This window comes from Salvia splendens, chromosome 19 (assembly GCF_004379255.2).
Source record: "Salvia splendens isolate huo1 chromosome 19, SspV2, whole genome shotgun sequence".
Classification (NCBI taxonomy): Eukaryota; Viridiplantae; Streptophyta; class Magnoliopsida; order Lamiales; family Lamiaceae; genus Salvia; species Salvia splendens.
The window spans coordinates 13329684-13401772 of record NC_056050.1 but is presented as its reverse complement, the minus strand read 5'-3'; the positions used below and the strand labels follow the sequence as shown (position 1 = coordinate 13401772).

At 37.8% G+C, this 72089-nt stretch overlaps 1 protein-coding gene and 2 long non-coding RNA genes across 31 annotated transcripts; 1 reads left to right on the top strand and 2 right to left on the bottom strand.

Annotated features, from left to right (window-relative positions):
• The first annotated feature begins 9869 nt into the window (after positions 1-9869).
• Positions 9870-12603, top strand: LOC121778594. 2 transcript variants are annotated; one of them, XR_006045700.1, is made up of 4 exons: positions 9870-10503; positions 10583-10709; positions 10847-12147; positions 12228-12603. It is a non-coding gene; the product is annotated as an uncharacterized LOC121778594 (long non-coding RNA). The 2 variants fall into 2 exon arrangements; XR_006045699.1 differs by having other exon boundaries at positions 9870-10709.
• Positions 12604-18249: 5646 nt separating this feature from the next.
• Positions 18250-33360, bottom strand: LOC121779300. 27 transcript variants are annotated; one of them, XR_006045753.1, is made up of 27 exons: positions 33015-33358; positions 30792-32100; positions 30495-30689; positions 30075-30333; positions 29868-29989; positions 29083-29190; positions 28026-28090; positions 27537-27672; positions 27362-27449; positions 27228-27294; positions 26642-26773; positions 25602-26210; positions 25377-25464; positions 23925-25231; positions 23674-23703; positions 23477-23599; positions 22933-23011; positions 22191-22593; positions 21965-22067; positions 21488-21840; positions 21294-21390; positions 20965-21163; positions 20706-20820; positions 20406-20632; positions 19915-20275; positions 19221-19317; positions 18250-18505 (listed from the first exon to the last, which is right to left on the bottom strand). It is a non-coding gene; the product is annotated as an uncharacterized LOC121779300 (long non-coding RNA). The 27 variants fall into 27 exon arrangements; XR_006045755.1 differs by having other exon boundaries at positions 23925-24119; positions 24975-25060; positions 25129-25231; positions 27228-27672; positions 33015-33356; XR_006045746.1 differs by adding an exon at positions 26393-26568 and having other exon boundaries at positions 27228-27672; positions 33015-33360.
• Positions 33361-52104: 18744 nt separating this feature from the next.
• LOC121778749 (gamma-glutamyl hydrolase 1-like) lies at positions 52105-54657 on the bottom strand. 2 transcript variants are annotated; one of them, XM_042176152.1, is made up of 4 exons: positions 54409-54657; positions 54230-54322; positions 53530-53624; positions 52105-52290 (listed from the first exon to the last, which is right to left on the bottom strand). In XM_042176152.1, the coding sequence occupies exons 1-4, from the start codon at positions 54619-54621 to the stop codon at positions 52236-52238; spliced, it is 456 nt and encodes a 151-aa protein (XP_042032086.1). In that variant the 5' UTR covers positions 54622-54657; the 3' UTR covers positions 52105-52235. The 2 variants fall into 2 exon arrangements, with proteins under 2 accessions (XP_042032086.1, XP_042032087.1); XM_042176153.1 differs by having other exon boundaries at positions 52105-52285.
• Between the last annotated feature and the right edge of the window lie 17432 nt (positions 54658-72089).

Below are 72089 nucleotides of genomic sequence, written 5' to 3'. Positions count from 1 at the left end.
ACTCGTCTTTGGTCTGATGAAATAAACATCTTTGACCGGACTCGTCTTTGGTCTGATGAAATAAACATCTTTGACCGGACTCGTCTTTGGTCTGATGAAATAAACATCTTTGACCGGACTCGTCTTTGGTCTGATGAAATAAACATCTTTGACCGGACTAAGCTTGTGTCCTAATTTGGCGAGTTTTATCGCTCGGATCGGACTTTCCGTTGTCCTAATTTGGGGATCGGACTTTCCCTTGTCCTAATTCGGCGAGTTTTATCGCGTGGATCGGACTTTCCCTTGTCCTAATTCAGGCAAGTTTTATCGCGTGAATCGGACTTTTGTTGCAGTTCGTTTCAGACGAAGTGCTTGATTTTTAAGCCGAATTGTGGTCTTGTATCCTCTTTAGAAGCTTGGACTTCACAATCGTTGGCTTATTGCAGTTCGTTTCAGACGAACTGCTTGTTTAAGCTGAATTGTGGTCTTGTATCCTCTTTAGAAGCTTTGACTCACAATCGTTGGCTTGTTGCAGCTCGTTTCAGACGAACTGCTTGTTTAAAACAGATCAAGCAATACAACTCTGCCCTCTTTTCTTCCCGTGGACGTAGATTTACCTCAGTAAATCGAACCACGTAAATTCATTGTGTCGTGATCTTTATTCTCTACTAGCATTCATCACCGTCGGAAATTCGCCGATTCATCATAGATCAAAAACCAGAATACGAAAGGAGGACAGATGATTATCCTTGGTGCCCAGATGATGACTCCAATGATGATGGCTGGAAAATGAACACGAATGCATTTATAACAAGCCAAAAAAAAAAACTGATGCAAATTATAATATTGAAATGGTGATTCAACTTACAGGTAAAACGAGGTCCGTAAGGTCATATACCATATAAGTGTCCCCTAGAATTACACCATATATATGGAAAAAGAAAAAATAGAATTAAAGCGTACAATGGGCGATAATAGATTAAGCCCTATTGAAAGAGAAATGAATTTATAGCTTCTTACAGTTGAGATGGCAATAAAGAAGAGTGGCAATACAACTCCGACTCCGATGATTATTATGAGAAGGGGGTTTAGTGGTGTGGTAAAACAAACTACAGGAGAAAATATTAACAATCTTATGTTATCCATTGTTAGACATTTATAAATTAAGAGCTCACCTATAATTGCAAAACAACCCGCGAAAAATGCTGCATACATACATAGAAAAACAGAATATATAAATACAAAAACCAAATGACACTAAGTGCCGCTCTTTTGGCCATTTGGAAAACGGATGCATAGGACCAAAGGACACTATCCGCCAGCCACCAAAGCAAGGAACGACTGGGACGAAGAAAAAACCAAATGATCGAAGGAACAATGGGCCTCTACCACAACATGATCTAAACTGACAACCAGCAAAGCGGCCCATATGGAAAGCTCAATGGAAGCCAATAGGAAACCCTTTAGTGGTTGAACAAGTGCAACACCCTGAACCAGAGCAAGTTGATACAATCTTTGCCTTTTCTTCGCCTAACATATTTGATCTGATTGGTGACGAAGTGGAAGCTAACCAAGAACTGGACGAACCGAACAGGCAACGTGTGAAGCCTAAGGAGCAGAAGAACAACAATTGCCCCTCTAGCTCAATGGATATCAATGTTGAGAAAATAGCGGCACATGCAGTGGCGGATGGCACGCGCTATGTTAATGCGGCTAAGAGAGGTTCCGAACGTGGAAGGAGCCCAGGACCAAAACAAGGGGCAACCAACTCTTTCATTGTCAGTTTACCGGTTCCAAATGGTTCGAATATACAAAATGCTATCGTGGTTCTGGCGACCGATCAAACGGAACAGGCCAAGTGTGGGACAAGTGAGTGCCACAAACCGAGGAAGAAGAGCTCTTCTAGAACTCGGTCTAAATCAACATCATGACCCCCTCCAGACAGTTGGGAGTATGGGTTAGAAAAGAACGCTAATGGGGCGTTATGATTATCACCACTTGGAATATAAGGGGATTGCAACAACCCTCTAAACAAGCTGTAATCGTCGACTTCGTTAAAGCAAATGGAGTTGACGTTTTGGGGATCCTTGAAACAAAGATGGATCACGACAATCTTAAATATTTTTTGAGGAATTACTTCCCTGATTGGAAATTTGTGAACAACTTCTAACTAATCAGTAATGGCCGAATGTTGCTTATGTCGGACCCGGCCAAGGAAGATGTGGAGCCCATTATGGTGGAAGCACAGAACATCAACGTCAAAATTAGATGCATGCTTTCCAATAATTATTTCCTTTTTTCTCTTGTCTACGGGCTATATTCCCCTACTAAAAGATTGCCTATGTGGGATTCATTGATAGACTTCATTTCTGATGACCAACCAGCTCTTGTTAGTGGGGATTTCAATTGTGTATTGTCTCCAGATGAAAGAATGGGGGACAGGGTGGCTACAGAATATGAGATGAAAGACCCAATTGACACATGCGCTTTATTAGGCCTAGATGACATGCATTATTCGGGCTGCAAGTTCACTTGGACTAACAGAACAAGGTTCAGCAAGATTGACCGTATACTTGCAAATGAGGCATGGCATGACAACAGATTCATGGCTTCCACAATATTCAGGCCCTCCGGTGCTCTCTCAGACCATTCGCTTGCCGTCACAACACTCTTTGGAGACACGGTATCTTTTCCAAAACCCTTCAAGTTCTTCAACTTTTGGACTAACCATGCAGCGTATGATCCTTTGGTCAATGATAAGTGGCCTATAAATGTTAGCGGCACTGCTCAGTTTGTGCTTGCTAAGAGAGGAAAGACACTCAAATTCCACCTTAAGGAATTCAACTTTAAGGAAACAAGCCTAATCTTCAAACAAGCAAAGGAAGCAGCTTTTGAGCTTGAGAAGATGCAGCTCCAACTAGATGCAGACACAACCAACCTTCGGCTTCGAGAGGAGATCAAAATTTTGAGGCAAGAGGCAGAAGATTGGGGTAGGTAGGAGAGGCAATTCTTCAACCAGAAAGCCAAGCTCAAGTACCTTTTGTTGAGTGACCGGAACACCTCCTTCTATGACTCACTTGTCAACATGAATAATGCTTGCAATTACGTTGCATTCCTTTGCGAAGAAAATGGCCAAGTACTAAGGGAACCGAGGGTGATCATTGATAAGTTTGTTGACTACTTCTTTGGCTTGTTCGGAGTAAGGAAAGAACTGAGCAGATCTGCATGGAGACACTGCAAAATGGATACACTTTAAACACCGACGAAGCATGGGAGTGAATCAAAATCATCACGGATGACGAAATTAAAGAGGCAGTCTTTTCCATTGGGAGCGACAAGGCTCCTGGACCGTACGGTTATACCGCAGCTTTCTATAAGAAATCTTAGGACACAAGTCGGAAAAGATGTCATCGACGCCATCAAGGAATTCTTCAGAACACGCAAGCTATTAAGGAGGATAAACATTACTGTGGTTTCACTCATTCCCAAGACTTCATCGAACCCAAAAGTGGGTGATTACAGACCCATTGCTTGCGCAACGTTATCTATAAAGTGATAACCAAGATCATCTCCAAGAGGATGTCTTCCCTACTTCCAAAGATTGTTAATCAAGCACAGTCAGCTTTCATCCCAGGCCGGAGCATCATGGACAACATTTATTTGGCACAAGAGCTGGTCAGAGGCTACATGATCAAGAGGTCTACCCCACAGTGTGCAGTCAAAATTGATCTTAGAAAGGCATATGATATGATCAGTTGGGAATTTTTAAGATCGGTCATGCTAGGACTTAAGTTCCACCCTATCTTCATCGAATGGGTAATGGAGTGTGTCACAACTTCATCGTTCTCTATTGCAATCAATGGCAGCCCACATGGGTTCTTCCCGGGCAAATGAGGGTTACGACAGGGGCATCCAATGTCACCGTACCTCTTCATCTTATGTATTGAATATCTCTCAAGACTCTTGTAGGTAAGAACAACCGAGGACTTCAATTATCATGCCAAGTGTGCAGCACTAGGCATCACACACCTTGCCTTTGTGGACGACTTGATGTTATTTTGTAGAGGGGACGTGGGATCCATGACTATCCTTTCCAAGACACTGGAGGAATTTACAAGGTGCTCAAGACTTGAGATTAATAGGGAAAAGTCTCATCTATTCACAGCTGGTGTACATGGAGTCGAGCTCCAACAAATCAAGGAAACCTTTCATTTTGCTGATGGGCAGTTACCCATTAGGTATCTGGGCGTATCGCTAACCTCAATGCAACTCAAAGCATCCCATTACTCACCCATTGTCAACAAAATTGCTTCGCTGACAAAGAAATGGACGGACAAGAACCTTTCTTATGCTGGGCGAGCCGAGCTTATTAGATCAGTTCTGCAAGGTGTGGAGTGTTATTGGCTTCAAGTGTTCCCGTTGCCCTGGACTGTTATTGATAGGATCACTAGAGTGGCACGTATTTTCCTATGGGGCACAAAACAAGCATCGGTCACCTGGCAAGACCTTTGCCTACCGAATGAGGAGGGAGGCCTTGGATTCCGAAGCCTTAAATTATGGAATACAACGCTTCTCTCGCGTGTCCTTTGGAATATCTTCTCCAAAAAGGATCTCTTTGTATTAAATGGGTGCACAATGTGTACATTGGACGCAGGGATTTTTGGGATTGGACCGCAAGGAAGAGAGACCCACCCCTCATCAAAGCTTTACTTGCCAACTGGGATTTTCTACTCCAAAACATGCCGCGAGACGAAGTGCCATTCTTGTTGGGGACTTGGTACCAGTCTACAGGGTCAGCAGAAGCATATGAATGGTTTCGACCGAAGGGCGAGCATAGATTTTGGCCTAAACATGTGTGGAAAGGGTACATCCCTCCAAAGTACTCCTTTATCACCTAGCAGGGGAAGACTCCCAACCCGAGGCAGACTCACATACCTCGACATTGATCGGGTATGTCCACTATGTAACGTGGAACCAGAAACGGCCAGCCATTTTTTCTTCTCATGCAACACAACTAGAAGAACTTGGCAAGATATTAAGATATGGCTTTGGAATCAGAAGACCCCTCACAGCAATACCAAGTGCCATTAAATGGATGGCGCGAGAGAATGTTGGATCAGTTGTCAAGAAGAAAGCAAAATGGATAGCCCTTGCTGCATTGGTAAGTCTCACGTGGAAAGCTAGAAATGTGCTTATCTTTGATAGCAAACCATTTGATACAGCACGATTACTCTTTGATGTAAAAAGGGTAACTTATGCTACTCTTTACTCAATGTTTCCCGAAGACTCTGTTGTATCAGCTCTTGGGTATTAATTTTGCTTGCAATAAGATGGGTCCCAAGGTCTTTGCCTTGGTTGTGTGTGTATGCCACTGCCAAAGGAGTATAACCTCCGGTAGGATGGCCTTTGATATTGGGACACTAATGTCTTTGAACGGCCTAATCGTTAATCATGTGGCATACTTTATACATTTCCTTGTAGCTTTAGGACTCGGACCATGCTTGATAAGGCTCGTTTCATGCATTGGTTTTGGGTGATATTACATGCTTTTTGGGGAGATAATGCGCAAATTTGAGATTAAGTGTGCAGATATTGGCTGGGTCAAGTAGATGTTGCAAATTGACCGAGCAGATGCAAAATGAGCAGAAAAGGAGTAAAAAGTGTCAAAATTCCGCTAGGTCAAGGAGAATTATGAGGAGAGCAGGTGCGTGAGAAATCTGCCGGACCTAGGAATGCACACAAATTACCCGGGGCAGGGAAAATGGAGCAGAAAAAGTGAAGAAATGAGCAGATTTAAAAGATCCTATTTTAAGGGTACAAACGTCAAATCATGAAGAGCATACCCTAGGGATTCGAGCTTGAAGCCTCCCTATATAAAGGGACCAACATGAATGAAGAAGGGAGCGCTTAACGATATGGTAGTTAGGTAGGAAGTTCTCGGTAGCGCTTAACGCTACCATTCTCGTAGTTTAGGTAGGAAACTCTCGTAGGCGCTTAACGCCACCGCTTTCTTAGCTAAGTTTAGTTTAGTTGCTGATTTCTTAGCTTAGTTCAATGGTTTCGACGGTGGAATTGACGACTCCGACGTTGGATCCTTGCTTTCTTTACCACTTTTGAGACGATGTAGTTAGATCTCGAGTTTCATCGGAGGAATTGACGACTCCGACGTTGGATCTCGACCTATTTCTGGTTTTATGAAGCTTTGGTGTTTATTTTCATGTTGATGATGCTATTTACTCATGTTCTTGGATGATTTTCGCAATTGGTGGCTTAGATGTTTATATCCATGATGTTTACATGATTTCCAGTAGTTTAGAGGTTGAGATCTAGTTATTCACGTGCTCGATTTCTGAGATCTGTTAGTGTAGGTGATGCATGCAAGGTTAATCTGTGTTTATTCCGCTTTCTGCTTGATCCAGGAGAGTAGATCTGGCAGTTCTAGCTTGAATTTCGTGTTTACGTTTCGTTTTCGATGATCGATTGTGGTGGATCTGAATCTGTGTTGGTGGATCTGAAGTTCTCTGTTTCTATTCTGCATGATTATGGTTGTTTACTGTTTGATCTCGCATCTGCTAGACCCAGTAGCTTAGATCTGTTAGTTTAGGCTTTAATTTCATGTTTAAATTTAGATCTGAGAATGTTCTATTTTAATGGTGTTTAATGCTCTGTTTTGTTCTGTATTTCCCGTTGGATTCATGAAGAAGATAAAGTTTGCTGGTAGTTAGAATCAGATCTGCTTTAGTTTGTTAGTGGCAGCTTTCTTGTCAGTAGCTATTTAGGGAAATCTGTTATGTCTCTTTTCTTACGCTCTGCTGTCTGGCTGTTTTAGGAAACCTATTTGCTTGACCCAGGAAATTTGGTGAATGATCTAAAGTTAATTTTCAGTTTCAATTCATGATTTTAATTACATTTGAAGCACCTTCAGTAGTTCTCTGGATCTAGTAGATAGAATAGATCATGTTTAAATTCCCAGGTCTAGTAGTTAAAACTCAACCCTTAATGAATGTGTGGCAACAGCCAATCACTTTTCTATTTGTGTCGTAGAAACAATCTCGAGTAGGTCCATAGTCTCTGTGGTTCGACCCCGCTCTTGTCGCTTATACTTCATAATATTTGTTGCATTAGTGGGAAAATTATAAATCTTGTTGAAAGGAGGAACACGTGCAAAAATCCTCCCTTCAATGCTCTATTGTGGCTCTGACTTTCCGACATTTCCGAGCCCTCTCGACCAAGGGAGCCTTCTTTTGTGGATAGCTAGAAATGTGCTTATCTTTGATAGCAAACCATTTGATATAGCACGATTACTCTTTGATGTAAAAAGGGTAACTTATGCTACTCTTTACACAATGTTTCCCGAAGACTCTGTTGTATCAGCTCTTGGGTATTAATTTTGCTTGCAATAAGATGGGTCCCAAGGTCTTTGCCTTGGTTGTGTGTGTATGCCACTGCCAAAGGAGTATAACCTCCGGTACGATGGCCTTTGATATTGGGACACTAATGTCTTTGAACGGCCTAATCGTTAATCATGTGGCATACTTTATACATTTCCTTGTAGCTTCAAGACTCGGACCATGCTCTATTGTGGCTCCGACTTTCTGACATTTCCGAGCCCTCTCGACCAAGGGAGCCTTCTTTTGTGGATAGCACTTATAGAAACCCTAAGTATCTCTTGGAAGGGGCATTTTTTGTTTTGGCCTCGTTGGGACGATCATCCGTGGGACTGGGCGACAATATTTTAAGATATGATTTAATATCAGTTTAGTAGGAATATTTTAACTTTAGTATTATTTGTCCACTCATCAAACATTTCGTGATTTGTTTATTTTTTTTATCAGTCAATTTTATATGAAAATAACTTTTGTTAGTGATATAAAATTTATCTTACTATTATGTTAATATATAAAATATAAATTTGTAATGTAGGTGATATTTCTGAAACTTTTAGTTTTCCTATTATTGTAGATGAAGTTGAGTTAAACGATAATATTTCTGGTATTTCTATCGAGGCAAGTTCGTCTGTTTTGTCTTCTATTGATAATCTAAGTATATACTCCCTTCGTCCGCCATTAATCTCCCATTTTTTCTTTTACTTCCGTCCGCCAATAAATGTCTCATTTCACTTTTAATATATTTGGTAAATGGATGATACGCTTAGATTTTGCACTATTTTAAGGTCATTATTTGGTCCGTTTTGAGTGTCAAAATTCCATTACATGTCCATAAATATTACAGAAAAAGGGCATAAAAAGGTCAAAATTCAGAAACTGGAACTGAAGCGCAACCTAGCGGCCCGTTGCACGCAATGCAGCGGTCACTGAACTGAGTCCAGACAGTTCTGGAGCTGTCCAGTGGCCCGTTGGGCACGGTCGCACGTGATAGCATGTGTTCAAACTCATATTTCCGGCGATTCTGAAGTCCGATCAGGGAGTGCTACATATCTTCTCTTTGTCTTTGAAAGAGCTTCGCGTTGGTACCAAGATAATCTCCGATCAGGGAGTGCTACATATTTTCTCTTCGTCTTTGAAAGAGCTTCGTGTTGGTACCAAGATAATCTCAATCGGAGTTCTGTGGAGAAAGTTATGGTCATTCTACCAAAGTTGCACAATGCTGTCAAGTGCTGGCGGGAATTTAAGGAAGAAAAGAAACTATTACCTTGTTATGACAATTTTTTCCTTAACCTATGGGGCACGAAAATTCCATCTTTTCTATTACTTGGAGGACACCTTTTACCATATTTAAACATTTTTCAAGCCTATATATACCCCATAACCTAATTCATAATATTCGCCAATTCATAGCCTCCAAAATGGATGCCCCAAGGCTCCTCCTCCAACCCTAATCCTTCATCTTTCATCTTCTTTTTTCCAAATAATTCCAGAGCTTAAATTTGAGAGTACTTCATAGTGCAAGGGGTTGAAGAAGGAATTAAGAGAAGATCAAGGCTACAAGGATTCAACCTTTGGGTTTTATTTGTTTTAGTTTTTATTTTCATTATGACTTCCCTACAATCTATGATTTTAGTTTATTCTATCATGTGTAACTAAACTCATAGGATTCTAGGGATGTGTTAGTAACGACTTTGGTTATACAATTCTGTTTTTTCTATTTAATATTTGTTTTGTTCTTACTCCGTTTCTTGCTTAAGTGTTAGATAATGTTTCACGTTTGAGTGACACATTCCGTGATGATTTAATATAACTTGCTACATAATCGTGAGAGGAGGTTGGCGAGTTAGATCTACTTAATAGACACTACAATTAGTTTCCCTTAAAACGACACTGTTAATTGAGAGTGAGGACTTTTCAAGGGTCTTAGGAGCTTCACAGAGTTACGGTTCTAGGATTGACAAACCTAGTATTAGTAATGGTTCACTCAATTATTACTTCCTGGTAGTTCTACTAGAGTTCCAAGATAATCTTGTTTTTGAAAATACTTCAAGAAACAGTTCAGATACTAGTTTTAAGGTTATGGTAAACCGTGCACAGCAAAAGACATATATAAACAAATAAATCAAATAAATGATCTATTTGACTTATTATGGGATCAATTAAACTCACTTGTTAAACAAATAATTGCATGCTGGGATGCAAATAACTCATGTATAAAGAATATAGATCCTAAATCATGAATTCTATGTTTAGAATTACCAAATAGCTTGTCCAAAGAATTGAAGATTGTTCACCCCTTCTCAACGTGAAGATATTCAGAACGTGAAAAACTATCCCTTCAAACGAAAATAGATTAAAAAGGCAGCCTTTCATAAGTAAAAAAAGGCAGCCTTTCATGTCTAAAAAAAGCCAAGGCTAGAAAAAAACAATAAAATAAAAAGGCAGCCTTTCTTGAGTAAAAAAAAGCCAAGGCTCAAAAAAATATATTGAGCAAAAAATAGAAATGATAAAAGAATGCTCAAAAGAATAAGTTGACAGATGGTCGAAAAATCTCATGTTTGGGGTGTTGAGCTGTAAGAAATTTGTACGCAGTGAGTGAGATGTGAAAGGCGTTGTGATGGATGTGCTAGTATTTTAAGAATGGTGGTAAGCTACTTAACCAAATATTATCCTACCTTTACCAAAAGCCCCGTTACATCCCAATGAATAAGACCTTTTGATTTGTGAATCATATTGACTTGTGAGCAATGAATTTTGCTTGATTTTGGGAGAAAGATCTTATGTGCATAAAATAAAGAATAGTCAGAAGAACTTCTCTTTATGAATTAGTGACGAGACTCCCAACACACAACACGGACTTAGATTGAAGCATGGGATGCCTAGTTCTTAGGGAATTAGTTCGTGTATAATTCTTGTTCTAAAGTTTTACCCGCGAGTGAATTCGGGGCCGGCCTATTTTCCCTACTGATTCATATGGTTTGGCGTGACTTGAAGCAGAGGATTATCTAATATATCTTGTGAGTGTGATTTATTGTGTTACTTGCTCGAGGGCTAGCAAGACTTAAGTTTTGGGGGTGTTTGATGTGAATGGGTACTTTTCTAACTTGTTCCTCGGACAGTATACAATGGAATGGAGGTCAGATATATATTATCTATTTTCATCTTTATAATCTTTATTTATGTCTCATTTCATTTTTTCATTTTGTTCGCATCAGTTTGCTCATTTTCTAGGCAAGAATCAATCCATCCAGAGCTCAAATGCATTTCCAGTTTGCCCCTCCGCTTCATTAGTGGGTGGACTTTCTTGGAAATTTGCATCTCTATTTCCAAGATTCCTACAAGGTTTGTTTAGTTTATGGTTTCTGTTGATTTTTATACCATTTATTTATTATTAGTTGTTGTTTTCCTGTGACTATACAAACACATACTATACAAACTGCACACTGATTCGAAGCCTTGCGTTTTGAGCTCATCCCTAGAATCAAAGGACTACATAAGGGTGGAGAACTCTAGGAAGGAATCGGAGGAATTTGGAGCACAAAATCAAGGAATCCTCATTCTACCACCTGCTCGAGAAAATGCTCAACTGAAAGAGCTTGTTGTATGTTTGCCTACACTAGTTTATTGTAATTTAGCATCGAAGTGGCTGTTGGAATGTGATCATAAGCCCAAGGTGAAGATGAAGTGTGGGGTTGATTGTGTTGAGTTCTACTCCAAATTCAGTCACCATTGTAATAGTGGCAGTCTGGGATTATTTCTCTAAGATATTTGATACTGATTCTTCTAGACATGGAATGGATTCCATAGGTGGTGTAGTTGAGCAACTTAGTGGTGTTGTGGAGGAAGAATCGATGATGTTAAGAAAGGATGCTATTGGTAATTTTGAAGAGTTAGGGAACTATAGCAAATTTTCATTGCAATTTTGTCTTGATGCAAAGGCTGGTGGTGGAAAAATCGACCATGGCCAGGTGAAGAAGGGCATGGAATTAGAGCAGAATCAACTCCAGAGAATTGAACGCCTATCTCATGCTCGAAAAAATGCCACAGTGAGGAAGCAAACTGTGGTTTTACCTATCTCAGCCGGTTATAGTTTGTCACTGTCGTGGCTGCTCAATTGGTTTCCGAGGCCTAAGGTGAAGATGAAAACGAAGGAGGTGGAAGTAGGAGACTTAATTTCTACCCTTACACAAGAGTTGGGAGAAGGGATACCGTTTGTAGATGATGCATCAAGATTTTTGAGTATCAAGATTACTAGAGCAGTAGTTAAAGTTCCTGCATATTTAAATGACTCTCAAAGGATTTACACCGAATGATGTGTAGGTGCCGTAGCAAGATGGAAAAGATAATAGGGATATTTTCATTATAGAAATTGGAATTTTAGTAGGCAAGAAACATGGTGGTAAAAGAGAGGAAGATCCATTGCATGGAGATATGTCATTTGATAGATGTCTCTGTATTGATGAAGGTATAGAACAGTTGGAGCAATTGGGATCATTGTGCAATAACTATGTGTGTCAAGGGAGATTTTATATTTATGAAGGACTAGAACGAGCGGAGAAAATGGAGACACTTTTTGTTAAAGTTGAACACTTGTTTTGTTATAATTTTCAGCTCAAGCCCTTGTGGATTTTGGTCTGTATCAGATTCTGGACGAAAACGGGACCATGGCTTGAGAGCTCCCTTATTCGTACCTTCCATTTAGGATGCTTACATTTCGCTCTGTTCTTGCTGACAATGACTTGTTTCCTTCCTTCCTTGACGACAAGAAAGCTCACTGGAGGTCAGATATATATTATATATTTTCATCTTTATAATCTTTATTTATGTCTCATTTCATTTTTTTCATTTTGTTCGCATCAGTTTGCTCATTTTCTAGGCAAGAATCAATCCATCCAGAGCTCAAATGCATTTCCAGTTTGCCCCTCCGCTTCATTAGTGGGTGGACTTTCTTGGAAAAAAACAAAATTGAATCAAGTTAGAAAAATTATGGTGATCATTTTTAGTTCCTTCATCTCACATTGCAATTAGCGATGGTACACAAACTCTTGAAAATGACATAATTCCTTCATTCCTTCTTGCTTGGGCCAGCTACTAATGGAACCTTCCAGTTACGCATAAGTGAGTACATTCTGTTTATATATTAGCCATTAGGTGTGTTTGTGTTTTTTAAATTAGGCGTGTTTGTGTTTTTTAAATGACCAAGTTTGGAGACAAATAAAAAGTCGTTTGCTTGAAATTTGTATTCTATGACCATATGGTATGTGTTTTGCCATTTTCTTTTTATCTTATTGGGACTGTTAGTATGATTCTCGCTTCTTATCAACCGATCTTATTGGGGTTTTTAGTATGATTCTTGTTTCTTACCGGTAAGAAATACATTTACATTCCTTTAATTTTATGTACTCTCTTTTTGTATCATTATTATGTTATTAATATTTATTGGTTGTATTCCTATTAGATGGAGAAATGAATTGCAACCATAGAATTCTAAATTTGAATGATCTACAACCTACCACAATTTCGTAGGTCAATACAGAGAATCTCGGTGTGTTCGTGTTTTTTAATGATCAAGCGTGAAAATAAATAAAAAATGGTTAGCTCAAAGTTTGTTTTCTATGACTGTGTTTTGCCTTTTTATCTATTGGGTTTTAAAGTTGATTTATCTAAAACCTGTTTGCACACTCATTGCTATAAAACACACAAACACAACACGCACTTCACATATATTCACACTATACACAATATAAATACCACGCTATACACACATTATACAAAAAATACACACACTACACACATACTAAACACCACGCTATACACACATTATACAAAAAATACACACACTACACACATACTAAACACACTATACACAAAATCACATACTATAAAAAATGCACACATTGCACACATTATAGATTTTTTTAAAAAAAATCTAAATAAATATAGATAAAATACACACCACTGCCACAACATGCTCACATAGCACATACTACACACAATACAATCAAATACACAAAGAACATAATGTAGATGCGCATATACACAAAATACATACAATGCACACGTGTATACACAAAATACAAGCACAACCACTGCACAAAAAATACACACATTATACACAAACTATACATGTTATACATAATACATACACTTTACACTCAAAATATATACAATACACACATTGCACACATTTTGCACACATTTTGCACACAATACACACAAAATATACACCGCACACATACACAAAGAACATACACACTACTTATGTTGCACACAATACACAAAAAATATGTACACTACGCTACACAAAATATATGCAAAAAATATATATACACTGCCACATACACTGCACACACAATACACATACTACATAAAAATGCGCAGTATATTCAAAATATATGCATTTAAAAAATGCACAAACACACACTACACACAACACACACTTCACATAAACCCACACAATACTTAAAAATACAAACATTGCGTGCACTACACATACACAATCCACAATATACACACAGTACACAAAATATCTACACTATACACAATATAAACACCGCGCTATACACACATACTAAACAAATTATACACAAAATCACAAACTATAGAAAAAAAAACACATTTAGCTGACTACATATACATAATACACATAGTACATAAATATCTACTCTATACACAATATAAACACCGCACTATACACACATTATACAAAAATACACACACTACACACATACTAAACATATTATACTCAAAATCATACACTATAAAAAAATACACACATTGCACACATTTTTCCTATACTAAACACAAAAAATATGTTGCACACAATACACAAAAAATATGTACACTACGCTACACACACTCAATACACAAAATATATGCAACAAATATATATACACCGCCACATACACTGCACACACAATACACATACTGCATAAAAATGCGCAGTATATTCAAAATATATGCATTGAAAAAATGCACAAACACACACTACACACAACACACACTTCACATAAACCCACACAATACTTAAAAAATACAAACATTGCGTGCACTACTTATGTTGACACACACTACACACATACTAAACATATTATACTCAAAATCATACACTATAAAAAAATACACACATTGCACACATTTTTCATATACTAAACACAAAAAATAACAAAATATAGATAAAATACACGCTACAGGCACAATATGCACCCATTGCACAAACTACACACAATATACACACACAAAGAACACACAATGCACCATGCGTATATACACAATGCATACAATACGCGCGTTTATACACAAAATACAAGCACTACAAACACCACACTCTGTACAGACTGTACACACACTACACCGAAAATGCACAGAACTATGCACAAACTACACACGTTATACATAATACATACACTTTTCACACAAAATACACGGTATACACATTCATACACAAAATATACACCCCGCACACACATACACAAAGAACACACTACAAACAATGCCCTGTATATTTAGAATACAAAAACTATGCACATTATACAAAAAATACACATTATTCACACTCCACAAACACTTCACACACTATATACTTTACATTACACACTCTCACTTTAAACATAAAATACACACTATACACACATAACATGCACACACATACATTGATACTATTCACTACAAATTTCACAAGCTGCACACACACTATACGAACACATACTACAAAAAGAAAACAAAATACACAGCTAGGAAAAATACATACTATACAAACTGCACATTATACAAACACATACACTATAAAAAGAAAACACAGCATACATATATAAGTAGGGAAATACACGTAAAACACATAATGCACATAATACACACATAATACACACATTATGCAAACACTATACACAAAAGGAACACGAGCACACATATACACAATACATACAATGCGCTACACACACTCAATACGCAAAATAAACGCACATACACAAACCATATATATTATATACACATTACTATACAAAAAATACACACTATACAAACACTTAATACAATATACATACACTGCACACACACATACACATAATACATACAACACAAAAATATACAACACACTGCTACTAAAAACATTTTTAAAAATTACACACTATATACTAACACATACACTATAAGAAAAAAAAACATAAAGTAAACAAAAAATACATTCGTAAGGGAAATACACACATGTAAGGAAATTACACAGTATTACACAATAAAAATATTACGCACATACTACACACACTACACTAAACACTTCACATATATATACACACACTATACTCAAAAACAAACATTGCGCTACATACAAAATATGCACATTACACAAAATATCTACACTACACAATATAAACACCACGCTATACACACATTATTATACAAAAAAGACACTACACATTCTAAACACACTATACACAAAATCACACAATATAAAAATAGCTCACACTGCACACATTATACATGCTAAACACAAAAAAAACATACAATAAAATACATACCACGGGCACTGTATGCACACATTGCACATACTACACAGAGTACACACTCTACACAAATACCCAAAATACACATAATGCGGATGCGTATACGCAAAATACATACAATTCACCCATGTGCATAGGCAAAATACAAGCACTACAAACACCACACACTATATACACACACTCCGTACATAGTGTACACACACTACATATTATACATAATACACTACACACAAAATGCATATAATGGGCAAAACACACATTACACACTCATACACAAAATATACACTGCACACACACATACACAAAGAACACACACTACTACATACTCTACTTACGTTGCACAGAATACACAAAAAATATATACACTACGCTACACACAATCAATACACAAAATAAATACAAATAATACACAAAACACAGTATCTTGCACACACATTGCTATAAAAAATACACTGTAGGCACTCTTCACACAAAAAACATACAAGTATATATACACACATAATACAAACAATCACATAATATACATACACTATACATACATTGCACACACACTACAAAATACATACTATATAAAAAATACACACACTGCACATACGCATACACAAAAGACACACATAAACACAGCACGTACACTACACGCTGCTACACACATTGTTACTATACACTACAAACTTCACACAAGCTGCATATACACTATACAAATTTGTATTTTAGTCATGTGTTTAGTAGATGAAAGCAGAATATACACAAAATATACAAACGTATGGAAAAATACATACAATACAAACTGCACACAATATACAAGCACATACACCGTAAAAATAAAACATAGTATACACAATATAATCAAATGTAGGGAAAATACAAGCACAACACACACATTATGCACATACTATACACAAATTACATGCATTACACAAACACTATAAACAAAATGTATACGCGCACAAATATACACAAAATGCGCACAAATATACACAAAATGCACACGCGCACACTACACCCAACACACACTTCACACGTACCCACACCTTACTCAAAATACAAACATTGCGCCCATGCACACATACACAAAAATATATGCACTGCAAAAAACACACATACAAAGACTACACACTACACACTTCACACATACATACACCACTCAAAATATAAAAAATGTTTTACCCATACACAAACACAAAATACAAACACCGCGCTATACACACTTTATACAAAAAAATACACACACCACACATATAATAAACACACTATACACAAAATCACAAACTATAAAAAATACACATTACACACATTATATACTATTAAAAAAACATTTCACATATTATGCACTTCAAGCTATACACAGTATACAAAAACATGCACTATAAAAACTAAACACAAAATACACACACGTTGCACACTATACGCACTCTGCACATACTAAACACAAAATATACACATTACACAAACACTATACACAATGTATACACACTCGCACACACATACACAAAACACATGCTTTGCAAAAACACATAAACACATACTACACACAACCCACACTTCACACATACACACACTATATTCAAAATACAAAAATTGCACTACACAAAAATACACACAGGACACAAAATATCTACACTAATACACAAAATACAAGCACCGCGACAAAATGTACATAGTACATACGTTATACACAAAATATATACATTATATACAAAATACACACATTCTACACACAATGCCCACAATATACACAAAATACAAACATATAATCAAAACACACAATCTACACACACGGTACTCAAAATGAAAACATCACAATATACTATGCACAATAAATACATTACACATAATACATACATTTTGTGTAATGCACGTGCATTGCAAACACACATACACACCAATACACACATACACAAAATGCACACTACACACATATACACAAAAGAAAATACAAACAATATATAAAACACACAATACACAACACATGTCACACACACTATACACAAAATACAAGCATTACACACGCACACTACACACAAGCACTTCGCTAAACACGCACTATACAAAAAATATACACATTACACACAATATACACATAATAAACACACTAAACCCTAAACCCATACTACACACACTACACAAAATTAACAAAGTATACACAAAATTAACATTACGCACACTCTACACGCAATATACACACTGCACATAGTCATGCATCGCAGTACGCTCACTACACATACACACAAAGTATTCACAGTGCAGATATACATACACAAAATACATTGCACATATACATACACATAATACATGCAATACAAACCCACACGTCACGCAATATACACTTTACACACCACATACAAAATACACAACACACTGCGCGCACACATACATAAAATACATACACTACAAACACACATATACTCATTGCACGCAAAATCACAAAGTACACAAAGTTCGTACACTAAACGCAAAACACACACAATGCGCACACAACACTACACTCCAAAATGAATCTAAACATTTCCCTTTATGTGATGGACAATAAAATGTGAGGCAAGATAAAACACTCCTTTGTCTGGATAGAAAATTAGGTGGTGGGGGTTAGCTACTTCTTTTCTCATCTTGTCTCCTAAAAAGTTAGCTCCTCCATAACTCCTACAAAACAAACACAAAAACAAAACAAAATAAACTATATAAATCAGCTGATGAATAAAAATAAAGACATGAAGTACAAAATAAGTAAATAAATACTTAAAAGTGCATATTCAGAAGTACCAACTTAAATATGGGATAGCAAGTTATCGATGTTCACCACATAGCAAATATCAAGAGACCATAGAAAATATAAGAAATGTACTTGGTCTTGTTCACTACATAGAAATATAAGAAATGTACTTGGTCTTGTTCACTACATAGAAAATATAAGAAATGTACTTGGTCATTTTCAATATTATTAAAATCATAATGAGTTAGGTGTTTTAAATTCGGGAATCTTATCTCCAACCCTTGAGAGAAACTAAGTATACACTAATAACCCATAAAAAAGTGTTTCTTATGACAATCAATAGAGAAAAAACCATTGAAACACACACAAATATGACAAATTACAACCACAAAAAGAAGAATGCGCGCAAACACCCACACCTCAAAACTATTATAAATATTACCCTAAATGTGAAGAATAAGAAAATGTAAAGGGAGATAGTATACTTAAATTTTTGCGTAGAAAGCAAATAAGGGGTGGTGCTAGGATCACACCCCTGTACCGGAACTGAGAACCGGCGCAACTCTGGGGTAAGTCCCTACAAAAGTGTGTGCTCAAAGTGTACTAGCATAAAAATCCTAAGAGTATTGGATACAAAAATAACACCTCACTGTTGAAAAGGGGACATCTCAAGAAATTGATCAACACTGAAGTAGAGCTCACAACACGTGATCGAGTTCTGCTACGCAGCCTTACACTCAACCTGGAATGAACGACAACAAAAATTAGACGAGCAATACAAGCAAACTCAAGTTTGCAATCCAAAACAAATATGGTCCCTGGATAGATAATCTAAATGTCGTAGACAAACAAGAATGCATGAATAATATTTAAATTTTCTAGTGTATTACAAGATTTCCAGCGCGGTTATCAATCGAGGAAGATGTGTGCATCAGTGGATGGATTCCATTCATTGGTGTCAACTCAGTTTGTGATTCTTGCAAATCCGTATGGTATTTCTAATTAAAACCAATTAGTTTGGTTGATGCTAACAAGTTTTTATTCGCCTCTCTTGTTTTATTTTAATAGTTATTATGGAAATCAAGACAAATTGATAGACAAGAGATTATCACTAGCCACCAGCTGAAATGACTGCTCTAGAAGATCACTTGCTATGGCCCAGCCCAGCCCTTAAGTGACTTTCCGAGTTGGCTAAATATTGAACCACGTAAAGGTTCCTTGATGTGATGTAAAGGCATTTTCAATCAGCAATCAAAATATATAAAGTAGTGTTCTGACAATTCACAAGATCATTAACATTTATAACACAAGAAAGTAATAAAGCAAAGGTTATCTATACCTACAGGTTATATTAGCAAGACTTCCTGTCAACCTTGCTACTACAAATGGGCTGTATTTTGTATAAGTTTCTCATCCGGCTCTGTGGCATAGACCTGCCAGTTAAAAACACATAACTTCTTTAGCATTCGCATTGTTATATACACTAAGGAAAAAAGGGTCCTTCAGAATCAACACATCAGAGATAGAGTAATCAAATTATTTACAACCACATAATCAAGCATGCACACAAACACCCTCACCCCAAATCTTAATCTTAACATTGCCATTTATGTGAAGGGAAAAAATGTGAGGGGAAACAAAATACTCCCTTGTTTGCATGGGAAGTTAGGTGATGGGCATTAGGTATTTCTTCTCTCATCCTACAAAATAAACAGAAACAAACAAATTCAATTATATAAATCAGCTGGTGAATAAAAATAAAGAAATGAAGCACAACATATGTAATAAATACATAAATTGCATATTCAAAAGTATCAACTTAAATACAACCTAATATGATGGACAGCAAATTCTTGATTAAGAATCCGACTGAGTTTGTAACCTTTTCAGCAGCTGCTATTCGGTTTGTGCTTCATAATCTAAAGCAGGCACACATATGCCTAAACATATAAAAATGAGATTGTATCATCAAAATAACTCATTCTAATATCAAGGTTTGTCCCAAGATGCTCGGAAGACAGAATTGCATTAGTAGGATGTGCAGCATTTCCAGGTTCCTGCATTTACAAATTATGCAGGTAAAAAAGTGCACAAGCAAACAATGGCATATATATAACATAATGTTCTCACTTTTGCATAACTGGAAGGTTCCATCAGTTGCTAGCTAAAGCAGGAGGGAATGAAGGAATGATGTCGTTTACAAGAGTTTGTGGACCATTGCCAATTGAAATATGAGATGAGCGAACTGAAAAATAATCACCAGAATTTTGCTAATTTGATTCCTTTTAGTTTTTGTTGGTCGGAGGGTTTACTCATTGAAAAACAACAATTAATAATTAACATTTAATCAATAATATAAAAATCAAAAGATGCCATAAACTAAACAAACCTTGTAGGATTCTGGGATCCAATTGGTTCTATCTCGTCAGAGTCGATTTCCGGTGTATGAGGCATATCACCAATTCCAGTGCTAACAAGGCCAGATGAGTAAATGCTAGCACTCATTTGGTCAGAAGTAGAGATGCAAATTGCCTGGATAATCCACCTCCTGAAGAAGCCGAGGGGCGAACTGGAAATGCATTTGAGCTCTGGGTTGATCGATTATGCCGTGAAAAAAGAGCAATATGCAGCAAAGAAAATGACAAAATGAAATGAGATACCAATAAAGATCACAAAGATGAACTAGATAATAAATATTAGAATTTGTCAAAGAATCACCTCATAAACCCGTTGTGAATGTGACACATGCCCTGGCTCTGGATAAAGGGCTCCCGTTTGAAAGTAATCGATCTATTTCCCCATTAAATGGTTTGGACTGCATGTAAACAAGGTTAAAATGCAATAAGGAAAAAATACAAACAATATCAATTCCAAACCCATACACAATGGACTAAATTAACACAAGACTTTACCAAAAATTTTCTCAGCTATTTGCTGGTATTATTGCTTTAATAAGTAAATCTCATTCAATACTGAAATAGTGCTCTCAACAAAGGACCGAGTTCTGCTTGCAGCGCAGCCTTGCACTCAACCTGCAATGAACAGCAGCAGAAGTTAGATGAGCAGTACGAGCAAACTCAAGTTTGCAATCAAAAGCAAATTTGGTCCCTCGATAGCTGATCTAACTGTCATAGACAAATACAAATGATGGAATAATATTTAAAACTTTGTGTGTATCACAACATATCCAGAGCGGCTATCAATCGAGGAAGATGTGTGTCAATGGATGGATTCCATTCATCGGTGTCATCGCCGCCTGTGATTCCTGCAAAGTCGTATGGTACTTCTAATTAAAACCAATTAGTTTGGTTGATGCTAACAAGTCTTTTATTCGCATCTCTTTTATTTTAATAAAATTATGGAAATAAAGGCACATGAAAGGAGATTACCATTAGTCACCAGCTAAAATGACTGCTCTTGAAGATCATTTGCTATGGCCAAGCCATGAAGTGACCTTCTGAGTTGGCTTGATACTGGACCACGTAAAGGTTCCTAAATGTGATGTACAGGCCTTTTTCAATCAGCATACAAGGTATATAAAGTGGTGTTCAGACAATTCACAAGATCATTAACATTTATTAGACAAGAGAGTAATAAAGCAAAGGTTATCTATACCTAATAAGTTACATTAGCAAGACTTCCTGCCAACCTTGCTACCATCAAATCTGTTGCATTTCGCATAAGTTTCTCATCAGGCTCCATGGCATGGCATAATCCTGCCATTTAAAAACACATAACTTCTTTAGTATTCGCATTGTTATATACACTATTGAAAAAAGGGTCCTTCAGAATCAACACATCGGAGATAGAGTAATCAAATTATTTACAACCACATAATCAAGCATGCACACAAACACCCTCACCCCAAATCTTAACTTAACGTTGCCCTGTTATGTGAAGGAAAAAAAATGTGAGGGGAAACAAAATACTCCCTTGTTTGCGTGGGAAGTTAGGTGATGGGGGTTAGGCATATCTTCTCTTATCTTGCCTCCTTTAGAAGTTAGCTCCTCCTTAACTCCTACAAAACAAACACAGAAACAAACCAAGTCAACCATATAAATCAGCTGGTGAATAAAAATAAAGAAATGAAGCACAACATATGTAACAAATACATAAAGTGCATATTCAAAAGTATCAACTTAAATACAACCTAATACGTTGGACACCAAGTTCCAGACAAGGAATCCAACAGAAAGAGCTATTCATGCTTGTGCTTCATTATCTAACGCATGCACACACATGTAGAAATATATATAAATGAGATTGTATCATCAAAACAACTCATTCCAATATCAAGGAAAAAACATATCAATCTAAACAACATAATAAATATATTTAGCACATTAATTTTACATACCATGTAGGATTGACATCATTCCCACTTCTAGACCGAGCCCAGCTTATGAAATTATATAGTCATCATCAGAAATATTATCCTGAGAATCAGTGCATATTTTGAGCAACTCAAGAACAATCTGCTAAAGCTTGGTTCTTTGCAAACAGTTATAGAAGCAGTAATTTACCTACATAGGAATCAAATGTCCATGATGCAAAGCAATGCAGCTTTAGACAAGTAATTAGCTCATTAAATAACATTCATACCTTGTTGGATGTGGATTCTACAATTGAAGTCTAGGTAAAACCATGATCAAATTAAGAGTTGGAAAATCAGTAAAAGTTTTATGCTCAAACCACCATGTCTTAAAAAAGGAAAACAACATAATAAGTTGACATCAACATATTGGAGGATAGCAGTTACCAACTAAGATAATAGTAAAATAAACTTATAGCTACAGTTCGTAATTTTGTACTCCCTCCGTCCAACAATAAGCGAGGCAATTTTTTGGGCACGAGATTTAAGGAATTGATATATTAAGAGTTAAGGCGCATAGTATATATACCTTCTATGAGATAGTATGGTACATACGCAATGCATCACCAAAGGTTATAAATGGCTCAGAGACATTTGTCTCGGGATGCTCGGAAGACAGTTGCATTAGTGGATGTGTAGCATTTCTAGGTTCCTGCATTAATAAAGTGCATAGGTAAAAATGTGCACAAGCAAATAATGGCTAATATATAAACAGAATGTACTCACTTTAGCATAATTGGAAGGTTCCATTAGTAGCTGGCCCAAGCAAGAAGGAATGAAGGAATTATGTCATTTTCAAGAGTTTGTGGACCATCGCTAATTGCAATGTGAGATGAAGGAACTAAAAACGATCACCATAATTTTACTAATTTTACTCACTTTTGTTTTTGTTGCACGCAGGGTTTAGTCACAGGAAAACAACAACTAATAATTAATAAATGGTATAAAAATCAAAAGAAACCATAAACTAAACAAACCTTGTAGGAATCTGGGATTCAACAGGATCCATCTCGTCAGAGCAAATTTCAGGTGTGTGGGGAATAGCACCAATTCCAGTGCCAACACTCATTCGGTCAGAAGTAGAGATGCAAATTTCCAGGAAAGTCCACCTACTAATGAAGCGGAGGGGCAAACTGGAAATGCATTTGAGCTCTGGATGGATTGATTCTTGCCTAGAAAATGAGCAAACTCATGCGAACAAATTGAAAATATGAAATGAGACATAAATAAAGATCACAAAGATGAAAATAGATAATATATATCTGACCACCTAAATCAACTTAGATGTCCTAGAATTTGTCAGAGAATCACCTCATAAACTCCGTTTTGTGAATGCGACAGGTGGCCTAGCTTAGGACAAAAGGTTCACTTGACCTTGCATATAAATGCTAGCATAAAAAAAAGTGGCACAACACTGTCTCTATGCTTTCTCCTAATAGAAAGTTGTTGATCTATTTCCCCATCACTGGTTTGGAGTGCATATAGACAAGGTTAAAAAAAGGCAACAAGGACAAAATACAAACAATATGAATTCCAAACCCATACTCAATAGACTAAATTAACACAAGCCTTTACCAAAGTTTTTATATCAGTTATTTGCTAGTATTATTGCTTTAAAAAGTAAATCCCATTCAATGGAAAAAACATCAACAAATCCACGTTCACCACACTCCATAGAGAAAATTTCAAACGACCATTGAAAATATATGTACATGGTCTTGTTCAGCAGCATGTCTTGTTCAGCATCACAAATTCATTTTCACATATTAAAATATTAATAAGTAAGGTGTTTTAAATTAGGAATCTTAGTTCTCCAACCCTTGAGAGAAACTAAGTCTACACTAATAAACCATTAAAAAGTGTTTCTGGTGACAATTAATAGAGAGAAAACCTTACATATACACACAAATAGGATAAATTACAACCCCAAAAAGAAGAATGCATGCAAACACCCACACCTCAAAACTATTCTAAACATTACCCTCAATGTGAAGGATAAGAAAATGTAAAAAGGATAGAATACATACTTGTTTGAGTAGAAAGCAAGTAAGGGGTGATGCCAGATCACACCCCTATACCGGAAGTGAGAATTAGGACAACTCTGGGTTAGTTCCTGCAAAAGTTTGTGCTCAAAGTGTACTAGCATAAAAATCCTACGAGTAGTGGTTACAGCTATAACACCTCACTATTGAAGATCAGAGGACATCTCTATAACTTATCAACACTGAAGTAGCGCTCTCAACACGGGACTGAGTTCTCCTTGCTACGCAGCCTTACACTCAACCTGGAATGAACAGCAGCAGAATTTAGATGAGCAGTACGAACAAACTCAAGTTTGCAATCTAAATCAAATTTGGTCCCTCGATAGCTGATCAAATTGCCGTAGACAAACACAAATGCTGGAATAATATTTAAAATTTTGAGTGTACCACAACATTTCTAGAGCGGTTATCAATCGAGGAAGATGTGTATCAGTGGATGGATTCCATTCATCGGTGTCAACTCCGTTTGTGATTCCTGCAAAGCCATATGGTATTTCTAATTAAAACCAAATAGTTTGGTTGATGCTAACAAGTCTTTATTCGTCTCTCTTGTTATATTTTAATAGTTATTATAGAAATCAAGACACATTGATGGAGATTATCATTAGTCACCTGCTGAAATGACAGCTCTAGAAGACGACTTGCATAGCCAAGCCCCTGAAGTGACCTTCTGAGTTGGCTTAATATAGAACCACGTAAAGGTTCTTAAATGTGACGTAAAGGTCTTTTCAATCAGCACGCAAGGTATATAAAGTGGTGTTCTGACAATTCACAAGATCATTGACATTTATAACACAAGAAAGTAATAAAGCAAAGGTTATCTATACCTACAAGTTACATTAGCAACACTTCTTGTCAACCTTGCTACCATCAAATGTGTTGCGTTTCGTATAAGTTTCTCATCAGGCTCCGTGGCATAGCCATGCCATTTAAAAACACATAACTTCGTTAGTATTTTCGCATTGTTACAAACACTACTGAAAGGACCCTTCAGAATCAACAAATCGGAGTGAAAGTAATCAAATTATTTACAACCACATAATCAAGCATGTGCACAAACACACTCGCCCTATATCTTAATCTTAACATTGCCCTTTATGTGAAGGACAGGATGTGAGGGGAAACAAAATAATCCCTTGTTTGCGTGGGAAGTTAGGTGATGGTGGTTAGGCATTTCTTCTCTCATCTTGCCTCCTTTACAAGTTAGCTCCTCCTTAACTCCTACAAAACAAACACAGAAACAAACAAAATAAATTATAATATAAATTAGCTGGTAAATAAAAAATAAAGAAATTAAGCACAACATATGTAACAAATACTTAAAGTGCATATTCAAAAGTATCAACTTAAATACAAACTACTATACTGGACAGCAAGTTCTAGATAAAGAATCAATTTGTAACCTTTTCGGCAGCTACTATTCGGACTTGTGCTTCATAATCTAAAGCAGGGACACATATGATTAAACATATAGAAATGAGATTGTATCATCAAAATAACTCATTCTAATATCTAGGTTTATCCCAGGATGCTCGAAAGACAGAATTGCATTAGTAGGATGTGCAGCATTTCCAGGTTCCTACATTTATAAATTCCACAGGTAAAAAAGTGCACAAGCAAACAATGGCATATATATAACAGAATGTGCTCACTTTGCATAACTAGAAGGTTCCATCAGTAGCTAGCCAAAGCAGGAGGGGATGAAGGAATGATGTTGTTTACAGGAGTTTGTGGACCATAAAGGCTAGTATAATAAAAGTGGCACAACACTGTCTCTGTGCTTTCTGCTAAGAGAAAGTAGTTGATCAATTTTCCCATAAATGGTTTGGACTGCATGTAAACAAGGTTAAAATGCAACAAGGACAAAGTACAAACAATATTAATTCCAAGCCCTCACACGATGGACTAAATTAACACAAGAATTTACCAAAAATTTTATCAGCTATCTGCTAGTATTTTAAGAAATTCACTTGGTCTTGTACAGCAGCAGCACAAATTCTTTTTCACATATCATTAAAATATTAAAAAATTAGGTGTTTTAAATTAGGGAATCTTAGTTCTCCAGAAGTTAGTAAGCAACCCTTGAGAGAAACTAAGTCTATACTAATAACCCATAAAAAGTGTCAGGTGACAATCAATAGAGAGAAAACCATGCATGCACGCACAATCAGGATAAATTACAAGCACAAAAAGAAGAATGCGCGCAAAACACCCACACCTCAAAACTATAATACTCACTGGTTTGCGTAGAAAGCAAGTAAGGGGGGGGGAGCCAGGATCACACCCCTATACTGGAAGCGAGAACCTAGACAACTCCGGGGTTAGTCCCTAGATATGTGTGAGCTCAAAGTGTACTAGGGGAAAAATCCTACGAGCTATAACATCTCACTGCTGAAGAAAAGTGGACATCTCTGAAACTTGATCAACACTGAAGTAGCGATCTCAAAAAAGGACCGAGTTCTGCTTATAGCGCAGCACAGCAGCAGAATTAAGATGAGCAAGCAGTGCAAGCAAACTCAAGTTTGCAATCTATAGAAAATTTGGTACCGCGATAGTTGATCAAACTGTCGTAGACTAACACAACTGCTGGGTTAATCACAACATTTCCAGAGCAGTTATCAATCTAGGAAATGTGTATCAGTGGATAGATTCCATTCATTGGTGTCAACTCTGTTTGTGTTTCCTGCAAGGTCACATGTTATTTCTAATTAAAACCAATTAGTTTCGTTGATGCAAACAAGTCTTTATTACCTCACTTCTTTTATCTTAATGGTTATTATGGAAATCAAGCCATTGATGCAAAGGATATTATCATTAGTTACCAGCTGAAATGACTGCTCTAGAAGATCACTTGCTACGGCCAAGCCCTGAAGTGACCTTCTGAGCTCGCTTGATACTAAACCAAGTAAAGGTTCCTAAATGTGATGCAAGGGCCTCTTCAATCAACACACAAGGTATATAAAGTGATGTTTTGACAAATTCACAAGATCATTAACAATTAACACAAGAAAGTAATATAGCAAAGGTTATCTATACCTTAATGCTACCATGAAATGTGCTGCATTTAGTATAAGTTTCTCATCAGGCTCCATGGCATAGTCCTGCCATTTAAAAGCACATAACTTCTTTAATATTTACAATGTTATACACACTACAGAAAAAAGGACCCTTCAGAATCAACGAATCAGAAAGAGTAATCAAATTATTTCCTGCAGGAAAATTGTTTCTAAAATCAAGCAATGTAAGAAACTTCTCCAATATGTATGTCCAATCATTGATTTGATTTTCCTACATGAGCTTATATGATTTCTGGAGTCACCCAGCCATAGAAGTAGCAATAAGCTGGCATCGCAGAAATATTAAAATCTTGAGATAGATCAGCGGAAGTGGAGAGTTAATGTAATAAATAGAGATAGTCTTTAGTTTTCTTGGAAGTGTTTGCATATGACATCTCTGCTATGATAGCATAAATCATTAGTTACCATTTCATACAAAGAAATTGACTTCAAAATTCTGAACCAGCTACTTGATGCTTAAATCAATCCAACACCATACATAAGAAAAAGAAATCATAACCTAAGAGGCACAACATGTCACAGTATATAGTACATGAAATTTTGGCTATACATCATGACAAATCCAACAACAAAATCAGACTATGGATTCAATAATTTCATGCCCAGATTCATACCAGAAAAAAACATTGAACTATTTTGAACACAAAAAATAGTTTCGGTATATTAATTTAGAACAATCAGTAAATAAGATCTAACTAAAATGTACTGCTTCCTTTCAGGGTACTTAAAAAAAAATTGTATTCCTCAAAAGATTAGAAAACGTATAGTCGTATATAGACTGTTCCCTATTTAAAAAATGACCACATCCCTTCAGAGAATTAAGCATTTTACTAACAAAATGCTAGAAGCAATCTCCGTCATAGCTAGCATCAGTATTTGGCCATAAAATTCAACACAGAGAACTTTGAAATACTGATCTCTTACAAGCAAGAATATTCCAGTGACGTGTTCATTTAAAATAGTGGGACAGGCTTCCAACAAGGTATTCAAAAGTGATGAAAATGTCGCAATATTACCTTTAAAATAGTGAGACAAGCTTCCAAAAAGATATTCAAAAGTGAACCCAAAGGTTGAATGTGACTAGGAGAGAGGTCCTGAACATCCTTCAGAAACTTGATCTATTCCTGGAGGCATGCACATAAACCACGGCATGAAATTACCATTATAACAGATACAAGATGGCACTGCCAGATGCAAATTCTAAAATTAGTCTTGGCAAATAATATCTCACAGAATGATTTCTTTACACAACAACAGACATTAACTTGCTTTTCTTTGTGTCCTTGGGATCTTAATAGGGAGGGATTTTTAAAAAGAGAAAACACTAACTTCATAGAAAGCATCTTTACTTGACACTAATTGACTGCTCATCCAACTTCCAAGGCCCATGATTTCTTTTTTAGATGCAAGTAGAGCAAACCGAATGCCAAAGTAAAAAGAAACATATCTAGGAAGTACTTGGGAAAGAGTCCATGAAAACAATTTAATAGATATATTAAGATGCCAAGATTTGACAATCAATGGGGTTTATATATCAAAGAAAAGAAATACTAATATAGCACATTTATGTACACGACATATGACACAAAAAAATAGGATAATAAGTATATATTAATTATATAGATGCAAGGTAGCAAGAAGTGAATTAGAAAAAGTAGGAAATCACCAGGCACAGTATAATACCCAAAAATATATGTGATAGATTTATACAGCTGCAAAAGGCAGCAAATATTGAATCAAATAAGTAGAAAAATATATTCGCTACAACCAACAAGAAGAAGATTAAGCAAAGCAGGCTCACCCTTTCCCCGGCTTCTTCTAAGTTAAGAACTAAGTCTCCCCCTGCCGCCACACGACTTGCCCCCACCAGGCCGCGGCCCCTAGATCTTGCTCGTCCACCAGTGCGGCGCGTTTTTAACAGCGCTAATATAAATAAGCATAAAGGTAAAAATTGGTTCCCAAAATAAATTCGAGTCTATTTATGCAATAGGCAGTTTCATGAAAGCACCTGAAGAAGTGATCTCCACATAGTTGGGCCTCGGCCTTCAGATTGACTAAAAATTATAGTCTATTTTTGCACGAGGAACTAACACGGAAAGCACCTTAGTTGCACAAGAGATGACATTTGCAAGAGTGAATCTGAATGCTTAGAGAGGCCTTCAGATCAACTAAGAGTAACACGAGAATATGTTGAATTATCTCAGTCACCTCAAATGCAATAGGATTGGCACACAACACTTTAATCTGACTCAAACAAAAATTCTTTCCTGCATACAGACAAGAAAATGGTAACAGATTTAGTGGAACATATAGAAAGAATCCAAGGAAATAAAAATAATATATTGTTGTATGTATTCCACTTTCTACAACTAAACAAAAAGTATATCTAAATGTGTGTACAAGGAAGAGAATAGCTAACCACACATACTAGTATCGTGATCTTCATATTTAGACAAAGCAAGACCAACTCCAATTTTATCAGGTACCGACAAGTGTAGAGCATCAGACAGATTTTGCAATAGTTCTTCATTGATGGCTTTAGTATGAACTGAGAGACACTTGATATCGGAGTGGTCAAAATTGGCTTCGAGCAGTAATACGCTACCCCCCATTCCATTGTATACTGTCCGAGGAACAAGTTAGAAAAGTACCCACTCACATCAAACACCCCCAAAACTTAAGTCTTGCTAGCCCTCGAGCAAGTAACACAATAAATCATACTCACAAGATATATTAGATAATCCTCTGCCTCAAGTCACGCCAAACCATATGAATCAGTAGGGAAATTAGGCCGACCCCGAATTCACTCGCGGGTAAAACTTTAGAACAAGAATTGTACACGAACTAATTCCCTAAGAACTAGGCATCCCATGCTTCAATCTAAGTTCATGTTGTGTCTTGGGAGTCTCAAACCATCGTCACTAATTCATAAAGAGAAGTTCTTCTGACTATCTTTATTTTATGCACTTAAGATCTTTCTCCCAAAATCAAGCAAAATTCATTGCTCACAAGTCAATATGATGCACAAATCAAAAGGTCTTATTCATTGGGATGTAACGGGGCTTTTGGTAAAGGTGGGATAATATTTGGTTAAGTAGCTTACCACCATTCTTAAAATACTAGCACATTCATCACAACTCCTTTCACATCTCACTCACTGCGTACAAATTTCTTACAGCTCAACACCCCAAACATGAGATTTTTCGACCATCTGTCAACTTATTCTTTTGAGCATTCTTTTATCATTTCTATTTTTCGCTCAATATTTTTTTTCGAGCCTTGGCTTTTTTTAACTCAAGAAAGGCTGCCTTTTTATTTTATTTTTTTCTAGCCTTGGCTTTTTTAAACATGAAAGGCTGCCTTTTTTTTCTAGCCTTGGCTTTTTTTACTTATGAAAGGCTGCCTTTTTATTTTTTTCTAGCCTTGGCTGTTTTTACTTATGAAAGGCTGCCATTTTTTTTAGCCATGGCTTTTTTTTACTCTTGAAAGGCTGCCTTTTTATTCTATTTTCGTTTGAAGGGACATTTTTCACTCACTTTGTATCTCAGTAATACCACCTAATGAATGGACCAGAACCTCCATCTTTTTCTTGCCACCATAATACCCTCCCAAGAATGTGCTAGCACTTTAATGTTAGTGACTAGGGAAGAAAATATAGGCCAACAAATGGATATAATAAGTAAGCTGATATAAGGACTTCAAAATTTTCAACAAAGAAATTAGTCTTTTGGGGCTCAAACTGGCTCACTAGGGGTTTATGCAAGGTCAGGTATGTGATAATTTGGATATGAGGCCTTTATTCCTATTGCCTAAATCATTTTTATGCACCAATATCAACAAGATTGCAACTCATAAAGCTCTCATTCAGTCGATCGGCCCTATGGCTTTTTCAATTAATTTTTCAAAATCGGAATAGTTCTCTCTCCTTAGCTCAAGAAATCGGGCAACAAAGAACACTGTTATCACTTATTTGAAGCATGGGAAACCTAGGACTCCAGAAGTTAGTAAGCAACAACTAATAACCTCCTCAACTCCTACACAACAAACACAAAACAAACAAAATCAATTATATAAATCAGCTGATAAATAAAAATAATGAAATGAAGCACAACATACGTAACAAATACTTAAAGTGCATATTCAAAAGCATCCACTTAAATACAACCTAATATGTTGGACAGCAAATTCTAGCTAAAGAATCCGATAGAATTTGCAACCTTTTCGGCAGCTGCTATTCATGCTTGTGCTTCATTATCTAACGCATGCACACAAATGTAGAAAAATATGAAAATGAGGTTTTATCATCAAAACAACTCTTTCTAATATCAAGGAAAAACATAAAATCTTAACAAAATTATAAATACATTATGCACATTAATTTTGCATACAATGTAGGATTGACATCATTCCCACATCTAAAGTAAGGCCAGCATGTGAAATCATACAGTGCATCATTGGAGAATTAGTGCGTACTTCGAGCAAATCAAGAACAATATGCTTAAGCTCGGTTCTTTGCAAACAGTTATATAAGTAGTAATTCACTACATAGGAATCTAATGTCCATGATGAAAAATAATGCAGCTTTAGACAAGTAATTAGCTTATTACCTAACACTCATACCATGTTGGATGTGGATTCTTCAATTGAAGTCTAAATCAGTGAGGCTTCCAGGAAGTTCAAAAACAAGAGAGGGTTATTTTAGTAATTTCAAGTAGAAGAGGGGACCTTGTTGTGTTCATAGGTCAAACTCAACCTTTCTAATTCCTAAAATCAACTCTAAATTCACAATTTAACAACAGTAAATTTGGTGATGCTAATATTGATTCAGCAGACCTCAACCTACTCGCAATAATCTAAGCAAAAACATTATCAATCCTTTCAAAACACAAACCCCAAAAAATGATGAACAAATTTATATAAAGACAAAAAGAAAATACAAATTGATTACCTGAAGACGGCGATGGCTGTTGAGAGGAACGGCGGCGGAGGTTTAGTGAGAGGCTTCTAGGTGCGGGTTGACTCTCCATCTCCTCAATTACTCATTCGAGGCAGCACCAACAGATCCCTGTGCGAGTTTTCATTGCATCCATCCGCCGATTTATACGCCGTTCAATTTTTACAGAGGAGGGAGGAAAGGGGAGGAAGAGAGAGATTGCAGAGAAAAGTGAGAGGGCGTGAAATGGAAAGGACCTGCAAAATATTCAAAATATAGAAACGGTATAATCATTAATATTCAAAATGTATTACTATTACATTCGTAGACAGTCATGTATAAATTCGTATACAGTCATGTATTAATATTGAAAATTTATTACTACTCCAAAATTGTTAAATTCGTATATCTTAATACTACAATGAATCATTTTTAGTTTTGATATATTAAAGAGAGAGAATGGTGAGGGTGAAAGTGTTACAAGAGAATGAAATACTTTGTATTGTAACTATCGTAATGGATAATGGCCTGTAGAATTTTTACATTACTTGCATCATTGTTCAATGATAAGCGTGTGTAGGTAATTAGTACATCATGTTTGAAAGAAATCATGCAATTAAGGTGATTGATTCCAAATTGATTGCATACCATAACTAGAATAGGATCTCCAATGATCTCGTTTACCATATGTAGAATTTCTCATGCCTATAAAGAATGTAACCCTAGCACGCATTGTAATTAAGCAATAATATACATATTTCCGATCCCCAATTATTTCTTCATGGCATCAAGAGCAGGAAGATTTCTGGCTCAGAGAAATCTCATCATAGCCGTGTAATACCCATACCCGGCCTTACCTAAAACCAAAACCAGAACCCAACTCTCATCGAAAATGTCAGACACAGATGAGGAGAAACCAACAGTCGAATCCTCAAAGTTGAGGACAAACAAGAACGTTACCGTGGCGTTCAAATTAAACGTGAAGAACTACCCGTTGTGGTCGCGCTTGACGAAAGTCGCGATAGGAAGCAGGAGGGGATATTCACATATCCAAGATAAACCACCGGAACCAGGCAGTAAAGGATATCGGGAGTGGGAAGAAACCGATCTGGTGGTCTTTTTGTGGATCATCGACAACATCGAACATGATATTATCTCCGAATTCGCCCACCACTAAACTTCCAAGGCGTTGTGGGACAATCTCGCAATTACATTCGAAGGCAAGGCGGATCCATATTTGGTCTATGACCTGGAGGACAAAATAATGTATATGAGACAGGGAAATATCAATCTTGAAACATATTACCGTCATCTCCATGGATTGTGGGTGAACATTGATCGAACTCAGAAGCAACCAGTCACGTGCTGTGACAAGGGGACCGGACAATACCGGCAACAAGCGAATGAGAAACGACTTATCAAATTTCTCACGGGCCTGAATCAGGAGTAAGACCACATCCGACAGGAGATTCTCAAGGAACAACCGTACCCCTCAGTTGAAGACGCCTACGGATGGGTGAAGAAAGAGGCGGCTCGATAGAAGATCATGCCACCAGCATCCGCTCCACCCACCGGAGACTCCTCTGGCATGGGAAGTGCCGATGCATCATCGGGGAAAATTGGCTACGGATTCGGGGCACAGAGGGATCGACCAAATAACCGAGGAAGCCAACAACGACCGCCACCTGCCGGAACCACATACCAAACCGCTGGAATCGGAGGGAGACCGGACAAAAGCAAGCTGTGGTGCTCCCACTACGAGAAGAACAAGCATACAAGGGAGACCTGCTTTCTCCGGGTGGGATACCCGGAATGGTGGGACGAAAAACAGAAGGCACGAGCCCAAGGGAAGCTCGCCCCCATCGGAATCACGGAAAACAACCCGCGACAGAACCCTCCGAACTAGAACAGAGAAGGAGCGATTGGAGGAGGGAACCAAGCTAATAATCCTCCCCAACCGGAAATCGGCGGCGGTGGTGGCGACGGCGGAGGAAGTGGCATCCGAATCGGGAATTTTGTGAAACGAACCGGAGCGGCGGCTGAAGGTCAGAACTGGAGTAGCGACGCAATAACAGGAGGTAAAGGGTTTGATCCTCGATCAAACCCTAAAAAACTCTTAAATTTGCGAATTCATCCCCCAGACTGGGTGAAATATCAAAATATACCCCATCCCATTAAAAAGAAACCCCCAGACTCCTCATATTATCATAAGCCGCCTAAACTTGTTAGAAAACTCAAATTGACCCCAAATGTTGACCAAATTGATACCCAAAACCGTTTTGCACCTCTGATGAATATTTCCGCTGCATTCAACGTGCAAAATAGTGAATGCATGCAAAATAGTGATAGAATTGATAGAAGGGGGTGATTTTTGATTGTGGAGCCACAGATACCATGACCCCCGAGAGGACAGACTTTAGTGATTTTAGTGAAGTCACTAAGACTTATATTCGAACTACAAATGGAGAATTAATTAAAGTAGCAGGGACGGGAACCATAGAAATTTCTCCTAGTCTTCGTTTATCAAACTGTTTATTTGTGTCAAGCTTGTCTCAAAGATTGATGTCAGTAAGCCATGTCACAATGAATTGCACTCTCCTGAGTGTTCGGTGTGTGTATTGTATATAGATATATATATTCGTGGTTAGTGTATATGTGCAGCGTAATGTTTGTATTTTTTATTAAGTGTATTGTGTTCAATGTATGCTGTGGAGTGTGTCTGTGTGTGAATTGTGTATTTTGTGTTTAATCTATGTATTTTATTATTAGTGTGTGTATTTTTTACTATAGATGTGTTTAGTGTGTGTTTATGTGTGGGAAGTGTGTCTATGTGTAATTTGTGTTTAATGTATGTAATTTATTTATAATGTGTGTTTGGATCGGGGATGTGTATAGTGTTTATTTATATTTGGTATAGTTTATGTATTTATGCAATGTATGTATTTTTGTGATGTGTGTTTTTCGTGTTTAATGTGTGTATTTTATTATTAATGTTTGTATTTTGACCAGGGATGTGTATAGTGTGTCTATTTTATGCAATGTATGTATTTTGAGTAATTTGTACTTTTACAATGTACGAAGTTTGGAGTATGTGGATTGTGTGTACTTTGTGCATAAAGTATGCATTGTTTGGGATGTCCGTGTATGTGTGGAAATTGTTTATTTTGTGTAGTGTGTATTTTGAATACAGTTTGTATTTTGTGTGTATGATTTTAGTGCATTTATGTTTTATATAACGTGTTTATAGTGCTATATATGTAGTTCTCGTATATGAATATTATAGTGTGTTACGGGTATTGTGTGTAGTGAATATATTTTGTGCATGTATTATGCGTGCTTTGTGTATAGTGTGTGTTTATATTTTCAGTAACGTGTGTATTATGTGCAATATATGCAATGTGTGTTTTTTGTGTTAAGTTTGTGTATTTTCTATTTATTTGTGTATAGTGTGTGTATTTTGTATAGTGTATGTTGCGTGCAATGTAAGTAGTGTGCATTTTGTGCATTTTCCGTATTTTGATCGGGATGTGTACAGTGTTTGTTAATATTTTGAATAGTGTGTTTATATGCAATTTATGTATTTTATATAGTGTGTACTGTGTGCAAGTAGTGTGGAGTGTGTGCATTATGTCTACTTTGTGGGTAAGGTGTGCATTGTGTGTATTTTTTGGGAAATGTGTGCATGTGTGTGTATTTTTTGTTTATGTGTGTATTTTGACCGAAGATGTGTATTATACAATGTATGTATTTTATATAGTGTGTATTGTGTGTAAAGTGTGCATTGTGTGTATTTTGTGGTAAGTGTGTGTTTCTGTTTATTTTGTGGGAAGTGTGTCTATGTGTTAAGTGTGTGCATTTTGTATTTAGTGTGGTGGTGCGTGTATAGTGTGTGTATGGTGCGTGTACAGTGTGTATTCTTTATATATAGAGTCTCTGCACACGGTGTATATTTTGAATACAGTTCGTATTGTGTGCAATGTATGTACTGTTTATAGTTTATTTTCCCTATGTGTATCTTTATGTTTATAATGTGTTTGAATATGGTGTGCGGTGTCTGTATTGTATATATATATTCGTGGATAGTGTATATGTGTAGCGTAATGTTTGTATTTTTTATTAAGTGTAGTGTGTTCAATGTATGCTGTGGAGTGTGTCTGTGTGTGAATTGTGTATTTTGTGTTTAATCTATGTATTTTATTATTAGTGTGTGTATTTTTTACTAGAGAAGTGTTTAGTGTGTGTTTATGTGTGGGAAGTGTGTCTATGTGTAATTTGTGTTTAATGTATGTAATTTATTTATAATGTGTGTTTGGATCGAGGATGTGTATAGTGTTTATTTATATTTGGTATAGTTTATGTATTTATGCAATGTATGTATTTTTGTGATGTGTGTTTTTCGTGTTTAATGTGTGTATTTTATTATTAATGTTTGTATTTTGACCAGGGATGTGTATAGTGTGTCTATTTTATGCAATGTATGTATTTTGAGTAATTTGTACTTTTACAATGTACGAAGTTTGGAGTATGTGGATTGTGTGTACTTTATGCATAAAGTATGCATTGTTTGGGATGTTCGTGTATGTGTGGAAATTGTGTATTTATTGTAGTGTGTATTTTGAATACAGTTTGTATTTTATGTGTATGATTTTAGTGCATTTATGTTTTATATAATGTGTTTATAGTGCTATATATGTAGTTCTTGTATATGAATATTATAGTGTGTGTATGGTGCGTGTACAGTGTGTATTCTTTATATATAGAGTCTCTACACATGGTGTATATTTTGAATACAGTTCGTATTGTGTGCAATGTATGTACTGTTTATAGTTTATTTTCCCTATGTGTATCTTTATGTTTATAATGTGTTTGAATAGTGTGTGCGGTGTCTGTATTGTATATATATATTCGTGGATAGTGTATATGTGTAGCGTAATGTTTGTATTTTTTATTAAGTGTAGTGTGTTCAATGTATGCTGTGGAGTGTGTCTGTGTGTGAATTGTGTATTTTGTGTTTAATCTATGTATTTTATTATTAGTGTGTGTATTTTTTACTAGAGATGTGTTTAGTGTGTGTTTATGTGTGGGAAGTGTGTCTATGTGTAATTTGTGTTTAATGTATGTAATTTATTTATAATGTGTGTTTGGATCGGGGATGTGTATAGTGTTTATTTATATTTGGTATAGTTTATGTATTTATGCAATGTATGTATTTTTGTGATGTGTGTTTTTCGCGTTTAATGTGTGTATTTTATTATTAATGTTTGTATTTTGACCAGGGATGTGTATAGTGTGTCTATTTTATGCAATGTATGTATTTTGAGTAATTTGTACTTTTACAATGTACGAAGTTTGGAGTATGTGGATTGTGTGTACTTTGTGCATAAAGTATGCATTGTTTGGGATGTCCGTGTATGTGTGGAAATTGTGTATTTATTGTAGTGTGTATTTTGAATACAGTTTGTATTTTATGTGTATGATTTTAGTGCATTTATGTTTTATATAATGTGTTTATAGTGCTATATATGTAGTTCTTGTATATGAATATTATAGTGTGTGTATGGTGCGTGTATAGTGTGTATTCTTTATATATAGAGTCTCTGCACACGGTGTATATTTTGAATACAGTTCGTATTGTGTGCAATGTATGTACTGTTTATAGTTTATTTTCCCTATGTGTATCTTTACGTTTATAATGTGTTTGAATAGGGTGTGCGGTGTCTGTATTGTATATATATATTCGTGGATAGTGTATATGTGTAGCGTAATGTTTGTATTTTTTATTAAGTGTAGTGTGTTCAATGTATGCTGTGGAGTGTGTCTGTGTGTGAATTGTGTATTTTGTGTTTAATCTATGTATTTTATTATTAGTGTGTGTATTTTTTACTAGAGATGTGTTTAGTGTGTGTTTATGTGTGGGAAGTGTGTCTATGTGTAATTTGTGTTTAATGTATGTAATTTATTTATAATGTGTGTTTGGATCGGGGATGTGTATAGTGTTTATTTATATTTGGTATAGTTTATGTATTTATGCAATGTATGTATTTTTGTGATGTGTATTTTTCGTGTTTAATGTGTGTATTTTATTATTAATGTTTGTATTTTGACCAGGGATGTGTATAGTGTGTCTATTTTATGCAATGTATGTATTTTGAGTAATTTGTACTTTTACAATGTACGGAGTTTGGAGTATGTGGATTGTGTGTACTTTGTGCATAAAGTATGCATTGTTTGGGATGTCCGTGTATGTGTGGAAATTGTGTATTTTGTGTAGTGTGTATTTTGAATACAGTTTGTATTTTGTGCGTATGATTTTAGTGCATTTATGTTTTATATAATGTGTTTCTAGTGTGCGATTATGCTTATTTCTTTTCCCTAAATCCATAAAATCTTTAGGCATTGATTAAATCCGGTGATTTAATTTATTTGGAAAAATTCGTCGAACCTTCGGTATTCATCTAAATTACGGAAATTCTTAATTTGGCCACATCTTCATGGCCCAAAGAATTAATATGAAGAGCCCAATTCTTTTGTTGACTAATTCCCTGGCCCAAAATATTTAAGAGGGAGGTGGCCCAAACACTCAACATATTCCTAGGCCCAAATTTTATTAAAAACAATACGTGGCCCAAATTCTCTTTTCTTAAGAGAGGCCCAATTCAGATTAATAGGACATGGCCCAAGTCGTACTCCTATCTCCATCCCCGCCCCCCCCCCCTCTTTCTTTCCTTCATTAACTAAATCCCCCAAATTGAAAGAATAGGGGCGAAACCCTATCCTCCCTCTCCGTCTCCTTCCTCGGCGACACCGCATGAGCACAGCCGCCACCGTGCACCGACAACGGTCTTGCTGCTGTTCTAGCACTCCGTCGCCGCCGGTGATCGACTCTAGTGTGCGGTACGTCTTTGATTTTGTCCCCTGATAGCCGAATACAGTAGTCGCCCTCGTCGGCGCCCCTCCGTCGCTTCATGAGGTTCACGCCGCTGTCACCATACTCCACCATTTTTTATCAAACACCTTCACTTCACGGTGTAGGGTTCATGGGTTATATTTTAATGATGCTCTACTTACCACCTATATTATTATTAGTACCATATTAGATTCATTATTTACTATAAATAAAATTTTTATATTACATACTTAATTTATATACCCTAGCTATTGACATTAATGAATAATCTTATCTAAATTAATTACTAAGTACTTAATTCGTATTTAATTATATATTATTTTACGAAATAAATTTTCTTAAATTAATATAAATATTATCTATTTTAATACATGAAATATTAAATTTTTTATCTAGACTAACTAATATTAAATATATATATCTGAATATATTTACTAAATTTTAATATTATTTATATTTATACATCACTAATTATCTATAAGGTTTAATGTTTTGTGATATATTATTAATTATAAATTATTTACTAAATTTAATATATTTTTATATATATTTGCAACAGTAAAACGGTTAGACCGGTGGTTTGAACCGTGAACCAGTAACGTCTCCGGTTCGCTTGCCGGTCCGGTTTTTAAAACATTGAACTCAACCAAGTTAATTACTTATATATTATATCCATTTCGCTTAAAATTCACAAGTTTCAACGTATGAAATTAGTAAGTAAGAGACTTTTGTTTGTTTTAGAGATAATTGCTTGAGAGAGAGAGAGATATTACTACAGCTATATAATAGACACTATTCTTGGATACCAACACGACCAAGTTAATTACTTATATATTATATCCATTTCGTATAAAATTCACAAGTTTCAACGTATGAAATTAGTAAGTAAGAGACTTTTGTTTGTTTTAGAGATAATTGCTTGAGAGAGAGAGATATTACTACAGCTATATAATAGACACTATTCTTGGATATAATTCGTAGTGAAACATGACGAATTCAATGTGATAAGTGATAAATTTAAAAAAAAAATGAATTTTCACTCTTATGGGATTCAAATCCAGGGACTGATTCATTCATCAGAGTGATGATTCTATCATAAATATTAATGATCTATGAATTGAAAATAGTTCCTAGTTTATATATTAGAATTAGTTTTTATATCTAATCCCATTGATAGATAGATAGAGATACCCAGATTTTCCACAATAAGTGGGAGTAGAATCGTTTATGAGGTTGTCAAGAACTTCCCGGGAAAATGGCCTCCCTGAGAAATGGGAGACACAATTAAGAGTGGAGATATTCAATTTGTTGATGCAAACAGAAAAACTGGCATCTTTGGTTATCATATGCATGTCGAATGTGTTGACAAAATACTAGGTAAGGCTGAAAAATATTTTACCTTACAAAATAGTTAGCAATATGTTGAGAGACTTTAACTGCATCTTCCGAGTGTGGGATCCCTGGTAAGAACCTAATAACAGCCGCTCTTGATTACAAATGTCACGACCGTCCTTTAGGGTTAATAAATACAGCGATCGTGATTAAAAGAACTTAATAAACAGACGAAGGAAACTAGGGTTTCAATAGAGAGTTTGACCAATAATTAATATTTAATAAAAAAGGGCCAAGAGTTAGACATTATCCAAATAATTAGGTTTAAAGCACTTTAGGGTTAATAAATGCAGACGATCGTGATTTAAAAGGGACTTAATGAACAGACATAGAAGGCTAGGGTTTCAACAAGGGTTTGACCAAGAATTTAAGCTTAATAAGTAAAACGACCAAGAGTATTTATGTTTAATAAATAAAAAGACTAAAGGTTTAGCATTATTCAAAAAGGTAACGAGTTTTCAAACATCCCAAATAAAATAGTTTTATAGTTAAACAAAAAGTATGTAAAGAAAACATCACAGCGGAAGCATCCAAGAGAAGAGTGATGTCATGTGTGAAGACACAACAACACTCGGAGTTTTAAAACCACCATAGTTCTCATTTTTATCCTGCTCAACACCACCAACCGCTCGTCGCCGCTCAACCTGCACATAGGGAAAACATATGCAGGGCTGAGTACTATAAAAATAATACTCAGTGCCACATGCCGAAAACATTTTAAATAAAAGTATATGTTATCATGCCATATGTAAGTAACCATCGGGGTTTTACTTTAGAAAGGCCCGAGGCACCCAAAATATTTTCCATTATTCAAAATAGCGACTGCGCAGTCATTTTCCCATAGACGTCAACCATATCTGCCAATACATGACAAGGAATGCGGCCGCAAACCAGGTCACTAGACCGGCCAGCCCGTACGCTAGCACACGGTCTACCATAGGTGTACACTAATCCAAGTAGGATTTGCGGCTCTACGAGGACCCGAATTCGATTTATATAATAGTGGCAAAAAGCCACCTCAGATAGGCACGTAAAAAGAAATCAAGGCATGATAATCATAGTTATTTCCATAGATAAAACATTAGGACATAGTCCTTATTTAAAAGAGAGCCCACCTCGACCGTTTAGATTTCAAGTACTGCTTTTCCTTTGTTATCACACTTCGCGCACGCGGTATCACCTTTAGATGATGTGTATTACCAATTAGTCACAAACATCGACTTAATATTATGCATGTCCCCGACGGTTTCCCTTTTCCCCATCAACATATAGAAATCACATCATAGCATACATCTTTGAATAACACATCACTTCATCATAGAGTGGTTCTTTAACCCATATATAAATCATGTATATCACTTATAACATAACAATATAGTCATCTTGTAAAGATAAAAATTTGGCAGAACTGCGCAACCATTTGGTAAAAATCATTAAAAATTCACCCGACTTCCGCTTGGGCTAAAACTTTACCACAATGTAGTAGACTCATCAAATAACTTCCAGTTTAAATTTCATATCAAAATACCCCTTTTTGGTCGGTCAATTCGAAAACGTAACTTACTGGTCGAGAAAACATTTTCTGGCAGATTTGCGCAGTCAACTTCAACAATTCACCAAAAATTCATATTTTGTCCAAATGGGTTGAAATTCACATACAACACAGAAGACATCATGAAGTTTACTTAGAAAATAGAATTGAACAAAAAGGAGTTCATTTGGTCGGTCAAAAAGGTGTCGGAACCTACTGTTCGAACTCACAGTTTTGCATGTTTCAACATTCGAATTAGGGTTTTATCCCCATTCATTCAAACACACCCTTTTCATGGTTTTAACACTCAAACATGATTAAAAGAGTCCTCACTCTCATGCTTTCATATAAGCATACATCGTTCACCAATGATTCATTAAATCTTCATACAATTTCATTCAATACGCATACACACATACAAATACAAATTACCACCGATTAAACCCTTAGATTTTAATCCCCTACACTCACTATATGCATGAGGGAGTCAAAGAAAATTTTAGATGGAGAGGAATGAAGAATTGTGATTTGATTGTACCTTTCTTGAATGAAACAATCGGTAGAAACAAATATAACTCTTGATTCTTCAACAAACTCTTGGAAAATCGAAAGGATCTTGAGTAGAGTAGAAGAACAAGTGTGGGAGGAGTGGAGAAGAGAGAATGGCGTGTGAGAGAGAGTGTGTAGGCGTGTGGTTTGTGGTGGCTAGGGTTAGGGATTTAGTTAGTCTCTATTTATAGAGTTGAAAATAAAAATATCCCACCATTAATTGAAGATTTGGGAGAATAATCAAATAAAGATTTGAGAGATTTGGGGGGGGTGATTGGCGTGAATTGGAGGGAGAAATAAGGAGGATTTTCGAAAATCATGGGCTATTTAATTAGCCTATGATTAAATTTGTATTTCACGGAGCAGAATAAGATAATACGGAGTAGAATAAAAATCCTCCCAAATAATATGGTAGTAGGCGTGTGATTTACTTCTCCCACAAGGAAAATAATTTCTAAATCTTTAATAAATTAAGGTAAGGAAAGATTTGCTAGGATATTCCAATTAAATCATGGAAATAAATAACTAAGGGATCAAAATGAATAATGAATAAATTCCCTTCTCCCAAAAATTTGGGAGATTTCGAAATCTCCCTTAGAAGAATAATAGGGGTCGATTTTTATCATGAAGAAATAAGATAATTAGGCTTTGGATTTAATTTGGATAATTATCCCAAAACAAATAATTAAATCCAAGAAAAAGAATTCCTCTCCAATAATTAATAGTGGTCGAAATTTTCTCCATAAAAGGGCAAGGTAATTATTTATGATCCTAATTAAATCTCACTCCCCTTAAAATATACTTCACCGCAATATATATTTCATTCCACATCAATTAATTTAAGCCACGTCATAAGATCAACGAAATTGACTCGGTCAAATCAAAATTAGGTTACAAAAGCAACCACATAACAATTCGTCATTTAATTCGTGACAAAAGAAAATAAATGCAATCGTCTTAGGGTTCGAAAAGTGGGGCGTCATAAATAATGTCTCAGCGGAAGCGTTCAAGAGAAAGAGTGACGTCATATGTGGAGACACAACGACACTCGTAGTTCACAACTAACCAAAACATGGTTCAATTTTAAATTCTCAACACCACCAATTGCTCGTCGTCGCTCAACCTGCACATAAGGAAAACACATATAGGGCTGAGTACTACAAAAATACTCAGTGGGCTCATGCCGAAAACAGTTGATAAAAGTTCTGTCATCCATACCACAGTGAACTCGAGTTTTAACTTGAGAAAATAATCGATTTCACAAAAACATTATCATAGACTGGCCAGTCAAAACAATCTCCCCACTTTCTCAACAATCCATCATTCACAACATTTCCATAGTGCGACAAAAGTGTGGCCACACTATTCGCCCACGAGACCGGCCGACTAGCAAGGACAGCTCACGATCCCACCTGTGTACACTAGCCTGATAGGGTTTGCGGCCCTACTCAGTCCCGAATTCGTTTAACATAGCCCTATAGCCTAATAGAGCGAACTCACAAACTAGGCATCAGACAACAATCTCATCATCAAGCAAACATGGCATGACATAACGGTTTAAACCACTCTTATTACACCATTATCATACTTTTGAAAACGTTAAAGAGTTTCAGTAAAAGAAAGCCCACCTCGACTGCTTAATTCACAAGCACTTTTTTTCCTCTTGGTATCACGTTTCACTTGCGATGATTCACCTTTATCATTTAGATAATATATAAATCAACACACTTTTCAAATAAATGAATAAAATGCATCCATCCTAAGTAAAGTCTTTAATCTCGTTTGTCTCGTTTTTCGATTATTCGGCGGCCGCCCAAGGCATCGCTTGAGACGCTGGTCGGCCGCTTACGCCCATATTTCCCCTGTTGGCTCCTCGTGTTTTTCTCAATGATATCGAATTAAATCCTAAGATTTAAGCGCATAATTAAATTATCGCGATTATTTCCCCTTCGCATTTATATTTATTCCGGACTTAGGATAAAATTATTCATCCTTCGAAATATTCCGGGATTATTTAAATAATTCATCACGATCGATTATCGGCCCATAACTTAATTATTTCCCCACCTTATATCTCCAATTTAATTTAGAAACCCCAAATAAAATAAAAGAGAGCCCAAAACATCCAATTTTAATTATTGAGGCCCGCTTTCTTTTTAAAAAAACAAAAGGTCCAATATACTCCCACATTCCTCACGTCTCTCTCTTTCTCTCCCCCTATCTTTCTATTTCTCTCTCTCGACGAATTGCAGACATTCTAAATCAGTCGTCGCCGGGTGTCCGCTCCTCTGTCCGCTCCTTTGTCGAACAATTCCAACCATCTTTTCAATTGCATCGGGTCCAAGTATTCTTCTCTCGCCAACTTCGTCCAAGTAGAGCGGCGATCTACACTTCCTTCCGTATAATGCCTCGTACGGCGCCATGTTTATCGTTTCCTGAAAATTGTTGTTGTAGGCGAACTCAATCTGTGGTAGTGCTGCCTCCCAACTTCCTCCTCGGTCAAGTACCACGGCTCTCAACATATCCTCAAGAGTTTGTATCATTCTTTCGGACTGTCCATCGGTTTGAGGGTGAAACGTTGTGCTGAAGTTCAATTTGGTTCCAAGCTCTTTCTGTAGACTCATCCAAAATCTTGAGGTGAATTTTGGGTCACGATCGGACGTGATAGTCACTGGGACTCCATGCAATCAGACTATCTCATTTACGTAAATTTGAGGTAGCTTGTTGGACCCATAGCTTATGAGAATCGGTATGAAGTGCGCACTCTTGGTAAGTCAGTCTATAATTACACAAATGGCGGTGTTCTCTCTCAGAGTCCCTGGCAATCCCTTCATGAAATCTATGGCGATGTGCTCCCATTTCCACTCAGGAATCTTTAGTGGTTGTAACTTTCCATACGATCGATGATGTAGAGCCTTCACTTGCTGGAAGACTAAACATCTCTCAACAAATGGTCGGTTTTGGGTGGGCTGGTACCTCTTGTTTTCATATTGGGTCCTATTCCCATCCCACTTTCCCTTCTCTCGAGAATAATGTGGTGGAGGCAGTGCCAGTGTAGTGTTTCACATCGCCCTCTCCTTGGGCATAGTTTCCTCAACATCTAGTGCGAGGGCCAACGCTTCCGCGTATGTAAGTCTCCCACGATTAGCTAATGACATCTTAATCTCATGTCTTAGACCCTCACGGAACTTATCGGTCAGCTTCTCGTCGGTGTCAACTTGTTCAGGTGCATACCGAGTCATATCGCAGAGTGCGCGGTCATATTCAGTCACCGACATACGCCCTTGGGTTAAGTTGTAAAACTCAGCCGCCTTTGCCTTTCAGTAGCTCTTTGGTACGTACTTGTTATATATCGCCTCCTTAAAGTTCTCCCAAGTCATTCTACCCACTTGATCTCGTGGCGTGGTCTTCATCTTGGTATCCCACCAGAAGTCAGCTGACCCAGTCAATTGGTAGGTCACACAAGTCATTCGTTCCGCATCGTTGCACATCAGAATCATGAAAATACGCTCCAATGTGCTTATCCAACTCTCAGCCTTTTCCGGCTCTCCCATTCCATCGAAGACGGGTGGTTTTTGTTTCAAGAACATCTTCACAATTTCTCGGTCTACTAGAGGCAGAGGAGGTGGTGATGATGGTGCTTTCACGTGTTTCTCCTTTCGATTGTTTCCCATTTTAGTTGATTCAATTTCGCCACTTGTTGGACGATTTCCTCTCGTCGACGACCTTCGTTCGTATATCTTAATCTATCAGGGTGCTCGTATTTTCATTCCAATACTATCGTACAATGATGCTCTTATACGACGATCTTAAATACTCCGACTCACAAATTTATGTTGTTATCTGTATATCCCTTGATCAACCACTTACATAAATTCTGAGCCGCAAAACATGATCATTTGGTGTACACGGCTTCTCTCAGCTTTCTATTTCTCAAGACCTAATATCTAGGTATAGCATAACGTTTGATTCTTCGGCCGCTAGCTGCACTAAGCATAGATGCAAAAATATTCGACTCATCGTGTTGTTGGTGTATCATCTTTTTGTATGTGTCTCTTGAAACTTATTCCTAATATGTGCTTGCAGAGATCGAGCCATTGTCTTTCTTGAGAGACTTGTATCAAGAATTTAGAAATCTATTTAACAATATTACTTGGATCAGAACGGGTTTCAACATGAGGATCACTATTGAAATTGCCCTTGATTAGAATGGCTCTGAAAATGACTCAAGAGGAACAAGAATGAGTCACTGCTTTCATTCAAAGGAAACAGTGATGCATCACTTGCAAATTGCAGGCCAATCAAAAGTTTTAAATGCACGAAAAGAATATCATCGTCAAGGAGCTTCATAGAAAGAAATTTATGAGAATCCAAGTAAGTACTGGTAATTAAATTCATCCATTCTAGCTACAAAGGTGGCACTCTGTCATTTCCCGAAGATAATAGAAGCGTTCTCGAAAACTCTAGATTCTAAGTCAAGATTCTTGGTGTCGTTACAACAATTAATTGTCCTTGAAGGTCACATCTTCATATTGTTTTTGGCATGCCCTAGCGGTCATTCTCATTAAAACATGATAATAACCCTCCCGGCCTTAACGTGTCATAAGTGTCTTCATATTTGTAATGCGTCGTCGCATTAACATGTTATGCATGATTGCATTCACTTTATTTGATTGCAGGCATTGTAAGGATACATCACCTAACATTTCTTCTTGTCTTGATCTCGTTAGAAACTTCCTTTCGTTTTGTTCTTATCATCCATGGAAAACAATAGGCAATTATAATAATCCATCTAGTTCGAAGTTTATGTTTTCGTTTGTCCCATCACTTAGGAAAGTGATATTGCAGTTATCAATTTACAACTATGTTCGAGCACGTTCAGCCTAGCATACTTCTTAGGCACTCTATGTTTTTCAGACATAGTTCATAGTCTCATACTTCAATATATATTCGATTGTTGCTTAATTCGAGCTTCATATGGATTCTACGTTTGCAACAAAGTTCAAAATTCCACATTTCAATTTCATAATGATTCTATACGATACCTCGTACTTCATCAATCATGAATTATCATCACATAAAACGTCATTCATATATTGCGCAGTCGAACATGTTTATCCATATAAACCATTTGGCATTCCATAGCATTTCTTCCAGCGTATATTAAAATAGTAACTCAGTCAATCCATCGTCCACAAAATTACAACTATGCACTCATCATGCTTTGCATTCACAGTTTCGTAATCATGCAATTTCGACCACATGGGCATAAAAAAAATTAATTGCCGCTCAAGTAATCAACCTGTATGTCCTTCAAGTTAAATTCGCAGTTCAAACATGTAATAACAAGTCTCCGCCTCAAGCATGCGATTCATATTCACACTTCAATATCCATCACATTCAACACCTTCAGTCACATACTCCCATAGTGTCTCACGTCTCATATGATCAAACATTTTCCAAAAGCTATAGCTTTTACTTAATTTTCCAATAGGCCCAAAATTTCCATTTTCACAAGGAACCATTTTTCCATCGAAATTCAAAAATTTCAGTAATTCATTTCAAAAGTCGCCAAAATATTCTTACCTCTTCTTTCGTGATTGGGCGTGACGAGTTGTGGTATTGAGCCTTCGACGTTTAACACTTTAGTCTATCGATACAAGGGTAGACTACAACTCAAAGAGACTCTTGAGTCCAGAGCGGAAAGAACGGAGGCTCTGATACCAAATTGTCACGATCGCCCTTTAGGGTTAATAAATACGGCGATCATGATTAAAAGAACTTAATAAATAGACGAAGGAAACTAGGGTTTCAATAGAGAGTTTGACCAATAATTAATATTTAATAAAAAAAGGGCCAAGAGGTTGACATTATCCAAATAATTAGGTTCAAAGCTAAATGAATGATGAGTAAAAACAATGTCTCAGCGGAAGCGTTCAAGAGAAAGAGTGACGTTACGTGTGGAGACACAACGACACTCGTAGTTGACAACTAACCAAAACATGCTTCAATTTTAAATTGCTCAACACCACCAATTGCTCGTCGTCGCTCAACCTGTACATAGGGAAAACACATGCAGGGCTGAGTACTATAAAAATACTCAGTGGGCTCGTGCCGAAAACAGTTGATAAAAGTTATGTCATCCATACCACAGTGAACTCGAGTTTTAACTTGAGAAAATAATCGAGTTCACAAAAATATTATCATAGACTGGCCAGTCAAAACAATCTCCCCACTTTCTCAACAATCCATCATTCACAACATTTCCATAGTGCGACGAAAGTGTGGCAACACTATTCGCCCACGAGACCGGCCGACTAGCAAGGACAGCTCACGATCCCACCTGTGTACACTAGTCTGATATGGTTTGCGGCCCTACTCAGACCCGAATTCATTTAACATAGCCCTATAGCCTAATGGAACGAACTCACAAACTAGGCATTAGACAACAATCTCATCATCAAGCAAACATGACATGACATAACAGTTTAAACCACCCTTATTACACCATAATCATACTTTTGAAAACGTTAAAGAGTTTCAGTAAAAGAAAGCCCACCTCGACTGCTTAATTCACAAGCACTTTTTTCTCCTTGGTATCACGTTTCACTTGCGATGATTCACCTTTATCATTTCGATAATACATAAATCAACACACTTTTCAAATAAATGAATAAAATGCATGCATCCTAAGTAAAGTCTTTTATCTCGTTTGTCTCGTTTTTCGATTATTCGTCGGCTGCCCAAGGCGTCGCTTGAGACGCTGGTCGGCCGCTTACGCCCATATTTCCCCCGTTGGCTCCTCGTATTTTTTCTCAATGATATCGAATTAAATCCTAAGATTTAAGCGCATAATTAAATCATCGCTATTATTTCCCCTTCACATTTATATTTATTCCGGACTTAGGATAAAATTATTCATCCTTCGAAATATTCCGGGATTAATTAAATAATTCGTCACGATCAATTATCGGCCTTAAACTTTATTATTTCCCCACCTTATATCTCCAATTTAATTAAGAAGCCTCAAATAAAATAAAAGAGAGCCCAAAACATCCAATTTTAATTATTGAGGCCCGCTTTCTTTTTTAAAAAAAACAAACGGCCCAATATACTCCCACATTCCTCACGCCTCTCTCTTTCTCTCTCCCTATCTCTCTATTTCTCTCTCTCGACGAATTGTAGACATTCTAAATCTGTCGTCGTCGGGTGTCCGCCCCTCTATCACGACGCAACATATGTACCTAGCAGCCATCACAGTCGCTGTTATCGCTGTTTCGAGCAGCTATCGCCGCTACCCTCACTGGTTCGACTCGCTGTTCAGCCGCTGCTGTCCGTTGGACGCCGCCACTGAGCTGTCACCGCCACCGTGTCTGTTGTGCGACAAAATTCGCTGCAGCGCCGCCGCTACTGTGCACTCCCTTCATTCGGAAATCGCCGCTACTCGCTGCCTCTCGCAGCTGCAATAGCAGGTCGACATCGCCGCCGGTTCGCGCAGCTGTCCGAACTTGCCCTGAACAGCTCCGAAACGACACCGCGCAGCCCCGAAACCAACCCAAACCACCCCGCAAGATGAGTTCTCTTTACCAAGTTATGTTCTTTCGCATTTTCGATTAATTACAACAGGTGTTTGATCGGCGATGTTCGAATAGTTGAGTTATCGTTAGGAGTTATGTGTGGAGTGATGCATGATGGTATGCTATGAACAAAATGGTATAAGCTCATGACTTGCAATTGGGAAAGGAAGTTTATACCATCTGCCGAAAGTTGAATTGTGATGATACTAGCGTTCGAAGAACAAAGAGGTTCCTCCGGATGGTGATTTCTGTCAACAGTAGTGAGAAATCTCCAAAATGAATTGATGAAATGGATTACCTTGAATTGAAGTTGAGAAGAATGGGTCTTGGTTTTCTTGCTGCAGATAACGATTAGAAGGAAGAATGAATTTGTGAAGTGTTTAGTATAGAGGGAGTGTGGTTAAAAAGATATGGGAGAGATTTATGGGAGAGAGGGGAACGGTTTAGTCGTGGGTTGAGGGGAGGAAGAATTCGAATTCTTCTTATTTTATTTTTTTAAAAAATATTTTTGATTAATTTTGATTTATTTGGTATTTATTTGCAGATCACGGAGTAGGAAAAATTTCTGCAGAATCTTTAATGAAATTTGAATTTAATGAAATTTTAATTAATGCAGCTTGGTGACCAAGTCAACAGGTCCAAATTTATTAGATTAGTTTAATTCACGGTCCTTTGTATTTTATTTAAATTGTGCAGTCCACAATTTATTTGTCACGTACTGAATTTTTATATTATTTATTCAATTTATTCGATCCAACTTGCGAATTGAGTCCAATATAAATTCCTCACGGAAAGGAATTATTTTAATTCGCGTAGTATTTTATTTCATCAATTTCTAATCCAACAACGATTCCACCCAACAATTAATTCACGGACTTCACAACATTAATAATATTAAATGCAAGTACTTTAGTGTTCAAAAATTAGGTTTAGAAAAATAGGGCGTTACAACAAATGTGACATTTTAAACCAAACATTTTCACTTCAATATTTACACATTGAAAAATGTGATTTCTTAGCTAAAACATATTCCATAATACTATATTGATGAATGTCTTTCAAATTTTCATGAACGGGTAAACATTTTCTAGTTTGAAATGGGACTTCAGAAAAAATGTGGTCAATAAATGTGCTAAAGAATAGATGGCACATTCATGTGAAAATAAACTTTTCACCTCCATTACTTAAGTACGGTGATTAGCTTTGAAATGACAATATTTTGGAAACGGCCCACCATGATGATATAGAAGAAGACTATAAAGCTTGATTTGTTTAATAGATTATACACCTCTGGGTGAAATTGCAAACCGATCACTGGATAACTCTGTGCCTGCACTGCTAACAGAAATTGATTAAACTATTACTGATCAGAAATGAAGCTAAGATGTCAAGAAAAAACACAATCTGGAGTGGAGGTATCACGAGGTGTACTCTTATCTTTACTAGTTGCTAACATATTGAAGAAGCTAGACAATTTCTTGTTATTTTTGAATTTGTCGGGTGATATCCCGAACTGTAATTGAAATGGCTATACAAACAAAAAGAGATGCTCACTGGTTCAAAACCATCTCAGACACACTAGATTTCACTATACAATCAACTCTCATGAAGTAACCATTCATGGAAATGAAAAAATATCAGCAACAAGTGCAAGCCTGAGTTAATTAGAAGATTGTCTCAGTAATAACTGATTTCAAGCCACAAATTTAAGATGAAGCTACTAGCACACATTTTGATAACATAAGTTCTATATCTAGCTAATAAATACTTGGTTTGACTCTTCTATTTCCTCTGATTCTTCACTATACATAATATTGCATTCAGAGAATATGCCATTTTTTTTAAAAAAAAAAAAAGGAAAGGGAGGGAGAAAGATGAGAAGAAGATTACAAGGCATAGGTGCTGGCCATTTAAGATTTTGCACATGTAATTGGTTAAAACAAGCCAACTTCATGTATCATCACAACAACAGACTAAAAGGGGCCTACCGAATGATTTTGCATCACTAGATCTTCTGTCCTGAGCTTCTCTATCAAATCCTCAGAAAACATGTGAATGATCCTCGATTAGTTATGCTGATGTACATGTGTTTGCAAACTATGATGCAGACGAGGAGTTTCAAAGTCAACAATTACCTCTTAATATGAGCAATTGGGAAACTGATTTTTATTAGATGACAAATCAATCTGTGTGGAGGTATATTGAATATTGATGTAGTTTACCAATCATTTACAATCTTGAAACCAAGATCAGGTTTTTACAATGTGATTCACTTATAGACTCATTTAAGCAACATACACTTCAATATACATTTATTTTATAAAATCATCGAAGCACCGTACCCTTCAACTATTATTGCAAACTCTCAATATTTACTCAGAGTTGGAAGTACTGCTGCAAAATTTGATTAGCATGAGGCATAGAGTTCAACATTGTAAGTATACTAGTATTTGAACCACATCTCGTTAGAACCTGTCATATTTCTCAAACCATCACCAATTCTTCCAATATACTAAGGCATTAGAAAGAAATGATTCAAACAAACTGAAAAATTATTTCATGTTCTGTGTTTACCCATCAAATACAGTTCCACTAGAGTCTATGTTCTCCAATTGCAATGTCGAAGGATGCTTTTCTGCATCAAATCTCTCGATTTTCATTGAATGCTCCTGTAGTGAAAATTGAAACTCGAAACACATTAACACATGGAAGCTAAGCTAATTAAAGTAGTGAACGGTTGAGAAGTCTAGAAGATAAGGCACAGCTAAAATAAGCTCAGCTAGAGCCACTGCATCTTTATAACAAAATAAGCCCATGAGCCCTAAAGGAGCCACAGAAAAGTAGGATCTGCAAAATTATTTAATTGAAAATAAAAAATTATGCATCAACATTTTTTTACATTATAATTACCAAAGGAAATGCCAGGGATTTGAGTATCACCCCCTTTGTTCCTTCGTTCATAATTGAGTCATATCAGAAAGTTTTCTTATAGTTAATAACTTTCTTATAGTTGAGTCATATATATGTTAATAATTTACTCACTTTTTTTCTTTCATACACTTCATTCTCTATTTTATTTTATTCACTTTTTCACTTTAATCTCTCTGTTACTTTATATCTACTTTATTCTTAACACACTAAATATTCATTTCTTAAAAGAAGTAGCTCAACTATAAAGGAAGAGAGTGAGTACAATTTTACCATAAATCTCACTTATGAGAGCAAGATATATTTTTCATATACGTGGCAGCTTCAATAAATGTTTATATGTTACCTCATTCACAATCGCGATAAGCAGTTGAAACCCTAAGCAGATAGCAAGCAGGGGGACATGGTGTCCATCATCATCATTCGTTCTCAAGATTTCCTGTGCAAGACAGATGAAAAACAACGCATGTTTTTTCTCCTTTTCCAGAAAATTCATGGAAAGGAGACCAATATTAAACAAGTTACCTTATAAATTTTTTTAACAGCGTCAATATAAGGAGGTCTATTGGCCACGCCTCCTGTGAAGATCACTCCATTAACCAAACTCAGTTTCTGTGGCATAAATACAAAGTCATTTAGGGGCTTCTTGGTATGATGAAATGGAATAAGGAGGGAATAGAATGGAGATGAGAATGGAATGAAGGTGAGAATGGAATGAAGGTGAGAATGGAATGACATTCTTGTGCTTGGTAAGCACAAGGAATGCAAAAAAGAATGGAATTGTTATTCCTTGATTGATTCCATTACTATGTTTGATAACTACAAATTAATATAGAAATGGAATGGAATGAAATATGAATAATTAATATGTTGATTCTACCAAAAAAAATATGAATATACACGCACTACACACATTTCACACACTACACACACTTCACACACTACACACAGTTCCACACAATACACACACTTCACGCACTACACACATTACAAACACTACACACATTTCACACACTACACACATTTCACACACCACACATTTTGTGTGTGAAGTGTGTGTAGTGTGTGAAGTGTGAAGTGCGTGTAGTGTGTGAAGTGCATGTAGTGTGTGAAATGCGTGTAGTGTGTGTAGCGTGTGAAGTGTGTGAATGCATGTAGTGTGTGTAGTGTGTGAAATGCATGTAGTGTGTGAAGTGTGTGAAGTGTGTGTAGTGTGTGAAGTGTGTGTAGTGTGTGAACTGTGTGAAATGTGTGTAGTGTGTGAAATGTGTGTGGTGTGTGAAGTGTGTGTGAAATGTGTGTAGTGTTTGAAGTGTGTGTGTGGATTTTTCAATTATTAAAAATTTTAAAATTTTAATTTTATTATAAAATTGTAATGATATTAAATTTAAATATAATATAAAATAATATTTATATAATTTTGTTAAAATTTAAAATAAGAAGAAAGGAAAATGGAATGGAATGGAATAGTAATTCCTTAGCTAAATGGATTGAATGTGTATTCCTATGTGGAATTGGAATGGTGATTCCTAACAAAAATATTTACCAAGCGAAGAAATGGAATAGAGGTAGGAATGTCATTCCATTCCACCCTACCAAGAAAGGCCTTAGTTCCATGTTCATGTTGCTCATATAAATGTAAAACTCAGAGTATTAATTTTGTGAGTAAAATCATCTTTGTTATTTTGTGCTTACTCTTTTCAGGGCACCCGCAACGCTGTGCCGCCCCCATTCCTATGCCGTTCCGGCGGAACGGTTCCGCGGCGGCACGCGTTGCAGCATGCGTTCCGTCGCCATTCCGTGCCGCCCCCGTTCCTATGCCGTGCCGCGTTCCGTTCCGTTCCGGAGGAACGCGGAACGAAACGTTCCGCCACGCGCCTAGGTAATGTGACCGTTTTTTTATGGATTTAAAAACGTTCCTCCCATTCGACGCGTGAAGCCCACTCGCTGCCCCGCGAGTGGGCTTCGTCCCGGTGACGCAATAATTCAATTTTTTTTTAAAATACGAATTTAATAAAAAAAATTTTTTTTTTGCAACGGTAATGTGACCGTTTTTTTATATCCGTTTTATATTTTTTTTTATTTTTTATTTATTTATTTACTCTATAAATACTCCTATTTCATACTCATTTCAATCACAAACACACATCTATTCCTCTCTATTTCAACCCCAATTTTCATCTCAAATCAACTCTCGTTTCCTTCTCCCAAATTTAATCAAACTAATGGATCCTTTTGAACAAATGCGTCAAATATTGCAACAATCACTTGAAGAAGATCGACGACGGGAGGCCGAAGAAGCCGCGCCGCCCCAACGACGCTCCCGTACGTACATCCATCGTAACCGGGAGGAAGCCGCTGCAAGGTTAGTACGCGACTACTTCTGCGATAACCCGGTTTGGGGAGATACATACTTCCGTCGCCGTTTCCGCATGGGAAACCTTTATTTCTCCACATCGCGAATACTTTGGCAGCCCGGGAAGAGTTCTTCCAGGAAGGGTACGACGCGGTCGGCCGTCCCAGCCACACGACGCTGCAGAAATGTACTGCAGCAATCCGCCAGCTTGCCACTGGACAAACGGCCGACATGTTCGACGAATACCTCCACATCGGAGACAGCACTGGGCGAATGTGCTTGCTCAAATTCTGGATGGTAAAGCGCCGGCCATCAACTTCGTCGCCAACAACCGGCTTTATAAAATGGGGTACTATCTCGCCGATGGCATCTACCCGAAGTGGCCTACCTTCGTGAAGACGTGCAGTGGGTCTGCGAACCCAAAGCAGGCTCTTTTTGAGCAGAAGCAGGAGGCTGCTCGCAAGGATGTGGAGAGGGCGTTCGGGGTTCTCCAAGCGCGCTTCAACATCATCAAAGCCCCGGCTCGTACGTGGTTCATGGAAAACATGGTCGACATCATGTATACGTGCATAATCTTGCACAACATGATTGTCCAAGACGAAGGACCCGAGACGGGAAATTAGTTCGACGATGAATCCCTCGGAAGCTCAACCGCAAGTAGTCCGCCTCGAAGTGGAGCGCTTCCATCTATACAAGAACGGTTATCTATTCGTGCAAGGACACGCGACTCTAGTGCCCACACCCAACTCCAACATGATCTAATTGAGCACATTTGGGCAAATTTTGGCGGATGAAATTATTAAAATTGTGTACTTTTATTTTTTTAGGATTTTAATTGTGTGCTTTTTATTTTTTAAGTTTAAGTTGTAATTTTTTTTAATGTTGTGTGTTTTTTAATAAAGTGTGTTTGTTTTTTAAAGTGTGTTTATTTAAATTGAATTGGGTTGGAAATAAAAAAAATTGAAATTGAATGAATAGTAATTTAAGGAACGGTTAAGGAACGGAGGGTTGCAGGTTCCGTTCCTTAGTTAAGGAATGGAGTAAAAAAGTACAGTGGGGCCCTCAAATAGTGGTTTAAGGAACGGTATAGGAACAGCGTTGTGGATGGCCTCAGATCCTCCCAATGTTGATTAAAGATGAGAGGGATGACTCTAGCACCCGAGATTGAACAAATTTGGAATACGAGGTCGCACTGTATGAAGAATTTTGAGATTTCACGTGCCTTGGATGAGTGAGGATTCCTATGAGTATTCGTTTGAGTTTGAGATTCTCGAGTTGTGTGCTTACTTTTTTCTGTTGTGGTCGAATTTTGGAAATGCAAATGCTTTATTAGCATGCCTTTGCAGACAAAATAACCCAACTACACGCGCTCCAAACCATCTCCTTCAATCAAACTGGCGCGTCCACTATATTCACTATATTCTTTATGTGTACCAATTGACTAAATTCCGACGACTAAATCAGCATATTCAAATCGATATCATAGTACGATGACCCCTTCCTTGTACGATACAGGATTTTATGCAACTTTTGTTTTGTGTGTTAAGTGGAGAGAGTAAAGTAAGAGATATGGAATAAAATAGAGATGAAAGTGTTTCCATGTTAAATAATATGTCATCTTCATTGGTTGGACAAACTAAAAAAGAAAGTGGGTCATCTTCAATAGGACGGATGGAGTATCATTTTTTTTATTGTTTTAAACAAAGAATTGTAAATTTAGTTTCTATATGTTTTCGTTTATACACTTGCGGTCTCCTCCATCTACTTCAAATATATTACTCCTTCGGTCTCACAATAGGAGTCACATTTGGTATGAGCGCGAGAGTTAATAATGCAAAGAATGGTGGGTTGAAAAAGTTAGTAGAATACGAGGCCCACTTTTTCATATTGGTTAATAATAAAATGTGAGTGAAGTGAGTTAGTGCAATGTGGGACCTACTTACCATTTTTGGTAAAAATGAATTGTGATTCTTATTATGAGACCGATAGAAATTAAAAAATGTGACTCTAACAAGGCGGATTTCCCATGATCGAAGTATTACATATTTTTTTGATAAAAAAATGTCATTCCATGAAATATTATTTTCTCTATTTCCCTCAAACTGCGAAATGCATACACTGGTCGAGAAATGGTGATCCAACAAGGCGGATTTCCCATGCTCGAAGTGCTTTGCATCAATGAAATGTGAAATCTTAGAAAGATACGAGTTAATGATGATGCAATGTCGAGTATCAGGAACTGCAAATCAATAGTTGTCCACATCTGGGGACACTCTTGGAACGTATTCTGAGGATGTTTAAACTGCAACAGTTTAAGATGGTAACAACCAAACACATTGCAACAAAATCAGATATTCAGGTTTGACCTATCACGACTGCACTTTCTAAGGATAGAAAGCCCGGTTGATCGCGACTAGGGGAGAATGAAAGAAGCAGGGAAGAAAGGGGAAAACTGTTGCACGACTGAAACTTGAACCGAAATAACTCAAATAATATATATCAGAGTGCACGATACAAAGAGCGCAACCTCGACTTTAACATTGCAGCGGAAGAGTCAAGAGCAGATAACGTCGTGTATGGAGACACGTCGCATCCGAGTACTATTCTATCGAAGGATCTTCATCGTCTATGCTCAACACTGCCCGCCGTCGTCACTGCTCAACCTGCACATTTTTAAAACATATACATGGCTGAGTACTTGGTGTACTCAGTGGACACGTGCCGAAATATATTTGACTGAAAAACTAGTTTTGTCAAGCCACTTCTTTGAATGAACTCGAGGTTTTAAGTAAAAGATCCGAGAACACTAAATCATTTTCCTTTTCCTTTATTAAAAGCGATGCGCTGATCTATTTTCCTGGAACATATGCCGTATCTGAACTAACTCCTGGTGAAATGAATTCACGAAACTCCTGGTAAAAAGAATTCACGAAACTCCTGGTGAAAAGAATTCACAAAACTCCTGGTGAAATACATTAACGAAACTCCTGGTGAAATAAATTCTCTAAACTCCTAGTGAAATAAATTCACAAACTCCTGGTGAAATGAATCCACGAAACTCCTGGTGAAATAAATTCACTAAACTCCTAGTGAAATAAATTCACAAACTCCTCGTGAAATGAATCCACGAGACTCCTAGTAAAATAAATTCACCTAACTCCTAGTGAAATAAATTCGCATACTCCTGGTGAAATAAATTCACCTAACTCATAGTGAAATAAATTCACAAACTCTTGGTGAATTGAATCCACGAAACTCCTGGTGAAATAAATTAACGAAACTCCTGGTCTAGTAGGGGCATCGCCTTGCTAGACAATCAGATAGGCAAAGTTCAAAACAAAACATGGCTTGACATAACTTTCGCAACTTTATTTTCCTCTTAAACATATTTGGAACGAACTCATTTCTATCGGTCAAAGCCGAACTCAAATCTATCAAAACTTCATTTTCCTCATAAACATATTAGGAAAAACTCATTTCTATCGGTCAAAGCCGAACTCAAAACTTCAACAAAGCTACACTTCATAAGCACTCGTAAAGCAACACATAACATCATATTATAACACTAGGCAAATAACATTTTTCATAATACTTCACATTAAATAGCAAGCTCGCACTTAACATCACATCTTAAATAGGAGCACACAAAAATACTTTTCATAAAAACTGTAAACATACTTTAAACAGAAAGCCTTAAAAATATCTTAGTTCGAAAGCCCACCTCGTTCGCTTAAAACTCCTTAACTTAAATTTTCCTGACTCCACCCTTAACTTGCGGAGATGGCCTTTTGAAAGCAAACAACGTACTAATAAGACTCGAGAAATTCTTAAACTTTAATTAGAATTAGGATTAGAATGCATGCCCCTAATTAATCATGGCCCAAGAACTTAATTAGAATTTCGGCTCAAAACCAAATTAGTTTGCATCCCAAGCTCCCTCGTAATTTACTTCCTTCCGGTCCAACCCACACCAATCAATTTAAAGGCCCAAATCCATAAATCCAAATTCCTTCATTTAAAAGGGACAATCCCAATTTCTTTATTTATCCATTGGACTCTTTTTTTTCTTTTAATCCAACATGGCCCAATTCTAAAGTCAATGAGTCATACTCCTTCCACTCCCATCGGTACCTCTCCAGAATTTTCCCCAAATTTCTTCAATCCTCCAAAATAAATCCCTAAGAATTTAGGATGTAGCAGCGGAGGTTCCTCCTCTGCGTCGCCGGCAGCGCACGGCACGCGTCGCCACTGCCCCCATCGTCCTCTCTACCCTTTTTTTCTCTGCAGTTTCCCTGCTCCGTCGAGCTCTCCGGGAGGCAGTATGCCTTTGCTCCGGATTCCACCGCCGGGTCCGTCTCCTCCGTCCCCTTCGATTTGGAGCAAAGCGGTGTTACCAACGGGAGGGAAGGTGTTGCCTTTCTTTCCTTATCTTCTTCTCCGTTCTTCTCGCCGAGGCTCCTTCTCCGGAGATCACCGTGCCGGTGCCGAACATGCGTCGGGGAGTTCCTAGAGTTGCGCGTACTTTCTCCGGCTCTCCTTCTTCATTGTGCGTGGAAGTTCCGGGGTCGCCGTTGGCGGACAGCTTGTCGCTCAAGCTAAGTCACCCTTTCCCCTTTTATTTATCCGTAAAACTGGAGTTCTCGATTAATTGTTGTTGTCGAACTCGGTGTTATTTTCTTTACCGGGAGAGTTTGTTGTTTGGTTGTGAATTATTGGCTCAACTCGGTGGTGTTGAAGATTTTCTATATTGTCCTAAAGCTGTGATCTCGGGGCAGAGAACTTGTTCAATTGTTTTAGCTATTGTTGTTTGGCTAACTCTCAAGTTGCCTAACGTGATGCTTGCTCATGTTGTGGTGGATATCCTATTTGAGCTTCTATGTTTGACTATCTATTGTTCTAGCATGATGCAAGAGTGTGATGGTGTTGAGGGAATTACCACACTCGGTGCACCTTCTTGGTTTGTGACTGCCTTCGTGCTGCCACCTCCCTGCGCCGCCCGTCCTCCCTTAGTCACTTTCCACGCCGGAGAACCTTGGGGGCCGAATGAGTGTGTGGAGGAGAGGGGGTGATGGCTGCATTTATAAGCCCATTTCTTGGCTTCTTGTGGCAGAATTTGGGGCATTGTGTGCCTATCTTTGGCTACAAGCTTAGCTCCCTTTTGAGCTCCATAATTATGTTGATCATACTAAATTGGTGTAAGCTTGGGGCTGCCACTCTTGGCTGTTATCTCAGCCTCAGTTGATGGGGAAAGAGAGTACATTGTTGCCTCTAAAAGACCATAGGGATGAGCTCACTCCTTGCTCATTCTTGTCCTTTTTCTTTTTTTTTTTGAAGATTGATGATGTATTTTGCATAGATTCACACCTTGAGTCTTGTGAAGCCTACTTCTCATACCCCTCTTTGGTGTTTCATTTGTAGGTACATGGCTGTCCATGCTTGGTGTCTTGTGGAAGCATGAATCGAGAAGGGAGGAGAGAAGAAGGGGAAATAGGAGTTGGCTAGAATGCCACTTGTCTCCTTGCCAAGATAGTATAGTCTCTATCATATGTACTACTTGTGATTCCATCACTCTTGTATTTCTATTTTTCCAATAATTTGTAATTCAAAACTTCAATTTTCTTGCACTTTAATTTCCAATCGTCTCTTCATCCTAATTTTTTTACTCCGAAAATCCGTGCACGAAAAACTCGGAGTGTTACATGACCTCTGAAATTTTGGAGGATGCTATCGATCCCATAATTTGAAGTTGATGTATAATTGGTTAGTTGAGTTTACTTTTTCTTTCTAATATGAAAATATTGTAGAAATCTATTATATATAGAATTCTAAACCCTAAAACATATCTTGTTAATCAAGCAAGATAAATAAATAAAAACTTACAAAAAATAAGGAAAATAAATAAAGATAATTAACTAAAATAAAAGATATATTAAATCAAATAAAGTCAAAAAAGGTATATTAGAGATGATCTTCAGCTAGATTTGATAAATCGAGGACCCTATCACATTGCTCCTATTAGCGTCTGGAATATGAATTATGACACATTGATAAACTTCTTCCAATGAAGCTATGTAATCAAGGATTAAGCATCTTTTCTGCTCCAAGAGAACTCGAGCAAATAACCTCAGAAAAAGTAGTATATGAAGAAGCATACCGAATGTCTAGCTAGTTGAATGTAATGTTAGCAATTGAAACATAGATGTCATGTAGAAATAGCTGATTTCTTGAGTTTTACCCGTTGAAATTCGTTCCAGTTTGTTTCATTGGATTCCTCTTGTCTTGTTCTTGATTTCCACCGTTTTTTATTTTAGGTTGTGATCGTTTTTAGGGTTCTTGTCGTCGTTCTTCAATTTCTGGTGCGTCGCCGAGTTTCTTGCCTTTTTCTGGTGACCGGCCGTCCCTACAGGCGAGGTCGCGTCGTGGTTGTGTCGGGGATGTCCGGCTGTGTCGGGTGGTGGGCGGGCGCTGGGCGGAGGAGTCCTGTGGCAGCGGCTGTGTGTGGCGGCGCACATTAGGGTTTCGGTAGGGTTTTGCTTCTTCTTCGTCTGTTCCGTCGCCGGAGCTGGTGTGTCCGACCAGCTTTGGTCTGGTCTGGTCTGTGTCGGTCCTTTGGGTGCTGCTCGGTTGGGGGTTGTCATCGTTCACCGGAATTGGATCCGTGGAGTGTGTGGTGGCTAAGGTTTTTGGCAGCTAACCCCTACAAACCTAGTTTCCGCCATGGGTGCTCCTCATGGTGGGGGGGGGGGGGGTCTCGGCGGTAGTGTGGCGGAGATGGAGGGGAAGGAATCGTGGCTGGCCGGTGGTGAGGGAAAACTCGCCGACGAAGAAGCCTCCCAAACTGCCGGAGTAGTGGATGCTCGCGTCTCTGAGAATATCTCATCGTCGGATTTGTCCGACGACTCGGGGGATGAGTCGACGCCCATTTTGGAGAAAGAAAGGAGAATGGTTGTCGCTGATCTTTTCGTTACCGTAGGTGAGCTGGAGGTTTCAAAGTCGGCCTCGTCGAACACTACCTCGTTAGATCATGAATTACATGATAATCTTGACTTGGCGGAATCACGGTACTACAAGTTGAAGAAAGGAAGATCGCGAATTTCGAGATCAGCCGTGCCATATAAACCGTGGCGGGATCGGGCTCAATTGAGTGACATTTTGACACATGGAAAAAGATAGAGTTAATCCTAGAATCCATCCCGGGGGCTAGAAACGCACCCATATCTAGGCCGGCTTCTAATCTAAAGGTGCTTGATTTCCAAAAAATCCATACCCAAGAAGCCCTAAATATTAACCCATCTTCCTTCCATACATCACTCAAACTAATGAAACCCAAACTCAACCCCAAAGCTGCCCATCTTTTACTGCCTTCTTCTGACCCTTCCCCTACAAAAAAATTCCCAAACAAGCCTAATACTTCCCGTCCCTCTCGGCCACCCAAGAACATGCGCAATCCCAAATCCTCCTCCTAAAAATATAAACCCAAAAAGAAAGACATTATCCCCACACCCTCCCCAGAATGGATGGCTATGATGGATCGCTCCTTGATACAAGAACCTAGTCAGGAAGGTCCATCTAATACTTCGAAGGGATCTAGCAAAGAAAAGGTTAGCCGATTGGTGGAGGCAAACATGACCATGGCGGATGTGCTTAAGGCCGGCCAGCTAAGGATACCGATTGAACCTTTCACTTTGGATCCCAATAAAGTGAAGCAACGGGGCACGACAACCCAGGAGGACAGTATTCCTTGCCTTCATATTCCTGACTCTGATAATACTGAACTTGCAGGTCGCATGAGACTCGCCCTGATTGGAAAATCTTCACACTCCATCCCAGCTCTGTCCAACTTCAAATTGAAAGGTACGCTAAATTGGAACTTTATTAATGCTAAACATATCATCATTACACTGCCAGATTCAGTTGATCAGGAGGCAATGTGTTCGCTGCCGCGGGAGAAGGAGGTTAGGGACAGTTTTTGGAATCAGTGGTGATAGTGTGTCCGGGCCGGATGGGTTCACTTCGTTGTTCTTTCAGCACTGCTGGGACACTGTGGGGGTGATGTGATGCAGTCGTTGGAGACTTCTTCAGTGGGGCGTTCAAGCCCCGAAGCTTCATGGTGACCATGATCATTCTCATTCCGAAGAAGCCTAATCCGGTCACATGGGGGGATTATAGACCGATCAGCCTCTGCAATTTTACGAACAAGATCATCACAACGATCCTTGCTTCGAGACTTGCCCCCTTACTTCCCCTTGTCATCGCACCGAATCAGAGTGGGTTCATCAAGGGCAGCCTACTCAGTGACAATGCTCTTCTGCTCAAGAGTTGATACATGATCTAGGGAATGAGCTCTCGAGTAGAGGCAGATCGCCCAATCTGGCTCTCAAGCTGGATATGGCAAAGGCGTCCAGTGGCCATTTCTGCTCAAGGTCCTGGAAAAGATGGGATTTGCACCAGCCTGGGTGGGTATGATTAGTAGATGTATCTCATCATGTTGGTTCTCTGTCCTGGTGAACGGCAGTCCGGCAGGTTTCTTTCTGTCCTCCAGGGGGTTGAGACAAGGGGACCCCCTTTCGCCTTCCCTCTTTGTTTTAGCAGCAGATTACCTCTCGAGATGTCTTGATAGACTGATCAAGGGGGATAGAGAGATGGTCTACAAATGCCGGAAAAGGCCCCAGTTATCACACATCTCTTATATGCGGATGACATCATCATTTTCTCGAGAGCTCATAGGGAGGCAGTGGAGAAGTTGGTGGGATACCTGGACCACTACATAGCCGTGTCTGGTCAGATGGTGAACAATGGGAAAACGCAATTCTACCTGGTGGACGAGCACATGGAGTTCACAGACATTGTGGAAGAGGTAGGAGGATTCCAGAGAGGGGATGCCTTTCACATGCTTAGGGGTCCCGATTTTCCGAGGAGCGAGGAGGGCAGATCATCTCTTGCCCCTTAGACAGAAGCTGATGGACAAGATCCACAGTTGGTCACACCGACGTCTTGCTTTTGGGGGTCGTCTGGCTTTGATTAAGAGCACATTAGCAGCCATCCCGCTATACATCTTACGGGTCATGAACCCCCTGGTTGGTTTTCTGGATGAGTTGGAGCAGATCCTTGCTAGATACTTTTGGGGTACAGTTGGAGAGAAGAGGAAGCTACACTGGATCTCATGGAGAGTGATTTGCTTCCCGTTTGATGAGGGTGGTTTGTGTATTCGCTGCTTCAGGGAAGTGGCAGTGACCTTTGGGTTCAAGTTGTTGTGGAGACTTCTCGCTCAGGACTCTCTCTGGGCCCAGTTCATGACCCAGAAGTACAGTATCCTCCCTTGTCATTTGCATATATCTCCTTGTTGGTCGCATGATAGTCCTACTTGGCGTCGGTTGCGTCGTATTTGGTCATACATGCATGATTATATTCGTTGGTCCTTGGGTGAGGGGAAGATCAGCTTCTGGGATGATGTCTGGCTTAGGGCTAGTCCCATCCGGACTCTATGCATCCCGGGAAATGATCCTCCTCAATCCCAGGTCGTTGCATCATACTGGCATGAACATGCATGGGATGAGGATATGCTGCATAGTTTGTCTTTCAGGTTTGGCGTACCTCCCGATGTGATTGACCAGATCAGAGCCATGCCGATCGAGTTGGGCGCAAAAGATGTGAGGCGGTGGAGTCTGACTAGCCACGGCGAGTTCTCTATGACCTCATCCTGGAAGAGCATCCAGACTTGATTGCCGAAGAGGGATATTTTTGACCTTATTTGGAATCAGGGGTTTACTCCAACCATCTCGGTGTTCATTTGGAGGTTACTGTTTGGTAGGCTGCCGGTGGATGAGATGTTGCAGAGGAGGGGGATTGAGTTAGCGTCTAGGTGTCAGTGTTGTAGGTCTCCTTCGGTCGAGTCTCTCAGTCATGTCTTCTTTTCGAGTGAGTCGGCGGTTTCTGCATGGGAGTATTTCGATGCCTGGTTTCCTTCCTCGCACACACCGATTCACACGAGCACTGATATTACACTTAGACTAGGTCACTGGCGGAGGTCCTCCTTCCAAAGGGCATCCGTCATGCATATTAGTTTTTTGGTTCCCTGTTTGATTACTTGGTTTCTTTGGAAGGAGAGGAACGGCTGCAAGCATGGCGGCCGTCCTTTTCGTCACTCACATGTTATTTGGTAGGTCACTCATCACCTGCACGTGCTTGTTCTGGTCGGCAGGATCACCTCGACTCATTGGAGGGAATGCTCGTCGTCTGTTGATTTCATGCTTTTCTCCCCAGACAGCGTGTTCTGCGGTCGCTCATGGTCCTATGGCATCCCCTTGATGCACCTTGGGTGAAACTGAATACTGGCGGTGCCTTCTCTACATCGACACTAGAAGCGGGGGATGGAGGATTGCTTCGGGTTCTGATGGAGGCCTTCTGCGGGACTTCTGTGCTCCGGTAGCTGCATCATCGAGCTTTGAGGCGGAGCTTTTGGCTCTGATTCTTACAAACAAAATCCAACAAAATCCACAAAAAGAATATCATTTTTAAAATAAAAAATAACGGGTAACACGAACCCGACACGAACACGACATGAACACGATACCAAAATTGCCAGCCCTTTCTATGAATATCTATCATGTATTAATAACTGTGACCAAAATAAATATTCCAAGTTGCAATTTGATTAAGTGCACAAAAAAATATAATAATCGTTCACATTTCATGGAGGACCATGGTCGACGGGCTTTGCAGGCTTCGCTTGTTGAACTCATCAAGGAAAGAAGATGTATTCAATATAAATTTTTGTGATTGAATGACTGAAAATTTCCTAAAATCAAAATGGATTTTTTTGAACTACTACATGTATTGAAGGATTCAAATGAGAAATTTTATATTGCAAGAATGAAGACCCATTTTTAGCGTAACGCTCAAGATCTTGAGTGTTGAATGGGAATAACAAAACAAATCCAACTTGTTAGATAAATTGGATTGATTCCTACAATTAAGCTTTACAATTGGACTTTCACGTTCAGAAAACAAAAGAAATACAACTATTAAAGGTTTTTCATTTTCTTATTCTCTTCACTATATGCTACTTCCTTCGTCATCTAAAAATAGAACTATTGATATGATATTAGTTTTAACACAAAATTAGTAAAACAGGAGAGAAATAAAAATAAAAGCATGTTAATAAATAGATCTCACGTCATTAGGAAAAAAGAAATTTTCTAAAATAGAGATTTTTTTATTTTTAGAGAACAATAAAAAATAAAGGAATTTCTATATTTAGAAGACTGAGGAACGAGTAAATTAAACAAATCGGTTTGATACCTAAATTATTGGCCTCTCACGTTCACAATTGATGAAAGGAATCTACTATATCTCACATCTGGCAGTCAATTTAACCGTCCAAATGGTTGTTATGCCATCGAAATCATTGTATATAGAAATATAGAAAAATGTAGATTGTTTATTAAAATAATTAACCTTTCACGATCATGACAAAAAATAAAACCACTTTGCGGTATATACTAACTCTAACAACCATCAAACAAAAAACAAATTTAAAATTATGGAATACTTACAGTATCGATACACATGATCATTATGATGAATACATATTTTTAACATGTTAGACTTCTCGATTTCAAGAGATAAATACTAGTCGGGGTAACACAATCCAAAAGAATGAATAAAGAATAATAAATTGAAACGAAATTATAAGAAGAATTCGAAATAGTAAACCGTAAAATAGTGGAAATAAGCTGAGTCGAGGAGGTCTCTTTCTGCAATACGAGATACGCCCCGGTAGCAGTGGCGGACGCAGAAAATATTATTAGGAGGGGCTCTATTTATACATATATATTTTATATAATTAATATAAAAATTACAATATATTACATAAAAATCACAATATATCGGAGTGTGACTTTTTTGAATGTTTTGCGGAAGTAGTGAGCTAAATTCAGCATGTTCTCGTTCGTGAATTACTAATAACTATTTTGAAAATTTCCAATTTTCGCATATTTTTATTACCAATTTTTCCTAATAAAACAATTATGAAACAAAATATTATAATAGTAAAATTGAAAAGATAAATTAAAAAGAAAACTGAAAATTACCAATAGAAATAGAATAGACTAAGGAACGAACTAAAAATTAAAAGTGATAATCTTTATAATTATTAGAAAGTCCACGTCACGCCTCCTACATTTTAGATACAGTATATTTACTATTTTATATTATTAAATATTATAATAACTGTTCACTGTCTTCTTCTTTCCTAAATCGTCAACAGTCATTGTTGCTTTATTCTGTAGTTTTAAAATATCAGATTCAGCCCCTCCAATAACTCAACTGTGAACAATTTTACGTTCAGAGCCATTGAATTTGTGAGGGCTGAAGAAGATGATTTTGCAAAATTTCAAAAAAATTACAAACAAACATAAGAAAAAAGACACTTTGGGAGGGCTTAAGCCCTCCCCTCATCCTTACTATCCGCCACTGCCTAGTAGTGCTCTCAGATTGGAGTGTCGTCCTCAAAGATAAAACGACTTACGTATCTGATGAAGCAACACCGCTATTGAAAAGGGGGGATTGTGTACGGTGGATAAATTTAGATCGCGCGCTTTATATGAATGAAACAGTAAATTCCCAGGTCCAGAGGATTCGCTAGAGCACAGGGTCTAGGAGATCGTGGACTCTCGGAATTCAGTCGTTGGGCGCAAACTATCCCGCTTCAAAAACCTCAACCCACTACACTATCTGCTAGTATAGGGAAGTAAATGATCGATCCACGAGGACAGATGAGTTTAGCATGCATTAGAGGATTTTGGGAGGGTTTGGCTGCTGCCACTCAACCAGTGGGTTGAAACTTAATCTACTAGACTTAGGAATTTAAAACTAGTTTACTCTATCTACTGGGTCCAGAGAACTAAAAGTACTTTAAACATAAACGCATTCATGAATCGAAACTGAAAATTAACTTTGGAATATTTTATCAAACTACTGGGTCAGGTAAAATAAAGTTCCTAAAACAGCTAGACAAAAAAGCATGAAAAAGTAACAGGACAGTTTTCCCTAAATAGCTACCTACAGAAAAAGCTGCAACTAACAAACAAGAGGCGGGTCTGATTCTAACTACCGATTATCTTTATCTTCTTCAGCAAACAAACACGAACTAGAACAAAACAGAGTCGAATATGATATGAATATTTGATTGCTGAAATGGACATGTTTGTTTAGATATATTAGATAATTTGATGGAATATGATATGGATATGTTATTGGTGCAAAGGATATGTTTATGATACCGATTATGTGAATCATTGGATTAAAGAGGATCAGCGACGGTTTTGCCCTGGATCTGAAATCACAGTGGATATATTGATACCTTCGGGTCGATCATATTGGGACCTTCGGGTCAAATCATAGTGGGACCTCCGGGTCAATCATATTGGGACCTTCGGGTCAAACATATTGGGACCTTCGAGTCAAATTACAGTGGGACCTTCGGGTCAAATCATAATGAGACCTACGGGTCAATCATATTGGAAATCCCGGACAGATACCAGGCTTGACTGTTACTGAATAATAAACTGAATAGAGCGGCATATGCATATGAATATGAAATGGTTTGTTTTTAAATTATGTTATATATTGTTTCTGATTATATGTTTTGATAAAAGAATATGCTTGATGTTTGTATCATGTGAGATTAAATGTGAAAATTTATATATACTGAGTTGTGGCTCATATAAACCACTAAATTTTTTCAGGAATAAGATAGCAGTAAAGTTTTGACTGACGTGGGTCATAGGAACTCCACGTGTTATCAGGTTCGGCAGCTGACGCATATTGGCAACCTTCTCCTCCTCATCATTTTGCATGTAGATAAATGTATAGTATATAGAGTGGTGAGAGATTCCACTACTTTAGAGGATATTTTGAAATATGTATCGGATAAGTGTTGGTTTGAACTTATATAATATGGGTCTATGAATTAGACATGTGTATTGATTTCTTTTATGATAAGGGATTTATTTATTATAAGAGTACACGTCAGAGGGGTTGAGGTGTGACATCTCCTGTGACCAAATAGTTCGCTAAGTCCGCAAACCATGGCTCTGCGTTCAGCTGATATTTCCCTTTGTCTGAAACTCCTAGCCCAGTTAGTGCCATCACTTTATCCCATCGGATAGGACTCGAGGTTTCCCCTGTACTATACAGATGCTCCTCCGTGAATGCATCTGGCATAGCTTCTTCTATGTCTCCTTGGAAAATCTTGCTTAGATGATCAGCTACCTTATTCTCGGTACCCTTTTTGTCGTTCACTTCCCAGTCAACTCTTGCAGTAACAACACCCATCGGATCAGTCTTGGCTTAGACTCCTTCTTCGCCAATAGATAGTTCAATGCTGCGTGATCAGTGAATACTATCACCTTCGACCCAAGTAAGTATGGTCGAAACTTCTCAAAGGAGTACACGACAGCTAACATCTCTTTCTCCGTGGTATCATAATTCTTCTGGGCTTGATTTAGAGTCTTCGATGCGTAGAAAATCACATAGCTCTTACCTTCAATCCTTTGACGTAGCATTGCTCCGACTGCATAATCACTGGCGTCACACATTACCTCGAAGGGGTGATTCCAGTCTGGAGCTCTGATGATATGGGCTGATACAAGCTTGTCCTTCAGAAGTTGGAAGGCCCCTTGACATGCCTCGTCAAAGTTGAAGTCTATGTCATTTTGCAGGAGGTGGGTAAGTGTCTGTGCGATTTTTGCAAAGTCTTTGATGAACCGTCGATAGAATCCTGCATGGCCCAGAAATCCCCTTATTTCCTTCTGATTTGTGGGATAAAGAAGCCTTGAGATCACATCTACCTTCGCCTTATCCACCTGAATACCCTTTTCTGAGACAATGTGGCCCAATACAATTCCCTCATGTACCATAAAGTGGCATTTCTCAAAATTCAGCACCAGATTCTTCTCTCGGCATCTTTGTAGTACCAGATCCAAGTTAGCTAGGCAAGTCTCGAAGGAATTCCCGTACACCGTGAAGTCATCCATAATGATTTCGATACATTCTTCCAGCAGGTCCGAGAAAATGCTCATCATGCACCAGTGAAAAGTTCCCGGTGCATTACACAGGCCAAAGGGCATCCGTCTATATGCGTATGTCCCAAATGGACACGTGAAAGTTGTCTTCTCCTGGTCTTCCGGATCCACGTAAATCTGGAAATACCAACTATAGGCGTCCAGAAAGCAGAATAATTTCTTGCCTGCTAGCCTCTCTAGCATCTGGTCTATAAACGGCAATGGAAAGTGATCCTTTCATGTATGCCTTGTTTAACTTCCAGTAGTCGATGCACATTCTCCAGCCGGTTACTAGTCTCGTGGGCACTAGCTCATTCTTCTCATTCTTTACCACTTGAATTCCTGACTTTTTCGACACCATGTGGACAGGGCTCACCCATTTACTATCTGTGATCGAGTAGATGATTCCCAACAACAGTAGTTTCAACACTTTCTTCAAGGCTTCTTCCCTCATATTCGGGTTCAACTTTCTTTGTGAATCTCGGTGGACCTTCGCTCCTTCCTCCAAGCGAATATGGTGCATGCAGAGGTCGGGACTGATTCCCACTAGATCAGATAAAGTCCATCATATGGCCTTTTTGTTCCTTCTGATCACCTCCAGTAATTCAGATTCTTGCTCCTTGGTTAGATTGTTGTTTACGATCACCGAGAACATCTCGTTCTCCTCCAAATAAGCATACCTTAGACCAGGTGGCAATGTCTTCAGCTCCTTCTTTGGTAAACTTATCTCCTGAGGCAATGGATTCTTTTTAGTTTCCTTGGTGATTAATCCTTCTGGCCCAGGC

Bases quoted from the DNA above. Each gene is read 5' to 3' on its own strand.
- LOC121778749 (XM_042176152.1), bottom strand. From the start codon at position 54,621: ATGTCATTCCATTCTCACCTTCATTCCATTCTCACCTTCATTCCATTC. The intron at 53,625-54,229 runs GTAACATATAAA...TTTTCACTACAG, and splicing joins TTATCGCGATTGTGAATGAG to GAGCATTCAATGAAAATCGA. The intron at 52,291-53,529 runs GTAAACACAGAA...TTCTGTTAGCAG, and splicing joins AGTGGAACTGTATTTGATGG to TGCAGGCACAGAGTTATCCA.